This window comes from Macaca fascicularis, chromosome 15, assembly GCF_037993035.2.
Source record: "Macaca fascicularis isolate 582-1 chromosome 15, T2T-MFA8v1.1".
Classification (NCBI taxonomy): Eukaryota; Metazoa; Chordata; class Mammalia; order Primates; family Cercopithecidae; genus Macaca; species Macaca fascicularis.
The window spans coordinates 77,428,104-77,500,192 of NC_088389.1; the positions used below are offsets into that span (position 1 = coordinate 77,428,104).

Sequence of the window (72,089 nt, forward strand, 5' to 3'; positions counted from 1 at the left end):
AAAGTTCAAATATTTTAAGAACCTGATAGACATATGAGTAAGAAATATAGAGGCAGTTTACGAGAAGCATAAATAGCTATGAGTGGATAATATGCCAAATAATATGCCTCTCTTTTCAAATAAATGAAAGATCTGATGAACAACAAAAAGATTACTTGGTGATGGTTGGGATAAGAGTAGATACAGTAGAAGTATAAAATTTAAAAACACGTATAGTTAATTTGGTAAAATCTACCAAAATTATTAAACCACCAGAACCAAAAAATGCAGCCCTAGGTATTTATATTACAAAAATACTCCATCCATATGCCAGCTCAAACATATATACAAATTTATTTATTGAAGCATTATTTATACAAAAGACAATTGCAGTGAAATTAATATGCTATTATAGAGCATTGGTTAACAATGCTCCCTTTGTATTACAGAATACTGGACAGTCATTCAATCTAATTAGATAAAGAATATTCATTTACATCCAAACTTGTTCATAATATGTTGAATGGTGTTGAGTGAAAATGCAAGCTAAAGAATAAGAATGATTACATTAGCCGGGTGCGGTGGCCCACACCTTGGATTAAATTAAAATGAAGGAAAAAACTGCTTGAATGTACCTTACAGAAGAAAGATATTCAGAAAAGGTCCTTTGGTACAGAGTCAGAAAAGATCTCCTACTTGTAGGGACTATGAACCCAAAACAGACCTCTAAGAAGGATGCATTTTGGATGAATAAGAATGGTCCCATGGCAATAATCTCAAAGCCCATTGTGATGTTCTTAGACTAACAATGTCAGATAACTCAGAAGGTAAGGAACTTATTTACATCTGTAGCTTATTTGCATGTTACTTGAAGTATTTGCTTATTTCATGTCATTTTTAAGAGTAGATGCAATTTATTAGCCTTTGGTAAAGTCATTTTATTTCACTTACGATCTGAAAAAAAACCCATAGTTTTGGCTTTAAGGCATAAATTCCACCTATATATATATGCTTTAACTGGAAATAATATATTTGAAATATATCTTGATATATTTTCTATTCTTTGAAATCTGATCTTTCCCTGGTAGCTCTTCACTCCCTTTCCCAACCCACTCTCCCTCCTCTCCCTAGGGAAGGAGAAGTTAAATATACATAGGAAAGGGGAAGAAGAGGAATAGCCACAATTCCCATCACATAGGAATGTGAGATAAAGGCCTTTCTGGTGCTGGGTAGCATTCATTAGCAGAGAAAGAAAGGAGGGAAGATACAGAATAGTATGGAATAGCAGTGTCCTCAATAACCTCTTCCCCTGGTGACACCTTGGCAGGGCCAATGGATATCCAGATTAATTCAAGGGTGAGGTATTATTCCTGGATTTTCAGGGTATTGACTGCGATATCTCTAGCAGAAAAAGTACATTATATCAGTTTCCAAATGTAATTCCTATGTCAGATTTATGTGGGCCAATGGTGAGATGAAAGAGTGCTATCAAGTAAATTCAAATACTAGGCCCTTTCCATTTTCTTCAATATGTGGTGTCCAAGGTTGCCATGGAATGGAAAGTGAGAAAAGAGAATCATCCATGGGAAATTTACATGACCCAAGCCAAAAAGGGCCATGACATCTGTCCATATTGCATTGGTAAAAACTTAAGTCATATGTTCTTGGCTAACTGCAAGGAGAGCAAAGCAGGGTGTAGCTCTGTGTCCAAAATGAAAATAAATTGGGTTTGGTGCTTACCAGCAGTGACTTTGCTACATATTGACCTTCAGGTCACCAAACATTCATGTTTCTCTTTGCCCCCCATGTATGGCACACTCATTCTAACTTGAAGAGACCAATCCAAAGTATTTTCTAGTAATTCCATCCAGCTCAAAACTCAGAGTCTTTGGGTCATATGGAGTCCTCTTCATAGTAGCTGGATATGACTCTGTGTAGTCTGAATGTAGAATGATCACAACAAAGACATGCATTCAGAATTGCCATGAATGGGAAACACAGCAATTTTTATATCCTACTCGTAGAATTCTGAATTCTCTTGATTCTCTTTTAACTCTCTGCTTGCATACTGAAAAACACTTTCTTGAACTCGTATCTTTCTAAACTTACTTGCCAAATCCAAAGGCAGTCAACAATTTTTCACACCTACTACTAACATCGTTTTTCAACCTCTACCCTTGGAGGTACAAGTTCAGTAGGCATATAATCTGCTTTCTAAATTAATGCAAGTTACAATTTTGTAAAAGTTCATCATTGCCTAACATAAATAATTTGTATAAATGAAATTATTCATTATAATGAAATTATTGGCCAAAACAATATAATGCACATAATTGAATAAAACATGACTAAATTGTAACTTTTGAAAAATTTTTATTCATTCCTTTCATTTATTAACTTATACACAAGTATTGTATGAACATATGTACAATGAAAAGACAAAAGGGACAACATTTATTAATGAGCAATGGGAACAGAAATGATCAATAAAGTTGTATTCACAGGCTTTCTAATTACAGGAGCTTTTCTCTGAGGAATATATTGACCTTTCCTGATTGGTTCTTGGCCTTTGTGATCATGATGATGTATTGCATTGAAAAGAAAATAACTGGAAAGAATTTAAAGTCGATAGAGTTTCTCACAATGAAAAGGAGGTAACTTTTGGGGCATAGAGGGAGGAAGAATGGGTCCAGGAAAGTAGAGGCATCATCTTGTGCTCATCTATGCCCTAGGTGGAGCAAAAAGTACAGCCCATCTCCTAGCATAGGTCTCTTTCCTAAACTTTACCCTATGCTGATTTTACCCAAATGCATATGTTTAGCCTGGAAGTCATTCCTATGTTAAAAAATTATATATCCAAGTGCTCTCCATTTGACACCTCCATTTTAGACCTAAACTCAAAGTGAGGTTATTCAAAACTAATCTCCTGGGGGAAAAGTGATTTCCCTTATTCTTTTCCAATTCTGTTAGCTGCAGTTCCACATTTATAGGTTCTCACACAGGCATTCTTGACTCCTCATTTTCTCTCACATCACATCTCCAGTCTGAGTGCAATTAATGTTTTTGCACCATTAAGAGTTTCCAGGTAGGAACTTCATATAGCTCTTTATTTTGAGCATGTGTCTTAATCCACTGAGTTATAGTAATAGATTTTTTAGAATTATTCTTGAATTCCTAGGAAGACAATACTCAATTAATAGTTAATGTTAACATGCCTCTGGATTATTTTTCTGATATTTTACTTGTAGCTATACATAGATAATTTTCTATGTGTAGTGACTTTATTTTTGTTTTGTTCTGTTTCAACCCTCTTGTATAATCAGTTTTATACTAGTCTCAAAAATAATTTTGGTCATTTTCCAATGTTTCACTTCCCCTGTCAAAAATTATTTTTAATTGTTAAGAATGCATTTTAATTCTAAAATAAACAGGGGTCTCAGCATCAGTGTTTTTAAAACTTTTCAGATAATTCCAAAGTGAAGCCAAAGTGGAAAGAACTGCTCTAGGAGATTGTATAAAGGAATTGTGAAGCAACTTATTCCTGTTGTAATTAGAAGACTTCTCTCAGGGATCTGCTCCATATGGAGGTGTTTTGTGGTCACCTAGGAGAGATTATCAACCCTTGACCAATGATTGGATGTCTAGACCAATGGTGCCACTTACCCACCAATGAAGTTTGAAAGTTCACTACTCACATGCACTGCAACTATTAAGTGAGGAAACAGGAATGACACAAGCTGAATTAAAGGGAAAGAGTCAGGTGGTATGCATAGCTTGAAATTTTATGCTGTTAGGAGGTGGGACTGTGGTGGGGTTCCCTCAAGTAGACCAGGGTCTGTGGGGTTTGGAATGCTTACAAGTGTGAGGGGACAGAAGTTGGATGTAGCCCAGCTCTCTTGTTGGTTTCACAGATGATAGGGTAGGGGAATAGGTGGGATGGGACCAGACAGCCTGTCAGAAGTAAAAAATCAAATATGAGATCTTTCTCCTTATTACAAAAAGAGACATTCCTGAGGATTCCACCTGTTTGCTTCTGGCTTTGTTCTTCACTTGTGGACAGAATGTTGTCCATATAGATGAGGTTATAGAAAAACAAGGATAGGCATCAGCGTGCTTCTTTATGTCCTGGCCAATATATGACCAATATATGGCCACTATATGACCAACATTCAAAGGGCAAAGAATAAGCTTCTCACAGATTAAAGAAGACAGGATATAGAATGTTAATGGATTGGAGGTTTCAATATTGTTAAGATGTTGATTTCTAAAAAAAATCTCGATAAAATTTTAACAGATTTTTCTATGGAAATTGACAATAAAATTCTGAAATTTACACTGGAGTACAAAAGACTTAGGCTAGACAATTTTTAAATAAAAGAACAAATCCAGAAGAGTAATACTAAGCTAGTCTGTCTGGGACAAAGATAAAAAATAAGTGGATCAGTAGAAGAGAATAGAGCCAAAATACAGGCCATATTTATGGTCACCTGATTTGTAACTAATATGTCACTGCAATTCAATAAGCCTAGAAGATTTTTCTTAAATGTTGTGTGTCACTTGAATATCCATGCTACCTCACTATGTACAATAAAGATGCATCATAGACCTAAATACAAAAGTTAAACATATAAAGATACTAGAAGAAAACATAAAAGCATATCATTATGACATGATATTTATGTACTTAGTTACTGTAAGCAGTATTTTCTTAAATAGGACAAAAATGAAGTAACAAATAAAATTTGATAACTTAGTCTTCATTAATAACTTTAAGTGAATAAAAAGATCAGCTTCAATCTGAAAGATGTTATTTGTAATACATTTACCCAACAAAGTAGTTGTATCTAGGATATATAAATAACTAAAATAAAAAGAGAAATCAATATCAATAAGAAAAGGAGAAAGTACTTACCAAAAACAAAGATTGGAACAGGCATTTCACAAAAGAGATGATCCAAGAGGCTCATAAAACTTGAAAAAACAACATTCCCAACATATATGAACAATATGGATGATTTCACAGACATAACATTGAATGAAAAAGTTAAATATAAAAAAAAGCTAAAATGTGTTTTCATTTATAGAAAGTTCAGAAACTTCAAAAACCAATTTATGGTAATAAGAGGATACAAGAGTGGTTAGATTTATGATGGGATGTTCATTAAGGGTACAAATGGAGCCTTATTTTTACCCTAAAGGACCAAATTGTCTTCATATTGTAACTTTGATTCCTCTTGCTTGTTTCATAATGTTGTACATCTGTCATTATTTTACCACAATATTAAACATTTCAGGGGAAAGTAGACATTGCTGCCTTTTACCTAATTTTTTAGAAGAATATTTTTGTTTATAATTTCACTTGTTTTAAAAGAAACATGCCTGATCTTATTTGCACATATCTGTTTCTCATTAATTTGAAGTCTTAGAAATTATGATTGAATATAATTTGTTTCTTTGGAAATATCTCATCAAAATATTTGAGATAATAGTTTATTTTTCTTATTCAATATTGATGAATAGATTGTTTTAAATTGTTTCCAGCAGTTGGATCAAAAATTTATGTTACTGATCACCTTATCAATTGGAAAAACTAGTGTAGAAATAATTTTTAAAAATATCTTCTATGGGTCTTTCAATTTAAGTGGTAAATATATTTATGGAAATCTATAATAAATAAATAACACAAAATAAAGTTTTAAAAGGTAAGCATAAAATCAGTGATATTAGCCTAATACTAGGTCTAGATTGTTATTTATTATCTAATCTGACCTCATTAAACCTTCCAATATAATTGTTTTTTAAGGGATATTTGGGAGCTTTTCCACCCTTATTTTTTATAACTTAGCTTTGTTCTCTGGTGTCTCTTTGATGAGCAAGGTATTTAAACAGTGGAGTGTTGGTTAAAAAAAAAAAAAAAAAAGCCTTGAGTGCATTCATTAATGATGAACATAACATGGCCTTATGTTAATTAACCAAATGTACTTACACATGAATACCTAGAGTTGTTTTATTTCCTTACTGTTGATACACCTCATGTGCAAACACATTCCAATGATGAATGCTAAATGTTATTCTGCCCTCTACTGGTTCAAATTGGACTCTCCCATTTAGATACATTCCAGGAAAACAGCTTCAAGGTAGAATTTTATTTTATTTTATTTTATTTTATATTTTTTTAGTAAGGATCTTGCTGTGTTGCCCAGGCTGGAGTGGAGTGGCACAATCACAGCTCACTGCAGCCTCAGCCTCCTGCAGCTCTGATGATCTTCCCATCTTAGCCTCTCAAGTAGCTGGGACTACAGGTGTACACCACCATGTCTTTTCTATTTTTTGTAGAGAAGGAATTTGGCCATGGTGCCCAAGCTTGTCTCAAACTCCCAGGCTCAAGGGATCCTCCTGCCTCGGCCTCCCAAAGTGCTGGGATTACAGGCATGAGCCACCACACCTGGCTAAAGGTAGAATCTTAATGAACATTTCCCTTTATAAGCAAAACAAGTAAAACAACCAGGAGAGCAGAGCATGTGACCCCCCCTACCCTGGCCACTGGAACCTAGGCTGTCAACAGCTGCTAGAGCTTCCAACCCAGTGTTCCTAATTCTGTGGGAATTTAACTGGTGGGTGCAGCCTCCTGTTTTCCCAGGAAGCATCTAGACAGCAGGACAGGCATTCCCACCCACCCTTGCCACTGGTAGCCAGACAAGCCATGTCCACTAGAACTTCTGGCTTGGTGGTCCTATTTCTGCCTGAATCTGAAAAGGGGCACAGGTTCCTATTGCCCTGGAAACACCTGGATGACAGGAAGGGCAGCCCCACCAACCCCCACCTCTCCTAGTCAGATGGCCCACACCTGCTAGAACTGCCAACCCAGCAGTCCCACTTCCACCCGAACTCTGTGGACAGGTGTAACCCTGTGTTTCCCCAGAAAGTGCGCAGACAGCAGATTAGGGCTGACCTGGCATGGATACAGCATGTATGCCAATAGTGGCCCTGCCTAACGGAGTCCTGTGGATCAGAACACCCAACAAAAGAAACACAGGCATGTAGGCAGTAATCAGAGGGGGCTCCTCCAAGACCCAGGAGCAGACTAAAATTGAAGCCTGTCAACTAAAGCCAACTTATACCACAATCAAACCCCCCAGGGCATCACATTAAAAAAAGAAAACATCCATCAAAAGGACAGCAACTTCAAAGATTGAAGGAACATCAGCCCACAAAAATGAGAAAGAACCAGCACAAGAAAGAACCAGCAAAAAAGCCAGAGTTCCTTTTTTCCTTCAAACAACTGCACTAGTTCCAAGCTGAGGAAAGAATCTCAGAGCTCAAAGACTGGCTCTCCTAAATAATTCAGTCAGACAAAAATAAAGAAAAATGAATAAAAAAGAACAAACAAAACCTCCAAGAAATATGGGATTATGGCAAGAGATGAAATCTATGACTCATTGGCATCCCTGAAAGAAACAGGGAAAAAGCAATCAACTTGGAAAACATATTTCAGAATATCATCCATGAAAACTTCCTCAACTTCACTTGGGAGAACATCATTCAAATTCATGAAATACAAAGAACCCCCATGAGATATTACACACCATCCTCAAGATATATAATCATCAGATTCTGCAAGGTCAAAATGAAAGAAAAATGTGAAAGGCAGCTAGAGAGAAGGGGCAGGTCACCTACAAAGGGAACCACATAAGGCCAACAGTGGACTTTTCCACAGAAATTCTACAAATGAGAAGAGATAAGGGACCATTATGTAGCATTTCTAAGGGAAAAAAAATTCCAACCAAGAATTTCATATCCAGCCAAACTAGGCTTCATAAGTGAAAGAGAAATAAGATTCTTTTCAGACAAGCAAATGCCAAGCGAATTTGTTACTACCAGACATGCCTTACAAGAGGTCCTGAAAAGAATGCTAAATATGGAAAGGAAAAAACATTACCAGCCACTACAAAAGCACCCCTAAGTACACAGACCAGTGACACTATAAAGCAACTGCACAAACAAGCCTGCATTCTAATCAATTAACAGCATGATGACAGGGTGAAATCCACACATATTAATATGAAACTTGAAGGCAAATGGGCTAAATGCCCCACTTAAAAGGCACATTATGGCAGTTGGATAAAGAAGCAAGACCCAATGGTATGCTGTCTTCAAGAGACCCATCTCAAATGAATACCACCTGTATACTCAAAATAAGGGCTGAAGAAAAAATCTACCAAGCAAACAGAAAACAGAAAAAAGCAGGGGTTGCTATTTTAATTTCAGACAAAATGGACTTTAAGCCAACAAAGATCAAAAAAGATAAATAAGGTGATATGGTTTGGCTGTGTCTCCATCCAAATCTCATCTTGAATTGTAGCTCCAAAAATTCCCACGTGTTGTGGGAGGGACCTGGTGGGAGGTAATTGAATCATGGGGGTGGGTCTTTCCTGTGCAGTTCTCTTGATAGTGAATAAGTCTCATAGTTTTATAAGGGGGAGTTTATATATTCTGATATAGTTTGGTTGTGTCCCCACTCAAATCTCATCTTGAATTCCCACATGTTGTGGGAGGGACCCAGTAGGACGTAATTGAATCATGGGGGCAGGTCTTTCCCATGCTGTTCTCATGATAGTGGATAAGTCTCATGAGATCTGATGGCTTTATAAGGTAGAGTTTCCCTGCACAATCTCTCTCTCTCTGCCTGCTGCCATCTGTGTAAGATGTGACTTGCTCCTCCTTGTCTTCTGCCATGATCATGAGGCCTCCCCAGCCACTTGGAAGTGTGAGTCCATTAAACCTCTTTCTTTTGTAAATTGCCCAGTCTCGGGTATCTTTATCATCAGTGTGACAATAGACTAATACAGATTCCAGACCAAGTTGATTATATTAAACAAAAACAAAAAACCATATTTGCCCTAAACTTATAACTGGATAAATATTGAATATTATCATGTAGTGTGAGGCCATTTTCACACTACTATAAAGAAATGCCTGTGACTGGATAATTTATAAAGAAATAAAATTTAATTGGCTCATGGTTCTGTAGGCTGTACAGGAAGCATGACAGCATCTGCTCAGCTTCTGGGGAGGCCTCAGGAAACTTATGATTATGGTAAAAAGGGAAGGAGGAGCAGGCACATCACACGGCCAGAGCAGAAGAGTGAGTGAGTGGGGAGGTGCTGCACACTTTTAAATGACTAGATCTCGTGAGAAGTCACTCATGATTGTGAGGACAGTACTGAGAGGTTGGTGCTAAACTATTAATGCAAAATCAGCCCCAATGATCTAATCACCTCCCACTAGGTCCCACATCCAACATTGAGGATTACAATTCAACATGAGATTTGGATGGAAACACATCCAAACTGTATCATGTGTGAAGCATTAATTTACAGCTCCAATCCTGAACCTTGGTTTTACTATTTTATGTTTGCATAGGAAGTTAAGTTGCCTCAGTCCTCTAGATTCTTTCTCTTTGTATGGTTGGTATGGGACCACCTTTGGCAAATCAGCCCTTTAGTAACTGGACTCTGTCCTATTGACTGCATTATCCTCAGCACCAAGTCTAATGTACTGAATAAATAATTTTTACTAAAGCATTTTCTCAGATTTTCTCCTCATACTAAAAGGTGTTCATGAGTGACCATGTTATTTTCCTTCATTAAGGCTATATTTGCTATGATTATAATAGACAATCACTAATATTTCCACTCTTCTCTTACTGAGCATCAAAAACACTTATAGAGTTTATTGCCAAATGCACTAGATATCTAGTTCATTTAAGAAATATATGGCTGAGAATTCAAATTCAAGAGCAACATAATTTTCAGCTTTTGCATAGTACTATGTTAAACTGTATTATGACTTCATTTCTAGTTTGCCTTCTACTTTTTTATAATAGAAATTAACCAGCCTGGTATCATGTATACAGCCACATGTCTAAACTGACTCTCCCTGATTCACATAGCTCACAGTAATTAGATAAGTCACACTACTTTTTGAAGGCAGTAGTTCTGTGTCTCCGATTCATCAATATTCCACCCTTCTTGCCTTTGTCAAGTGAGGCTGACTTCCCAGAATGTGTGTGTGAACTGTAAATTCATTTTCCATCACTCAGAAACCTAGGTTTCATGTCATTTGATGACATTTAGATTATACAATGATAAAATCAACATGTCTATATGAGGGTAGAGATCAGAAAGGAGCCATTTTTTAGATAAACCAAGTAAATTTTAGTATTCATTATTCTTAATGATTTAACTCTTTATATTGTTAAACAATTAAAATGCTCAAAGTTTTGAAATTGAGACTGGAGTTTCCATGGTAAATGAGCTTTCTTTCTAAAAATGTATTTTGCAAAATTAAGAACTTTTATTAGTTAATCCAGTCAAACCATTTTTATTGGATTTTAGAGTTCAACCTACTCATTATCTTTTGAATGCAGGTTAATTCTGCCCAAGCTATTTTTCTTAGTCTGTCAAACACTGGGAATAAAATGGTTTTTTTTCCTTGTTCACTTGGATTGTTGGGCCAAATGAACTAGGAAACAAGTTGGGGTCATATGTATATTCCCTTTTCATGTGATATTTTACTGTGTAAATTTGTTTTGCCATTCCTGGGCTTTTTTCATTTTCATCTTCAGCTTATGTCAATAAAGGAATGTAAATATGATGAAAACAAATGAAATGTACATTGTTTCTAGATAGTGTTGGCAACACCCAGTGTCTTTCTTTCTCATTTCATTTTGCCAGAAAATAAAAGTGGTCTGATTTCATGTCCCAATGCATGAAAACAAAAAGAAAACAATGTGTGTCTGAATCAGATTAAAATTTAAGAAGGAATACAATAGAGATTAGAAAATCTTTAATAAATGAAAATTAAAAGAAAATATACCCAAACACATGCAAGACAGAGAAAACAGTGCTAAGTGGAAAATTTACAGCTGTAAAAGCTGATACTAAAAAAAGAAGAAAGAGTTCAAGTCAACAATAGAATTTTATACCTTAAGTAACTAAAAAAAAAAAAAAAAGTACAAACAAAACCTAAATCTAGCCCAAGAAAGGCAATAATAAAACTGGAGCAAAGATAAATAAAATAGAGAATAGAAGAGCAATTTTTAAAAATCACTGAAACTAAGAGTTGGTTTTATTTTTTTAAAAAAAAGTTCAACAAATTGACAAACCCTTACTAGGATTATTTTTAAATGAGAGAGAGAAGACTCATAAAACAAAAATAAGAAATACAGACATTACATTACAGAGACATTACATTACAAATACAGAGACATTACAACTGATGCCACAGAAATAAAAAAAGATCATTTAAGAGACAACTATGAACACATATACTCCAACAAGTTTTATAACCTAGAAAAAATGGATGAATTCCTAGAAACATACCACTTACCAAGACTGAATCATAAAGAAATAAAAACTCACAATAGAACTATAAGGAGATTGAATCAATAATTAAAAACCTCTGATAAAAGAAAATCCCAGGACCAAATGGTTTCACTGGAGAATTTCATGAAACATTCAAAAAAGAATTAACATGATCCTTCTAAAATTCTTCCATAAGCTTGAAGAGGAGAGAACACTTCCAAACTAATTTTATGACTCTATACTGAGGCAAAAATTCTCAGCAAAATACTTGCAAACAAAATTCAACAGCATATTAAAAGGATTATACACCATGACTACATGGTTCAACATATAGAAATCAATGTAATAAACTAAATGAACAGAATGAAGGGGGAAAAACCATGATCACCTCAATTGATGGTGAAAAACCATTTGACAAAATTCACTATCCTTTCATGATTTAAGAAAAGGCTCAACAAACTAGTAATAAAAGGAAATTACCTCAACACGATAAGGGCTATTATATGAAAATCCCTCCATTAACATCATACTCAATAGTGAAAAACTAAAAGGTTTTCCTCCAAGTGCAGGAAAAAGGCAAGGATGCCATTCTCATCACTTTTATTTATCCATAGTATTTGAAGTCCTAGCCAGAGTCATTAGGCAACAAAAAGAAATAATAAGCATCCAAATTATAAAGGAGGAAATAAAAAGATCTCTGTTGGCAGAGGACATAGTCTTATATGTAAAAACTTCTAAAGATCACACACACATACACACACACACACACACACAATGATAACTTATAAATGAATTGAGTAAAGTTTCAGGATACAAAATCAAACAAAAATCAGTTGCATTTCTATATACTAACAATGAATAATCCTAATAGGAAATTAAGAAAATACTCGCTCTACAATAGCATCGAAAAGCATAAAATATTCAGGAATAAACATAACCCAGGAGGTGAAAGACTTGTACGCTGGAAACTATCAAATACTGCTGAAAAAATTAAATATGACAAAAATAAATGGAAAGACATGTATTTATATCCATCATGGATTGGAAGACTTAACATTGTTAAGATCTTCATGTTCTCCAAAGTGATCTACAGATTTAATGCAATCCCTATCAAAATCGCAGTGACATTTTTAACAGACGTAGAAAAAACTACCCTAAAAGTTAAGGAGTCTCGAATGACTCTGGAGTGACAAAACAAGCTTGAGAAAGAAAAACAAAGCTAGAGGCCTCATATTTCCTGATTTCAAAACATTTTACTAAGCTATGACAATCAAAACAGTATGATACTTGGAAAAAAGACAAACATATAGGCTAATGGAATTGAATAGAGAGCCCAGAAATAAGCCCTTACCTGTATGGTCAGATGATCTTTGACGAGTGTACCAAGACTACATAATGGAAAAAAATAGTCCCTTTAACAAATGATGCTGGGAAAACTGGATATCGACAGGCAAAAGAATAAAGTTGGGCCCCTGACTTTACACCACATGCAAAAATTAACTCAAAATGGATAACAATCTAAATATAAGATATGAAACAATAAAATTACTAGAAGAAACCTATAGGACAAGAGTATGACAATGGATTTGGCAATGAATTCTTGGATATGACACCAAAATCACCAGCAGCTAAAGTAAAAATGGGTAAATTGGACTATGTAAAAATTTAAAGTTTCCGTGCATCAAGGAACACAATTAACAGACTTAAAAGGCAACCTATGGAATGCAAGAAAATGTTTACAAATAGTAAATCTGATAAGTGATTATATTCAGAACATAGAAGTAATGTCTACAACTCAACAATAAAAAATAGTTCAATTCAAAGAATAGCCAAAGGAATTAAATAGGTATTTATCCAAAGAAGATATACAAATAGCCAACATGCACATTGCTATTATCTGTTTGTGTTCCTCCAAAATTCATATGTTAGAATCTTAATCCCCAAGGTGATGTTATTAAAAGGTGGGGACTTTGGGGATGTGATTAACTCACAACAGGGGAGCCCTCGTAAAAGGTATTGGGCTGTTATAAATGAAAACCTGGAGAGCTAGCTTCCCTTCCACCATGTGAGAACATGAGAAGGTGCTATACAGTCTTCCCTCAGTATCTGCAGGAAGATTGGTTGCAAGACCTCCTTCAGATACCAAAATCCATGGGTGCTATGAATTTACTATATAAATTGGCAAAGTGTTTGCATATAACCTGTACACGTCGTCCTGTATTCTTTAAATCATCTCTGGATTATTAATAATACCTAATACAATGTAAATAGTATATAAATCATTGTTATACAGCATTTTTGTTTGTATTGTTTTTATTGTTGTATTGTTATTTTTATTTTTTAAAAATATTTTTGACCTGAGCTTGGTGGAATCTGTGGAAGTAGACCCATGGATACAGAAGGCCTACTGTACTGTTTGATTCCACATACAAAGGTATCTAGAGCAGACAAATTCATATTAGCAGAAAGTAGGATGGTGGTTGACAGGGGCTGGCAGATGGGAGAAGAAATGAGGAGTTGTGGTTTATTGGGTAGTTTCAGTTTTGCATGAGATAAAATTTCTGGTAGTTGGTTGTACAACAAGGTGAATATACTTACTTCTGAACTTAGAAACAGTTAAAACGCTGAATTTTATATTAAGTATATTTTACCATGATTCAGAAAATATGTAAGAAGGAAAATATTATCCCACTAGAAAAAGAATGACAAGATGTAACTTAGCTGCATTCAGCCCAGCCAAGATGGAGATTAAGGGATGAAGAAAAGCAGATGCGAAATGGTAGAAAGGATATAGACCGAAGGTAATCATTCTTGGCTTGGGGCATTTTCAGCTTTACAGAATCCAGATTTCAGGGAGAGTGGACGGAGACATTCAAACCACTCACAAGAGTTTATACACTAGAATGGCGAATTTGGGAGTGTACAAGAGCTTTTTTCTGGTAATGGACATGTTGCTTGCACAAGGTTCCCCCCTACTAAATAAATAAACTCAAGAGATTAATAATTCTCTCATCATGTCTATAGTAAGAAACAAGGGAATTGATAACTTCAAAGAATATTTCTCCTCACTTTATAGAGTTAGATAATTAGGATAATGTAAATAAGAAGTATGAAATAGCTAAATTGGAGACAGTGTTTATTGTCAATCAGTCATTGTTCTTAGCAGTTACATGTCAATTCTCACTTTACCCAGTGAGGAATATGCTCATTTTTCATATTTATTGAACACCTACCATGTGCCTACCTTCATTATGTCACTGGAAATATGTGACTTAAGCAGATAGTGAGAGGTTCTATTACTATCCCCATTTACAAATGAAAAAAAATGGAAACACAGAAAGCTATTGAATTGTGGAGCCACTGTTGGAACCAAGAAAATCTGACTCTGAGTCCAGAGATTTTACATGCTTCCTGGGAATATTTCTGGCCATAAGAACTTAAATTCTAGACTGATCAACATTTTCCCCGCAGAGTCCTGTCCAAATAACAACACGGTCTTTCTCTTCACTCCCATTCCCTTCCTTCACAGGACGGCCCCATTTACTCATGTCAGACATGCCATGTTGCAATTAAATTGGCTCCATTTTATTTACATGTTATATTCCACTTTTCTAATCTTAAGAATGTATCTTTGTAAGCTTGAATCAATTAGTAAAACCCTTCGTTCACCCCAGTAATATATTCATAAACAACTCTCTGAAACCCTACGTATTTATACCCATTTATTCAAACATTCATAGGCTTTAGATTTCTACCTATTTGGCACAAGCCTAAGAAAGACTGAATCATGATCACACTAGAGACATGAGCTAGATTCAAACTAAATCAATGCACCAAGAGTCAGAGCCCAGGGAGATCACATCTGGAAGGGCTCACTAAAGGGATTGAAGATGCGGAAATGGAAACACTTCTGGAGAAATGAGGAGAGCCCAGTGCATTACTGGAGGAGGACTGAGTCAACCAAAGACTCTGAGTCACCTGACTTGGCAGTTGGCTGGTGTCTTTTGTGATGCAGGCTGGCTGAATTAGCTGCTGGGTTGATTGTACATTCTGACTTGAGGAAGCGTAAGGGCTAAAGAACAGGAGAACTATCTTTTTAACAGTTACACTGGAGTTAGAATTTTCTGTCTTCTGGGAAAGAATCAAGAATCTCATGAATGATTAATCAATTAAATACATTTAAAAAATTAACCAGTAAGATAGATAATCCTGGCAGCCTTTTTATTTTTAACTTTTGCAAAGACAGGACAGAGAGTTCCCCTATGCCCTTAACCTAGTTTCTTCTAATGTTAACAACTTACATAACCATGTGCAACTATTAAAACTAAGAAATTAGCATTGGCATAATACTGCTAACCTTCAGACTTTACTCAGATTTCTTCATGTTTTTTTTTTATCTGATATCCTTTGAATAATCTGTTTCAAGATTCAATCAAGGATCCCATATTGTATCCAGTTGTTTTATCTCTTTAGTCTCCTCCAAACTGTAACACATGTTCAGTCTTTCCTTGTCTTTCAAGACATCGAAACTTTTGTAGAATGCTGGTCAGGTATTTTGTAGAATGTTCATCAATTTGGATTTGTCTGGTGTTTTCTCATGATTACAATGAGGTTATGGATTTAAGGAATGAAAATCACAGAACTTATATGCTCACTAAATTGCACAATATCCAGGGTACATGATATCAATATGTCCTATTACTGCTGATGTTAACTTAAATTACTTTGTTATGAGGATGACTGCCAGGTTTTTCCAGTATAAAATTACGATTTTTCCCTTTCTATATCCTGCATGTTAGAAGCATGTCACTAATAACAGCCTTCACTCAAGTCTCTCATCCAGAAAATTCATGTTGATCTTATCTTTCATTCTTTGTTATGCAGTATAATCTGCCATTTGGGGATCCACAAATGTTTACGATTTTGTAAAGTCGATGCTCTCTACTTTACAACAATTCTAAAGATAATTGTGAAATAATGCAAGCAACGACATTAAATGTAGAAAGGAATTATTGGCCTTAGCTACATCAACCAGAAGAATTAAATGAGTTTTACAGTATCTGAAGTAAAGTAACAATGAGTAAAGTGTAGTAATTACATTAATAAGCCAAATAATCTCAAAAATGGCTGTACTATCAAAATTATTTAGATATATGGTAAAGACATACGTGTTGTTAATAAGGAAGGAAATAAAATTTCAATAAAATGTTCTAAGAAAATTGTCTGGCATTCTAACAAAAATCAATTTAGATGTTCATATCATAGAATAAATAAATCCTGATGGAATATTCCTGATGCAATATAGAAATTAAAGGTAAAATCAGATTTGCAAGAAAAGGAAGTGAGTGTTTGTCAAATCAAAAGAGAAATGTGACTAGGGAGAAGTGTAGTTCTATATCCTAGATGATGCTTGCAGAAATATACAAGGAACTGTCCAGGTCTTGTACATAGAATAAAGTTTTAAAAAGTGCCCATAGTATGTATCTAAAGGAAATGAATTCAATATGTCACAGAAATATCTACACTTGCATGTTTATTGCAGCACTATTCACAATAGCCAAGATATAGAATCAACCTAAGAGTCCAACAACAGATGAACGGATTTTACAATGTGGTATATATACACAGTTAAATACCACTAAGCCATAAAATCTTGTCATTTGTGGCAACATGGATGAACTAGTAGGACATTATGTTATGTGGTATAAGCCAAGCATAGACAAATTCCACATGATCTCACTCCTATGTAGAATCTAAAAAAGCTGATCTCATAGAAGTAGAGAGTGGAATAGTGAGTACCAGAGGCAGGGGAGTGTAGGTGGGGGGGGGGGGAGAGAGAGAGAGAGAGAGAGAGAGAGTGAGCGAGCTGTTCAATGGGTGCAAAATTACAGTGAGACAGGAGGAATAAATTCTGGTGTTCTATTGCATAGTAAAATGCAATATTAATTTATATTTTAAAATAGCTAGAAGACAGGATTTTGAATGTTCTTACCACAAAGTATTGATAAATATTTGAGGTGATCAATATGCTAATTACTCTGATTTGACATTATCTGATGTATATGTGTACCAAAACATCACAGTGTACCCCATAAATATGTATAACTATTGTCAATTAAAAACAAAATAAATCAACCATCCATAAAGAATTAGCTAATTACCTATAATTTATTTAAAATGTCAATGATTAAAAAGTACAAAATAATTGGCTGAGCACGTGGCTCATTCCTGTAATCCCAGCACTTCGGGAGGCCAAGGTGGATGGATCACTTTTGGCCAGGAGTTCCAGACCAGCTTGGCCAATATGGCGAAACCCTGTCTCTACAAAAATAAAATAAAATAATTGGCTGGGTGTGGTAGCACACTCCTGTATCCTAGCTACTTGGGAGGCTGAGGCACAAGAATCACTTGAGCCCAGTATGAGGAAGTAGCAGTGAGCTGAGATCACACCACTGCACTCCAGCCTGGGCAACAGATACAAGACCCTGTCTAAAAACAAAACAATAAAAAAGAGAAAGAAATTGGCGAACATAGAAACTGTAGTAAATGAAGTTAATGGATAAAATGAAATGAAACAATTGAAAAAAGAACTGAAATTAGCAAGTAAATATGTTACTATTGAAATTTACTACAAAATAATATTAATTACAATAATGTTATAATTTTAATAAATTACTGTTTTCAAATAAGAAAAGTTTTAAATCAAATATTTAAATAATAGTTTTTATAAATCTAATGTTAAAAATTTTCAGTACAGTATGGTAAATATAATTAATAATAACATATATTTGAAATTTGCTGAGGTAGTAGGTCTTAATTATCCTCATCACACACACAAAACGTGAATATATTAGGTGATGAATGTTTTAATTGACTTGATTGTGGGAATCATTACACAAGGTATACTTACACCAAAACACCATGTTGTACAATTTAAATAATAGAAATTTTTAAATCTGTAAATCATACCTCAATAGAAAATGTCAAAAGGTTTGTTTCAATTGATCTATTCTTTGAAAATGCTTTCAAAACACATGAAAAAAAATATACATGGGTGTGTAAACAACATTTTCTTTCAGATACCACCTTATTTCCCAACTCCACTCCCCCGACTAGCCTTCCCATGGTGACTTTTTATGCACAGTATACCTAATTCCCCTTCTTGTGTTTTTTCTCCAACCTACTCTCATCTCTCATTTCTGTTCCATTAATTCTACTAAACCATATATTCCATCATCAGCCAAGGTCACCAGTGCCTTCTGTTTTCAGATTCACTAGGATAGTTTGGTCTTCCTTTCCTGAAAGTACCACCATCCTTTCCTTATTAGTCTTTCCCTGATTCTTCCCTATTTCACCTTCTAACTGCACTGGCTATCGGCCTCAGGGCCTTTTGCAGATTCTACTCATCAGCCCTTCCTTTAACTGCTGAGGGTCTGCAGGATAAAGTTGATGTCCTCATCACATTGTCCCTTCTATTTATGTGACTACATCCATTCCCGTGCCCTGATAATCAGACATAAAATAAAGAATCCCAAATTAACACCTTCCCCCATGGCATTCTAGACACATAATTCCCACCTGCCAATAAGACTTGTACTTGCATATCTCCCCCGCACCTTAGGAAGGATATCTAATATTTTTCTCTTCCCAGCACCATTTATACCTAAAGTTTCTGATGTGAGAACATCACTTTTCTTTACTTCTCTTTGTAGCATTTAACATAATGGAAATAATATAAATATTTGTCCTGTTTTTATGTCTCCTTCCCTCTTAGACTGAGAGAAACTGTGTTTGCTTTATTCACCTGTATTTCTTTAAGAAAAATCTCACAGTTTGCCATTTACTTAATTTGTACATATAATAGGAATGAAATGAATGACTTAATATATTTTACCATATTTTCAATTTGGTTTACAAAAAGAGAAAGTAGACATTGTTTTTAGAATAGAAACATTTACAGAGTTTTCTTTGATATGAATTTAATAAAACAAAATGCAAACATAATAATATGAAAAGTGAATGTTTTATAAATTTTAATACAATGTGAAGATGAACATATAAAATATATAAATATCATAAATACAGGGCATGCAAAGAAAGAAGGAAGATAAATAAATAGCATCAGGGCAGTTATCTCTGAGTTACGGATGCCCCAGGAGCTGAACGTTTTTGACATACACTTACTTTATGCTATTAATGAAGTATTTGCTAAAACTAATTGAATAATTTCTGATAAAACAGAAACGAGCTTTTTGAATATCCAAAGTCACATGTACAAGTGTGATATAGCAGATTAGTCAATGAGAATCATTTCAGGATGAGCCCAGTTCTTCATCCTTACTTCTCAATCTTTTTTGCAAACTTGTGGATGAAAAGGATCTCATGATTTCCACTCTGACAACTTCCTGGGCACAATCTTTATTTATTCTCTTTCAGGTAGAAATGGATTCCCAGAAATACCTCCTCAAGGCCAGTGTAGAGCCCTCAATCACTCGCACCCCCAGCTTCTCCCTCTTCCATCTCCTGCACCAAGCAGGTCTCCAGGTGTTCCAGCTGCTGATGAAGTGCAGTGTGGAGTTGGTCCAGGAAGGTCATGTTCCATGCAGCAGAGGAGCACTCCGTGTAAGAAGCTGAAGACCTGCTGCAGCACATCATAGAGGAAAGACATAGCCTGGGCCTTCTGCAACTGGCTGACTTCCACCATCTCCTGGGGGAATCTGAAGTCACTTCTGTCCTTCAGACACAAGAAAGGAGAAATTCTCCTCATTCAGCCCAGAAGCATCAAGGTGTTTCTGCCTAGCAGACCACGGTTCTGAGGCAGATTACAACCTAGAGATCCAAAAGAGCCATAGCCGCACACCTCTAGGGCCACCAGTAGAGGAAAGAGGAGGGCCATTGGGAAATCAGGATGCTTTTGGCCTGGCTGAACTGAGATCTGGATGAACCTTGGATCCTAGGTTCCATGAAGACATTCTATCTATGCATGGCTTTAATGGAGCACAAATGGTTTTCATTTTTCTGAGCATTTCTCTAAATTTTTAATTCCACTTATTGTTTTCATTTACATGTCTTCTGTATCAGCATCCACAACCTTTTGGCCACCAGTTTGGTGGAAGACAATTTTTCCACGAAAAACGGGGTTGGGGAGAGAACATTTTTAGAGGCATTAGATTCTCATTAGGAGACCACAACCTAGATCCCTCGCATCTGCACTTCACAATAGGGTTCCCACTCTTTTGAGAATCTAATGCCACTGCTGATCTTACAGGAGGTGGAGCTCAGGCGTTAATGCTTGTTGGTTGGCCTGCTTGCTTCCTGCTGTGCAGCACTGTTCCTACCAGGCCAGGACCAGTACTCCAGTCCATGGATGGGGGTTGAAAACCTTGTTCTATATGACCTAAAAGGAGGTCATCACTCTACACTCTTGATTTTTGCAATACATGTTCAATATTCCCAGTAAACTTAAGATATTATCAATCCAAATGGATATTGATCGATCAAATGAGAAACATCTTTGTGTTAATGTTAGAAGTATATACTTTTAGCCCCGATCCTAGCCTCCAATTTTACCCTCCATTTTGCATAGGAAATCAGGATCCCTGGGCCCTATGGGTTTCTGTATTCAGTTAGGGAATTACCTATCTCTGGAAATTAAACGCTTTAAGACTATCTTTGTTTGATATTTGATTCACAGCAGATGTTGACAGTTATTAGTGAAAGAACTTCGCCGGTGCTTCCCTTCTTCTAGAATATATTCATTCAGGTTCATGTGGTTGTGCTTCCCTGGGGGCTCAAGCTTAGATCAATGAACATTGCCTTTTTTGCATTATTTTCTTATTGGAGAAACGTAGCACTCCTCACACTGTGCTAATACCCCTAGAAGGAATTCTGTTTTTTTTTTTAAGGTGCATATGGGTGTGGAAATTTTAATCTTAAAATAATGTTATTTCCTCAGCAGTGAGGACTCACAAGGTATTTATCACATCAAGTCATTCCCTAAGTGCAGGCTCACCACATCCTGATGACTTTAGAACTCCTTTCCCAACGAGGTTCTTGCTCCTTTGTTGCCAAAACAATAAATCCTTTGTGACCTTTGTCCTCGCTCCTAGAATATTTGGGTGAAGGAGTATTTGCTCTCAATGGTGACCTCCTCTTCTTCTGACCCATGCCCTAGGTATCAAAACTCTCAACAGCCCTAGAACGCTGATAGCAAAGGTTTGTTTTGTCCAAGTAGGTAAAAGGAATTATCCAATTGTAATCATTTTATCTTCAGTAGTTCAATAATTTTACTTCGCCAAGTACAGCTTTTATTCTTCACCTCTGGCTATCTTTAATTCTTTTAAACTATTGAACGGTTTTTATGCTTGAAACTTCTGAGCTATGCACAGGAGACTCAAAGACGCTGCTGCCTCTCTTTAGAGGCTCATATTACAGAAACTGGTGACCCTGAGTTGTTCACCAGTTCAGTGTGATCTGTTGACGTTCCTTACCTCTCTGTCTACATGAAACTTTGACGGTGCAGGGCAGTGAGCCCCATGCTATCATGTTAAATAGTCATAGTCATCTTTCCTTTACTGATTTATGATTCTTCATTTTAAATTTAAAGGTCAACAACAAGTGAATTTTTAGAACTCCTTTTTGACGTAGTGGTTTACTGGGCAAAGTTTGCCTTGCTGCTACCACATTACATTCTAATTCATGATGAAGTAACACAAACAAAGGGAAGTAAAAGAAAGGCAAAAGAGCTCCACTGGTTTTCTCTATAATTTCCAAAATTTGTGTTTTTCTTGTTTCTCATTTCAACTTTTGTAGAAAGTACTACTTGACAATTGTTTGTAGGCAGAAAGAAAACACAAGCAATTCTGATTGTCATGAAAGTGAAATAAGGGAAGTGGCTTTCCCCTTACTAACTGCAAAGTGTAGGTTAGCAAAATTCAATGCAGCAAAAATTGGGGACTAGAGAGTTTTCAAAGATCAGCTACTTGACTTTCTTTCACTTAATCCACATGTGATCAGCTCTGGAGAGAAGGAAGAAGTCACACCAACCAACTCCCAAAAGATTGACAACCAGGCTGCAGTTGCTAGAACACCAACAAATCTCTCTGGCAGGATATTAGACATTAAGCTTGTCTGAAGACTCTACCTAGTTAATAAATCCACCCAGGCAATGATAAGATAGTCTTGAGAAACCTGGAACTAATAGAAAGAGAATCAGATGATCCCAAAAGTTTCTATTTTAGTCTGGATGATGATATTAATAATACGAATATTAAAAATGATAATACCAACATTTATTACATGCCTAATAGGAAACATCCACTGTTTTAAGATTTTCTTTTTTGAGACAGGGTCTTACTCTGTCATCTAGGCTGCAGTGCATTAGTATGATCACGGATAACTGCAACCTGACCTCCTGGGCTCAAGCAGTCCTTTTACCTCAGCCTCTTGAGTAACTGGGACCACAGGCATGCACAACCATGCTTGGCTAATATTTCAAATTTTTTGTAGAGACAGGGTTTCAACACGTGCCCAGGCTAGTCTGGTGCTCCTGGGCTCAAGCGATCATCCTGCCTCAGTGTTCCAAAGTGCTGGGATTACAGGCATCAGCCACCATGCCAGGCTGTTTTAAGATATTTTAAAAACACTAACTCTGTCTTCTTAATAACACTATTTGGATGACACCCCTTTATACAACTGTTTGGAGAGAAATATAAATCGGGAGGGGTGAACTATTCTGACCACACCAATCATGCAAGGTCAAAACTTTAGGGAGAATCAATGTAATGGCTTTTCTGGAAGGGTCCTTTAAAGGAAGTGGGGGATAGATATAAACATAGAAAGTAAAGAAGAGGGCATCAAATCAGTAGAGCAGGGAGAGTGAGATGACTTAGGATTCTGAGATCCTTTTGAATGTCAAACGGTTGCTGTCTATTGCTTTACAGAGCAACAGGGGATGTAGTATAAATGAATTGAACTGACTGCCTTTAAGTTCAATGGAAAAGTAAATGAAATATATTCCTTTTTTAATTAATTAATTATTTATTTATTTATTTTGAGACAGAGTCTCACTTTGTCACCCAGGCTGGAGTGCAGTGGCACAATCTCAGCTAACTGCAACCTCCACCTCCTGGGTTCAACGTTCAAGTGATTCTTATGCCGCATCCTCTGGAGTAGCTGGGACTATCAGTGCACACCACTATGCCCAACTGATTTTTGTATTTTTAGTAGAGACAGGGTTTCACTATGTTGGCCAGGCTGGTCTTGAACCTCTGGCCCTAAGTGATCCACCTGCCTCAGCCTCCCAAAGTGCTAGGATTACAGGTGTGAGCCTCCGTGCCCGGCCAACAAAATATCTTTTAAGTAGTAAAAGGAAGTAGATTTGTCTGCCAATTAAAAAATAAATCATAACATTTAATTAGTGATTTCTTCAAACATATACAAAAACAACTCTATTAACCCATCAACTGCAAACTCCTGGAAGCCAATTTATTTCTTACTCTTGAGTTTTCTTGTGTATTTAAGAATAAAGAGAAAACAACTAATAATTTCTGGGACAGCCCAGCCATATGGACTCTGACTTTCTCCTCCTTCAGGACTCATAGGTCAGCCTGCTGCTCTTATTGCCAAGGAGAAGGATATTTCTCATCCCCAGCCCATTCAGGACTTCATCTTGTGTACTGATAGTGTCCAGTGAAGAATCTCTTCCCCTCTTTCTCTTTCGGTCCATTGGTTGAGTTGTGAGTGCTGAAAAGATCATTCATATGACCAAGATTGTGATGCTTAGATGTTTATCCCCACCAAACATGTAAACTGTAGAAATCTAGGTTGTTTCCACTAAACATCTAAACTGTATAGCATCTAAGCAGCCTGAGGCTTTCACCAGATGCCCAGTCTTCCAGCCAGCAGCATTGTGAGCCAAATAAACGTTTTTTCTTTTCTTTATAAATTACTCAGCCTCAGATATTCCTTGATAGTGTAACTGAACCCAGGTTCAGCTGCTCACCTCTTGGAAACCAAACTCAAGGGAAGGAAGTTGCTGAAGGGGAAAGCAGATTCATTAGGAAAGCCAGCAAACTGAGAAGATGGTAGACTAGTATCTTCAAATACCATCTTAAGACAGTACAAATTTCAGGCTCTTTTTATGTTATGCGCAGGTGAACGAGGAAGGGGTCAGGATGAAGAGGTGACCATCAACAGCAGACATCTGGGCACCAGCACAGGTCCAAGGAATTTGAAAAATTCTTTGTTCTTAGTCAGGTCACAACGCTCCTATGAATCTTTAAGGTAACATAGTTAGTTGTTTACATCCTTCTCCTTTAATCCCAGAGTTAGTTTTAAAAACTACATGATTGCTGTTTTGGTACATTATCTCAGTGCTCCAAAATTATCCCAACCTACGTGCAGGAATGGGTATAGGCCCCATAAGCAAAATGGAGTTCGTTATGTTACGTATTTTGCTGTTTCACTGCTACAAATGCAACATAAAATGAATGCTTTTAAAGGGTTGCTTGCCAAGGAAGGTCTGGCTTTAACTACAGACTCAGCCACATTGCTTAGTATGGCTGTCTTTGGCTGTGTATGGTTGTCTACGGTTGGCATTACAATAAATGATATTTTCCAGTCATAGTACTAGAAGGTTATATCAAAAAATAAATGTTTACAAAGTGAAAATTGTAAGGAACACTTCTTACAACCAAGCAGTTCCAAAACAAAGAGGAACAAATATGATGGGCTCGCTGAGCACTTTCATACATTGTTGTGCATCTGTATAAGTGTCATATGCTTCGTGAATTTTGTTTTGCAATCATTTGTACTCATTCATTCATTTATTCATTTTTTAATCCACTTATTCCATTTAGGGTCAAGGAGGGCAGGAACCTATCCTCACAGATCAGGTGTAAGGTGGAAACCCCCACTGGACAGGAAGCTATTTAATCACAGGGCACATTCAAATGCGCGCGCGCACGCGCGCGCACACACACACACACACACACACACACACAAAGACTGGAGAAATTTAGAAAATCAATTAACTTAACATGCACATATTTGAGACGCAGAAGAAAACTGAAGTACCTGGAGAAAACTCATGCAGGCATGGGGAGAACATGCAAACTCCACACAGAAAAGGCCCTGGTGGGGAGTCAGTTTCTTCTCTCATCAATGTTACAAGGAAATGACATCGAATGAAATGACATTATTGGAGGATCTTCCTGTGACCCTTCTGTTCAAGAATTGTCTTCGTATTGTTGGTCTTTAAAGGAAGCTGCATCGTGAGCAGAATTTAAGAGATCCCTTGGACTGCATTGGTCCCAGGAATAATTTTGCCTGCACTGATGACATGCTGGGTTCTAGGGAGAAATCAAAAGTTTGCATCTGGAAGTGGGTTAACCCCCATCTCTCCCTGTACTCTGCAGGCTGCTGTGGTGTCCGTGTTACCCATGCCATGGACACGATGCTGGCCACAGCTCAATAGAACTCTGTGTTCTCAGCATCCACTTCAATCTTCCCTCCTGATAGGAATGATCTGAACAGTTGACTTAATGCTGCTCGTTGGTGTTGTTCCATCTCCTGAGTACCTGACACTGTTGTCTATGATTTAAACATCTCTGACCTCCTTCCACGTTCTCAGGCTACTGCTGGCTCTTTCAGCTTATTCTAGTGCATGATGTGTGCTTTCATTGTTTGAACAAATGAGAGTCCTGTGCCTGGTGCAGTCTCCTCCTGGAGGACTGAGCACGTGTAGGCTCTTAAACAGAGTCACAGATGAGCTCCTGCACTCTTTACCAGCTCATTGGACATAGAGGTATAGGCAGGACTCCCTTCATTTACTGCATTTTGATGCCAGACTAGACATCAGTGGGTCTACACCCCTACAGCTCATGACTCATCTGGCAGGAAGGGTGAAAATAAGGCTACATTTAGAACCTTGCTTCTGAGGTTTGAAAAACATGGCTGTCTACAGAGGGTGTTGTGTGATGATGCCTTGTCATGTCTCCCTGGGTATCCTACACTGATCCCTGCCTCCCCCCATCCCTTTTCAGGTAGACTAGATGTTCTGGGTGGAGGTGGGCCTGGGAGCAGTAAAATCTGGCTCCTCAGTGGGATGTGTGCAGGGCCAGCACTCAGTGTCCCCACCACACCCCCTGTCTAGGTGTCTCCAGACCTGCTGCTGGGTTCCCCAGTACTGTAGATTATATATAATAAGTTGAAAACTGCGAGATATGAAATGAGATATGGCTATAGAGATTTTTCAGGGCAGGGTGACAATATGAAGCCAAATCAGAACTTTTACGTATAATATAAATATAGTATAAAGTATAATATAAATATAATGAAAAAATTACATTAAAAATATAAGCAGTTACCCAAGAATGGAAGGGGTTCTAATATTTGAAAGGCTAATTAGGCAATCACAAAAGACAGAACCAAGTGAATTAAAATATATTCCTGTTGTCCTGCTTCTAAACTGGTTCCCTACAAGTGGTGGAGGAAAGGAAAACTGGTTTAACATGTAAATTAAGGCCCTCTAGCCCATGAATAGAAGAGAAACAATCTAATGGTTGGGTTTCTAACCTGAGTCAGAGAGTTGAGAGATCCCTACAAAATCGAACGCCTGCCCGATTGTCTGAGCAACTGACCCTCACCATGATTACTTCTTTAATTGCAATATTGCCAAGATGCCTCTCAATTCTACCCTGTTGACACCTGTGGCAGTCACTATGCTCTCTGAAGTTCCTTTATTTCTGTTAGTGCTCTCCCTAACTGTTGAATCAAGCTGGAACTGATGCAAGCTCATTCCTTATTCAAAGGGAGAGTAAGAATTTTCTCAATTATAAAGTTGAGGGGCATGATCTGATAGGAGGAATAAATTAGTAAAACTGACAACTTACTCTAAGGAGTTAATGTACCTTCAAACAGGAAAGTTTTTCCAGATTTCCCTTAAAGTGCTACAGTCAGATAGGGTGACTCACTCCCATGTGACCTGCAGTAAGTAGAGTGAGGGACGAGTCAGGAGGTCCTGGGAGGTTGCACAGGCTGGAGGCAAGGGACACATCCTGCCCCTTTCTCTCCCCAGAGCTGCCCATTGACCCAAGAGGACATGTCCTGCCTGAAGCTGGGAGTATTTCCCCTCTCTAAGATATGAAAGTTAAAGAAATGGGCTCATTCCAGTATTGGGGTCCGTTCTTTCCAGGAAATTTCCTCCTTTTAGCTCTGAAGAAAAAGCTGGTTGAAGGAGACAGACTTATACAGAGAACAAACCTGGCCACTGTCTCTAGTCTTGACAGGTGGGTGGCTCTCTCACAGTGTGAAGTTACCCTTCATACCCACAAAAGCCAAACAGATCAAGGAACTTAAGGCAAAAGAGAGCAGAGCTCCAGATGCAAGAAGGACGCACCCATGACTCTTGGGGTTCATGAGGAAGACAGAAGACTCCATGTAGTGCGGGGGTCTGTGGCATCTTTTTTTTTTTTTTTTTTTTTTGCATTCTTCAAGGAGTCCCAGGCTTTCTAGAAGTCTTCTCTACATCCCTTTATGTGGTAACCAGAACTCTGATGTCTCTGCTTAGTAATTTTCCATCCCATCCACTGACCACCAATTGCAGAGGCAGGGGCTTGTTGATGATAAGAGAGACCCAGATGGAGGATTGAAAGTGGCAGAAGGAAGGAGGGGCAGAAGTAAATGGAAGAACAAGTCTTAAAGGAGTCAGACTGGGGAGGTCTTAAGCTTCCCAAAAAGGCCAATAAAGTTTTACATGTTTTATGTGTTTTTATTTTTTTTTTACTGGCAAAAGTCATGCCTACAAGAAAGGAAGCAAACAGAGGAATCAAATATATAATTTAAAAAGGTTTAAGTTTACTGAAAAAAGTTCCCATGGGATAAACAGGAGTACAGGTAGAAAATCAGAAAGACTCAAAAAATGGTAGCCTAGATATCAGCTTTAAATTAAGCTATTATTTGACCACAAAGCTCTTTAAAAAAATACTTTTAAATCCCTTATCAGATTTCAGCAAGAAAAAACAACCAACATTTCTAATGTTTGAAACTTTATCCTTTTTCTTCCTCTTCTTTTAAAACAAAGATACCTACCAAGTGACTCAGAACCAAAACCAAGTCTTTTATGACTTAACCAAGGATACATGAGACATCTTCAAAGAAATGCAAAGATGCAGCCCTCTCAACATTCAAAGCTACCGCCACAAATAGCCAAAAGAAAGAGAGATTTAGATACCTTGCGAGCTGGCAATAGGAAATATGTAAGCTTTTAATGGGAGCCTCCAACTTTTTGTTTGGCCCCCTTCACACACCAAAGTTTTTCCTGACAGGCAGCAAGCCAAGTCAGGTTCTCAGGACACAAAACAGGAAAATCACAGCTGTCCGTTGAACGGATAGGATCAATAACAAATGGGTCCCTTAAATCCAAATTTACGTAAGAGAACAATTCAAACAAATGATCCCCTGCTGATCAGCATTTGGAAAGTAAGAAATAAAGGTAAATTTTTACCTTTAGTTCTTGACCAGAAACTACAGGCAGAGATTCAGAACTCACCTTGGTAAAAATTTTTACCTTTGGCCGGGTGCGGTGGCTCAAGCCTGTAATCCCAGCACTTTGGGAGGCCGAGACGGGCGGATCACGAGGTCAGGAGATCGAGACCATCCTGGCTAACATGGTGAAACCCCGTCTCTACTAAAAAATACAAAAAATTAGCCGGGTGAGGTGGCGGGCGCCTGTAGTCCCAGCTACTCGGGAGCCTGAGGAAGGAGAATGGCGGGAACCCGGGAGGCGGAGCTTGCAGTGAGCTGAGATCGCGCCACCGCACTCCAGCCTGGGCGACAGAGCGAAACTCCGTCTCAAAAAAAAAAAAAAAAAAATTTTTTTTTTTACCTTTATTTGCCAGCTCTTTATCAGTTGTCCCAGGACCTCATCAGTAGGTGAGTCAGATGCTTGAGGTATCCCATCTTCATTATCAGAACTATAGGGGCAGAAATAGTGTTTCTTTCCTTCCTATCAAAAGGGTCACAGCCCGGTTAATAAGAGAGGCTAATAAGACAGGTTAATAAGAGAGAAGCATAACACATTTATTTAATCATCATTTTATATAACTATGGAAGCCTTCAAAACGAAGACCCGAAGTATAGAAAAAAACTATCCCTTTTTATGCTTACGTTCCATGAAGAATGGACAGCTGTGTAGAAATGTGATTAGATAAAAAGGGCATCATCTAATGCTAATATTCTGAGTAGGGAAACCCAGCAAGGCATTTCTGGTCAGCTACTTCTTGGCCTCTCCATGCACCATTCCTTCCTCCTGGGTATGTGGCCGAGACCTTTTTGGAATAAGGGTCTTAGTACCTATAATCAAACAAGGTAGGTTAGAGAATTTCTTTATGACCAGTTCAGTTCTTACACTCAAAAGTGATGGAAAGTTAGAGCAATATTTTTAGATTTTTATGGCTGGCTTTGGGGAAGAAGGGCTCTGGTTTCTATTACCAGCCTTGGGAAAGAGAGTTTCTAGTTTTTATGGCTGGCCTCGGGAGATGAGGAGTGACAAACAGGAGGGCAGGAGAAGGCCAGAGAGAAACTTTGCTTCTGAGGCTGCTTCTGAGACCTTCACTTTGTCGTATTATTTTCTGAGCTTCAATAGGAGTGAAGAATGAGATCCAGAAAAGCTGGGGAAGAAGGAGGGAACTATGCTGGGTATTGGAATCAGCAAATGAATAGTATGTATATTTCACTTAGGTTTAAGAAAATAAACTCTTCCAGATTTTTCTGTAAGATACCGTATCCTGACTGAATATACACATGAGACTTATCTTCAGTATGAAGGTGACTATTTTTCAGTTTTCCCCAGAATACTCCAAGAATTCTGCTTTTTATATTATATGTGTTACGGAGATTTGGGAAAGTATTCCCTTTTCTGTTCTTTCTTTTTTTCTTTGATGGCATCTCGCTCTGTCACCCAGGCTGGAGTGCAGTGGCACCATCTCAGTTCACTGCAACCTCTGCCTCCAGGGTTCAAGAGATTCTCCTGCCTCAGTCTCCCAAATAGCTGGGATTATAGGCACCTATCACCACGCCTGGCTAATTCTTGTATTTTTAGTAGGGATGGGGTTTACAATGTTGACAAGGCTGGTGTTGAACTCCTGAACTCAAGTGATCCACTCACATCGGCTTCCAAAGTGCTGGGATTACAGGCGTGAGCCACCGCACCCAGTCCCTTTTTTAATGTATATATATTAATTAAGGAAATAATAACCATATATTTATAAAATAAGAAAATATCTGTATATATACATGTGTATATATATGTACATATATATCACAATGTGTGATATGCATGTGTGTATATATGTACATATATATCACAATGTGTGATATGCATGTGTGTATATATGTACATATATATATATATATCACAATGTGTGACCTGAGGGATACATTTAGAGAATCCTCTGCAATTTCAGGCTCTTCCTTGCTGCTACCTCAAGAATTCACACAGACTTCCTGTTGGAACATCTCAATGAAAATATGTTGCTGATGACAAAAATACATCTCAAATCATAACAAAATTGATACACTTTGAATGAATAAACCTCACTAGTTCTCTGGTAACAACACTGTTCTTTCACACTCATTAGCTCTTATGAGACTTCTCTTTTTTGATACCAAGGCAGAATTTTTACTATTAAGTGGAAGAACTGTCAAGATCATAATTCAAAGTGACAATGAGAATATTATTTGTTAATGTTTGAAGTCTAATAATAGGAATGATCTGTGAAACTAAGATTGTACCATTAATAGTTGTTTAATGCACTATTAAATACGAACTTGTTCTGAATACTATTAAATTCCAGTCAAGATTGGTCAGTCTGCCTGTCCCCTGGAGTCCCACACGTTGTGTATGGAGAGGGTGATTCTAGAGGCTGGTCTGCACAGTGGTCTATAGGCAAGGAATACATCTCTCTATATATCCCTATAACTGTCAATTCCCCAAAATCCATGCCCTGACAGAAGCCAGAAACTGATTCTCTTTGTAATAGACCAAGGGTAAGGAACAGGCTTGTGATAGCATTAGCATCTTTACTTGCCAAGAAGTATACTTTTTGCAGCATAAAGAGAAATGCCCAGAAGTGATGGGTTTCTGCATAGATCAGAAATTGGCCCTCCAGTCTTGGTGGCTGCCCTTGTCACCTTTGGCTACCAGGGGCTGTGTTACCCTGAGAGGTTTTCAGGAGACTGCGCATAAACTAGATTCTGCTTTCTCTTTCCTTTTCATTAAGTTACTATTACGTCATATTCAACAGAAATTCAGGAAATCCTCTCTTGCAGATGGTTCTGCAAAACCTAGAAATTCGATTTCACTTCTGCTTAGCACTTGTGGCATTCTGATCTTTAGGGAAACCATCAAGCTGAAACCACAACAGAACAGAAAACAGCTCTGTGTGAATGGGCAGGAAGGTGAAGGGAGTAAAGCCAGAGAGAGAATGTGCCAGGTGCCATCATCAGTCAAGAAACATCACGTGTCTTCTGCACACCAATCTGTATGATTGTTCTCCTGTCTCAGGTGTTTATACAAGCCACCATTTCCTGACTGAATATAAATAGGACACATTGAAGTGAGGAATGACCATTTTTCAGCCTCTACAGTTCATGACAGAATCTGTGGTTTTTTTTGTTGTTGTTGTTGTTGTTTGTTTGTTTGTTTTTAGGCTGCTTCCTTTGAAAGTCAGTTCCTGAAAGGTACAACGCCACAGATTCTAAAAATTTTATAGAAAGACAAATACTATTCCCACCTATAGCTGTATGAAGAAAAGGAGGAAAATACTTATCATCATTTAACTCCTTGAGTAAGGCATGATCTCAGCTTACTGTAACCTCCACCTCCTGGGTTCAAGCAATTTTCTGGCCTCAGCCTCCCGAGTAGCTGGGATTACAGATGCCCACCACCACGCCCAGCTAATTTTTGTATTTTTAGTAGAGACGGAGTTTCACCATGTTGACCAGGCAACATGGTGGAAGATATTGTGGTAGGTACTTTAAACTGCATGTGTTCCTTTATGAGCACAACTATAAAGATTTTCCGAATCCATTTTATTTATGAGAAAACTGAGGCTCAAACAGATTGAGTTTCTTAACACCACACATACATGCAAGCAGAATGAAATTTCAATGTCAAATTCTTTGTGATGTAATGCAAATTATGGGTGATTTTGTCAGTTTTGTATTGAGTTTCAGTTATAATGTTTTTTTTTTTTTTTTTTTTTTTTGGAGATGGAGTCTTGCTCTGTCGCCTAGGCTGGAGTACAGTGATGCAATCTTAGCTCACGGCAAGGTCCGCCTCCTGGGTTCATGCCATTCTCCTGCCTCAGCCTCCTGAGTAGCAGTGCCTGCCACCATGCCCGGCTAATTTTTTGTATTTTTTAGTAGAGATGGGGTTTCACTGTGTTAGCCAGGATGGTTTCGATCTCCTGACCTCACGATCTTTCCGCCTTGGCCTCCCAAAGTGCTGGGATTACAGGCGTGAGCCACCGCGCCTGGCCCAGTTATAATTGTTAAATCTTTTTTTTCCTTGGGAGTTCTACACAGAGTTCTTGCTGTCTGAGTTTCCATGGTTCATGCTGTATTTTCAGCTGGTTATAACCAATTTTTTCTTTATCTTAAGTATTGAGACAGAGATTCTTTGATCCTCTTTTCATTATTAATTTGTGAAGGAAGTTTTCAGTCTTTATGCTGATGGCAATTTAGTTATTTTTGGATTGGCATAAGATTGTAATATTCATAACATCAGGAAAAGTTACCAGGAAGTTATATATGAGCTCTACCAGAAAATAAAATGTGTTAAAACCTGCAGTAAAATTATAGTAAACCAGTGTCACAATTACGCAAGTTAAATGACTTAATTAGTAAAGCCAGTAGGTCCAGGAATCATTATTATCAGTATTAATTAAACATTGTGATGACGGATTGAATTAGTTATCTATTCTCATCTAGAGAATTAAGGCAGCTTTACTGATATTCAAAGTAGTATTTATTTAAAAAATGTAAAATTATTATTGTAATTAAATGTTTTAATTTAACATAAATATACTAAACATATCAATATGGTTGCCGGTACATCAGTTACATGAAATCTATCCAGAAAAACTACACTGCAAAAAAAGAAAAAAAAACTGTGTACAAAAACAATAATCCACATTCTTTTCAATTCCATTCTATTTCCATCTTCGCTTCAGAGTCACTAACTTCTCTCACTTGGATCCTACTCCAGTATGACTTCTACTTATTAATTCCACCAAACCAGCTCTCTCACTAAGATTGCCAATGCCATCTATTTCCCAATTATTGGGCAGTTTTAATCCCTATCTTGGGCAAATCTACTGATTCATCTTCCCAGCACATTTATCTTCTTAAATAGACTTTATCACAGTATCAGTCCATTGTTGCACTGCCTCAAAGAAATAACTGAGACTGGGCAAATTTTAAGAAAAGAGGTTTAATTGCCTCACAATTCTGCAGGCTATACAGGAAGCATGGCAGCATCTGCTTCTGGGGAGGCTTCAGGGAAGAAGGTAAAGAGAGAGCAAGAAGAAGGGTAGGGGGAGGTGCCACACACTTTTAAACAACTAGATCTCGGGAGAGCTCACTATCACCATGGCAGCACCAAGGGGGATGGTGTTAAACCATGAGAAACAGCTATGACCCAATCACCCCACACCAGGCTCTACCCCAACATTGGGAATTGCAATTCCACATGAGATTTGGGCAGGGACACAGATCCAAACCATATTAATCACCAATCTCTCTTGTTGTCAGTCTAATATAAGGGACTCCACCTCTGTTTCCTTTGTGTCTCTTTTCTTCCCTCACTTTAAAGGTAGAAGGTCCTCAGAATCATGCTTAAGTCCTTTTCTCTCTCTACCCTCTCTCCACACATGAGCACTTCCATTTCTGGGATTTTGCTTGCCATATATGAACCCCTAGCAATTGCATTCCTTGTAAGTTGCAAACTCATATATCCAACTGGCAATAGAGGATATCTCTGTTTATTTTTATTTCCTCACATATCTCAGTTTACCTGCTTCTGAGAGAAAGTATTGGTTGTTCTTTCTTATTATTATAGTATTTGGGATAACTGCTATTAAGTATGATTACCATTTTTAGTTTTATTCCATACAAAAATAAAATATGCAAGAGAGTAGGAAGTAGATTTGTTATGGTCACTTTTATATCTTGAGTACAACATACAACCTGATTTAGAGAAAGGTCATTTTTACTTACATCTTGCATATAATAATAATAAGTAAATAAAGTATACCCTTTATTCTCTAATCAGGTTGCACAGTCAGGCTAGGAATTTCATATTAAAGGATGAACACATACAGGAAGTTCCTATAGTAAAAGTTTAATGAACGACACAAAATAATGGATTGAGTAAATATAAGGAACATGTTTTATTACACTAACCACAGTGTAAAGATACACATGACATTAGATGAACAAAAATAATTTAAATCTTATAAATAGTTAAATAAATATTTAAATAGATAAATCAATTTATCAGCATGATCATAGTTATAGCAGGAGTGAGAGTCTTTGAAATGGCAGAATTCATGAAAGTGTGAGCTGGTGTATGAGTCAATAAGAATTGTTTTCATGTTGGACCAGGTGTTATTCCTTCCTCCTTAATCTTTCTTGCAAGTTTGTTGATAAAGAGAAGGATCTCATGATTTCTGCTCTGACAACCTCCCAGGCACAAGGGCTGTATTTCTTCTCTGTCAGATAGAGAGTGATTCTTCGGAAGTATTTCTTCACAGCCAAGGTGGAGTCCGCATTCATCAGGGGAGTTTCTCCCACCCTCTCCTGCTGCATGACACAGGCTTCCAAGTCATTCAGCTGCTGGTAGAGTTCAGTGCAGAATTTGTCTAGGAGGTCCTCATCCCAAGCAGCAGATGAGTCTTTTGTGGTAAAGAGGTTGAAGGTCTGCTGGATCAGCTCATGGAGGACAGAGATGGCTGGAGCCTTCTGGAACTGGTTGCCATCAAACTCCTGCTGGGGAAATCCAAAGTCATGTCTGTCCATCAGACAGGAGGAAGGAGAGATTCTGCTCATCTGTGCCAGGAGCATCATGGTCTTCCTGTTATCCAGGCTGTGGGTCTCAGGCAGATCACAGCCCAGAGAGCAACTTGACTTGCTGCTGAGCACCACCAGGGCCATCAGTAAAGCAAAGGGCAAGGCCATCATAGATATTGCAGATGCTTCTGGGCTTGCTGAGATGGGTAACTCTGAACCTTGGGCTCTAGGTTCTCTGAAGGCCTTGCTTTGAGCCGATGCCTTAAATAGGGAACATACTGATTTCCACTTTCTTAATGCTTCTGGGCCACTTTCCATTTCTGTTTTTGCTTTCCTTCATGCACTCTTTACATGAGTTCAGAGCTGTGTTTCTCAAACGTTTTGTTTTTCATTATTGTCTCCCTCATCTTGTTTCCAGAGACTTTTTAGATATCTTTTTCTTAATTAAACCCACCGTGAAAATTTAACAACACAGATATAATATGTATCTATTTATATACTATATGTATATCTCTATACTCAAAAAGTACAAAGTTTAATCTTTGTCTTCAATGCGGGTTTAAAAATAACCAAATGAAAAATTTAAGCTAAAAGTTAAATTTAAAATCAATTCAAATTTATCTTAACTTTATAACTAAATTTGCTTATGGACTTCAATGTAATTTATTTACTGATATAAATTATACTGTGTACCTGGTGAGATGGCTCACGCCTGTAATCGCAGCACTTTGAAAGGCCAAGGCGGGTGGATCATGAGGTCAGGAGTTCAAGACCAGCCTGGCCAAGATGGTGAAACCCCATCTCAACTGAAAAAAAAAAAAAAAAAAAAAAAAAAAAACCTAGCTGGGCATGGTTGTGGGCACCTGTAATCCCAGCTACTCAGGAGGCTGAGGCAGAGAATTCCTTGAACCCATGAGGTGGAGGTTGCAGTGAGCTGAGATTGCGCCACTGCACTCCAGCCTGGGTGACACAGTGAGACTCTGTTTCCAAAAACCAACAAATAAATTGTAGTGTATTAAATTACATAAGCAAATTAACAAATTATAAACATTTTCTAATGTTTATAGATAAACATTATATATCTAAGTAAAGAATACTTAAAAATTATTTGAAAGTGATAAACACTTAAGAATTTAAAATATTTTTATCATTTATTTTTAGTGTACTTAAGTTTTTTTTAGATTTGATTACTGCTGAATTTCACCAAACATTTAAATAGAACCAAATCTTTGAAAAATTAAGGAGGAATACTTCCAAACTCCTTTTATGAAGCCAGAATTACCTTGATACCAAAGCCAGAGATGGACATTATAAGAAAAAAAAATTACAAGCCAATATTCCTGATGAACACAGATGCAAAATCATCCACAAAGTAGTTGCAAATGAAATTCAAAAGCACTATAAAAGGATCATTTATTATGATCAAACTTGATTTATTCCTAGGATGCAAGAATATTTTAATATGTTGGAATCAAAAAATGCCATACACCTTATTTACAGAATAAAAAGATTAAAAATCACAACTATTTTTATGCCTGCCTAAAATTATTTTGACAAAGTTTAAAATCCATTTCTAATACAATTTATAACAAATTAGGTATAGAAAGAATATACTTCACAATAAAGAGATACAATCCTTATTAGCTATAAGATAAGCCATTGGCTAACACTATAATCAATGGTGAAATGTTGGAATCTTTTTTTTTGAGATTTATTATAAGATAAAGATGCCCACTCTCACTACTTCTTTCAACACAATACTGGAAATCCTACTCAGAATATTAGAGAAGAAAATAAGGGGGCATTTAAATGAGAAAGAATAAGGTCTTATTTTCATGGAGATTAATGCTCAGGTTTTTACAGGTTAGATTTAACATCATGAAAGCTGGTACCATCCAGCAATCAGAGGAACTGTCCCTGAGGACACAGGACTTCAGGGACATCAATTATTAAGAGGCTACATGAAAGCAGAAATGCTCCTGGATGTTTCCATTGTCTAGACATAAAGTTTCAACAGATCAACCCCAGCAAGTAAAGGCACATCCCTGACTACTTGACTACTGTGGGTGATGAGCTTTTCACCCAAAGCAGAGATGTGAAAACTGACAGGTTTCAAAGACCCCCCCAAGTGCTCCATACCTTGAAAGTCACTCCCACAAAGCTAAAACACCAACTGTTCCTGAGGGATCAGGTCATCATCTGTGTCTTTGAGACACTGGCCAGTCAGGCTTCAGTTAACATGAGGCCAGTGATTTTAAGTGTAAAATGCCTAAACCATCATACTAATTAGGTAGATATTTGGAGGCCTGTGCACTTAAATGGGTTGGTGAAATGTCACACCAGACACATGACTGGGAATGGGTGTTTTCTCCTCTGCTTTTAGCAGCACCTTGGTAATCCAATAATTGCCCTCCCTCATGCCTCCACATCCATATCTGCGAAAAAGGTACTGGTGAGTGGGACATTTTTATGAAGCCGTAGCCCATGGTTACTCCCTGCAAAGCTCTGAATTTGTGCATCCCCAGGCCAGGGGGTGAGTGTCTTTCAAAGGTGGCTGAACTTGCGCTCTGCTTGGAGAGAGTGGAGGGAAGCAGCACAGTGGATAGCATCTGGGACCTCAGGCCTTTTCCCACAGCCACTTAGGAAAGCAGGTGGCTCCAGGGGCTGGAGAAGGTATGAGGCTCTGGAAAGACCCCAGGTGCTTGTAATTGTGACACACTGACTCCCTTAGCTGCGGGCTTCCTGCTCGTCATGTTGGAAGTTTGATTTCTCACAGACCAACAAAGGCCCCAGTCGCCTCTCCCAGCCTCTGTGGCAGGGTTGTACTTAACTTTTAATTTTGTTGCATGTGAGAAATTTTTTAACTTCACTAGCTGCTGGTCACCTAAATATTGTCAAGGCTTTTTTCTTCAATGCTTGACCTAATTATTAATGTATTGAACAACTTTAGTAGAATAAAATATAAATTATTCTCAAAGCCCACAACACAGTTAGAAATGCTAAGGATCAAAAATAAGCAACATCTATAAGATGGCCAGTGACAAACCGTATGTATGCAGAGCACACGTCTCTTGATATGACTTTGAGATCTAGTAAGCCTTGGAAAGTATTGCAGTCACAGCCACCCATTTGCTGTAGGTTTGTAACACTGAACTTATATATATTTTGTGTATCTTCCATGAACTTAACGTCAATGCTTCTTATGTGATACACAAGAAAACCCAATGGGGAGAAAACAAAAAAACTAAGGAATAAGATTTTGTTAGAGAGCGTTGAGCTTTGAAGGGCCACAAACCCCATTTAAATATGTAAGATTTGTTCCCACTCTCAAGAACTAACTTCTACACCCTTGGGAGTAGCATCATACGGAATGAGAATACACAATTAAAAAAATATCCTCAATTTGATTAAAAATACTTTTTGCAGGAAAATTCAAATTTCCAAAGAACCTTCAGAGGTTCTTTGTTGATTCTGATCAAACTAAAGGAAACCATCTTTGTCCTAAATGTTCATAATGAGATGCAAATGTAATAACATAAATGACTTGTACAGTTATTTTCCATAGCATGCCAGACATATCTTTCTTTCTCATTTCATTTTCATAAAAAGCAAAAGTTATCACTTTTTGCATCCTAACGAATGGGGACAAAAAGAAAACAAAAGTATATCTAAATTAAAATGTAAATGGAAGTAATATCCCACTAAGAAAAAACAATGACAAAATGTACCTTAACTGCATTCAGCCCAGCCACGATGGAGGTTAAGTGGTGGAAACGAATAGAAGTAAAATGGTAGAAGGGATGTAGGTCAAAGGTAGCAAATAAGTATGGGCTGGAAGAAAAGTAATTACTCCTGGTACACAGGGTGTTTTCAGATTTACTGAAGCCCTTCTTGCAAACACACCAACTGTAAGAGTTTATACACAAGAAAGGCAAACTTTAGAGAGTACAATATTCTCTCTGGAAAATGGTTAAGTGTTCATTGCACCAAGCTCTCCACTAGTGGCTAAGTACATTCCAAAGGTCATTTTTTTTCTTGTTATATTTCTCATAAGAAGCAAGACACTTGATAATTTCAAAGGACACTTCCCCAACTTAATAGAGTTATATAATAAAGATAATGTTAATAAGAGGAATTAGATATCTATACTCTAGAAAGTCTTTATTTTCAGTCAGACACTGTTTTTAGCACTTGCATAATCAATGCTCACTTAACCAATAAAGAATATTTTTGTTTTTCATATTTACTGAACACCTACCATGTCCCTAACCCCATTTATTCAATGGAGATATCACTGACCAAAGCACACAGTGATAGATTTTACTATTGTCCCCATTTACAAAAGAAAAAATGAAAGCACAGGAAGCTATTAAGTTGTGGAGCTACAGTTTGGATGCAGAAAATTCAACTCTGAAGTCTGAGCTCTTACATGCTCTCTGGGAATATTTCTGGACATAAGAACCAGAGCTGATTTTTAGACCAGTGAATCCTTTCCCAGTAGAGTCCTGCCTATGTAATGATAGGGTCTTTCTCTTCAGTTTCCATTTGTCTCCTTCACTGTAATGCCCCATTTTCTCATGCCAACATTACAATGAAATTGGGCCCCGCTTTACTTACACTCCTGGTAAAGGAGTGTATACGTTATATTCTAGTTTTGTCTTCTTGAGGATACACTATCATAAACATGAATGCATTTGTAAGACACGTTGTTCACCCCAGTAAATGTGTTCATAAACCCTGTATATTTCTATCCATTTAAAATTCTACATAGTACTATTCTTCTAATCAAATATCCACAATACTTTAGATTTCCACTTGTGTAGCACAAATTTAAGAAAGAACAAGTCATTGTCAGGCTAGAGACATGAACTAAATCAGAACTAAATCAATGAACTAAGGCTCAGAGCTCAGGGACAGCACACCTGGACAGGTTAACTAAAGGGGTTATTAAAGGTGTGGAAATCGAAACACTTCTGGAGAAATGAGGAGAGTCCATGGCATTAGAGGATGAGGACTGAGATGACAAAAGACCCTGAGTCACCTGACTTGCCAGCTAGTTGATGCCTTTTATGTTGTAGGTCACCACAGCATTGATTGTACTGCCTTAATTTAAGGATCTGTTAAAGAAAAAATTATGCTGACACTTGGTATAACAGTAAGGAAGGCTTTATTTAGAAGTATTGCAAGGGTGTTGAAACTATCACGATAGGTGTATTATTTCTTGCATTACTATACAGAAAAACCTGAGACTGGGTAATTTAGAAAGAAAAGAGGTTTAATTGGCTCACGATTCTGCAGACAATATAGGGAGCATGGCTGGGGAGGCCTCAGGACACTAATAAACATGGCAGAAGGCTAAGGGGAAGCAGGCATGTCCTGCATGACCAGAGCAGGAGGAGAAAAGTAGGGGAGGTGCTGCATAATTTTAAACAACCAGATCTTGCAATAACTCACTCTTACCATGACACCACCAGGGGGATGGTGTTAAACCACAAGAAACCACCCCATGATCCAATCACCTCCCACCAGGTCCCACCTCAAACACCAGGGATTACAATTCCATGTGAGATTTGGATGGGGATGCTGACCCAAACCATATCAATAGGGGAGAGAGGTCAGTTGGTGCTCAACTCAAAAATCAGCAAAGACAGCCTGTGGTTTATACCCAGCAAGCAGAATGAGGGGGTCAGTGGATAGAAAATCACTAAAAGGAGACATCAAAGGTAGGGAGATCCTTGCTGAACTGAACATAATTCTTTCTAAAGGCAAGTCAGGGTAATTATATATTGAGTACGTGGGATGGGGAATTTGATCAGATATCAGATTTTTATTAATTAAATTAGAAATATCTTTTCTCCTAAAAAACTGAAGTGCATGTAGAAATGTGAATACTCACACATGAAAATGCTCACATACATTTTTTCATATATAATTATTATTTTGTTCTATGTCAGGAGCAAGATTTTTGCCCTAATCCTAAGCTACATTTTACCCTCCATGCTTTACATAGGAAATCAGGCGCCCCCTACCTGATAGGTTTCTGTATTTGGTTGGCAATTTACCAGACCATCTGTGACAATAAGCTCTTTAGAACCAATCATTGGGTTTTGTTCACTCTTTTATTCACAATAGAAGCTGTGATTATGTTTCTCTTTCTTCTAAAATACATTCATGTGGGTCCATATGATTATACCTCACTGGGGCCACTAGGTCAGGATTACTATAGACATAGCCCTTTCTTCCCATAATGTTCTTACTGGAGGTCTACAGTGCTCCTCAGGTTGTGATAATATCCTGCCAAGAACAGCTCGGTCAGGGAGACCCTAACCCAGCTGCGCTAGAGGAATTAAAGACACACACATGGAAATATAGAGGTGTGAAGTAGGAAATCAGGGGTCTCACAGCCTTCAGAGCTGACAGCCTAGAACAGAGATTTACCCACGTATTTATTAACAGCAAGCCAGTCATTAGTATTGTTTCTATAGATATTAAGTTAACTAAAAGCATCCCTTAAGGGAAACAAAGGGATGGGCCAAATTAAAGGAATAGGTTGGGCTAGTTAACTGCAGCAGGAGCATGTCCTTAAGGCACAGATCGCTCATGCTATTGTTTGTGGCTTAAGAATGCCTTTAAGTGGTTTTCTGCCCTGGGCGGGCCAGGTGTTCCTTGCCCTTATTCCGGTAAACCCACAACCTTCCAGCATGGGTGTTAAGGCCATCATGAACATGTCACAGTGCTGCAGAGATTTTATTTATGGCCAATTTTGGGGCCAGTTTAAGGCCAGATTTTGGGGGGCTTGTTCCCAATAATATCCCTAGCAAGAATCCTGGTCTTTTCCGGGTACATGGGGATATGGAGATTCAAATTCTAAGATAATTTTATTTTCCTACCATCACTTCACTCACAAAGTGTTTATCATATCCAGTAACACCCTTTACTCTAGAGTGACAATGTCCTCAACTCAAACTCTTCCCAACTCGTTCCCTTAGGCAGGCTGACAACTTTTGAACTCTTTTACTAAGGAGGGGCCTGTTTCCTTGAGCCAAAATAATTAGTCCTCAAAGACCCCTGCCCTTTCCCCTACAGTGTTTGTGTGAAGGACTCTGCTTCTCAGTGGTTACCTCCTCCTGTCCTGATCCCATGTCCCTGGGTATCAAATGTGCCTACAGTGCTCAGATGCTGATAGCAAAATTTGTTTTGTCTAAGTAGGTGGAAGAATTATTCAATTTCAATAATTTTTACTCAAGTAAGCAAACAATTTGTATTTTGCCAAGTATAGCTTTTATTGCTCCAGTCTTATTTTTATTATTCAATATTTAAAACTATTGAATGCTTGTTATATTTGACCTTTCAGAGCTAGGCACAGGGGATTCAATGATGATTTTTGTCTCTCATAGAAACTAATACGACAGAAAACTAGTGACTTTCAGTTGTTCATCCACTCAGTATGATTCTCTTAGGGTTCTTTGTTACTCTGTCTCACCCTGGTAATGCAAGGCAGTTAGGCCCAGGCTATTATGTCAGGGAGAAACAACCTTATTTCCTTTACTCATTTGTGGTTTTTCATTTTAAATTTTTGCATAATTTCTGTTCACATGACTTACTTACTGGGCAAGGTTTGTCTTACTCTTTCTATATTACATTCTAATTCAAGATGAAGTAACACAAATAAAAAGAAGTAAAAGGAAAACAAGCCACATAGTTTTTCTCTGTAATTGTCAAGATTTCATATTTTTAGTTTCTCATTTGAACTTTCCTAAAAAGCAAAACATGACATTATTTGTGAGCAAAAAGAAAACAAATGTAAGTACAAATGTCATGAAAGTGAAAGAGGGAAGTGACTTTCTAGTGACAAAATTGCAAAGTGTAAGCTAGCAAAATTCAACACAATAAAATTGAGGAATAGGTGCTCTGGCAGAGAAGAAAAATGAAGGCCAATGTTCAGGTACACAAAGGCAGGGAAACGGCAGCTTCTGCCAGAGGCTCCAAGAAGAGCAACTCCTGGGTCAATGAACTGTCCTCAGATTTGCAAGACCAGCTACATGAGATTTCTTTCATTAAGTCCACATTACTTATCCCTTTGCATTTTATTATAGTATGTATTTTTTAAATTTTTCCAATACATAATATTTATACATATTTATGGGGTATGTGTGCTATTTTAATACATGCATAGGATGTATAATGATCAAGCCAGAGTATTTAGGATACCTATCACTTTTAGTATTTATATTCTTTCCTCATGTTGGGAACATTTCAACTCCTCTCTTCTAGCTATTTTTTAAATATATAATACATTGTTGTTAACTATAGTCACCCTACCATGGTATCTAACATTAAAACTTATTTTTTCTATCTAACTGTATGCCTACATGTGGTCAGCTCTGAGGAGAAAAGGAAGGAGTCATACCAACTACCTCCCAAGAGACAAGCAATCAGACCCCCATTGTTATGACACCAATCCTCTCTGGAGGGTAGTAGATATTAGCCTTGTCTGAGCACTCTACCAAGTTAATAAATCTACCCAGGCAAGGAAAGGCAATAAAAAAATTTCTTCCATGAATCTACAGTTAAAAGAGAGGAATTAGATTATTCCAGAAGATTCTGCTCTTAATCTGGCTAGTAATAATAATTGTGATATTAAAAAAAAAAAACAAAATACTAGATTTAAAAATTTTTAAAAAAACAAGATTGCATGCTTACAATGAATGATACACTACTCTAAGATTTTTACAAATATTAATTCGGGCCTGAGACATGGTCACACAGCCGCTTAGCCATCCTGGGGATGTGTCTGCCAGGGGTGGCCCATGGGGTTGTTTCTCAGGCCAGGGACTCAAGCACAGGGCATCCTTTCCTTCCTGGAAAGGAGGAAGTCAGATTGCCTCTGTTTGCAGACAATATGTTCTCATATGTAGAAAAACCTAAAGGCTTTACCAAAAAACTCTTAGAACTGAAAAACTAATGCAGAAAAATTGCAAGATACAAAATTAATATGTAAAAAGCCATCACATTTCTATATACAAGCAACAAACTAGCTAAAATAGAAATCCAGAAGGCAAACCCATTGACATCAGCTGCACATAAAATAAAACACCTAGGAGTAAATTTAACCAACAAGATTAAAGAGCTCTACAAGGAAACCTATAAAACACTAATGAAAGAAATTGAGAAAAATACAAACGAATGGAAAGATATCCCATGCTCATGGATTGAAAGAATTAGTATCATTAAATGTCTATATTACCCAAAGCAATCTACAGATTCAATGCAATCCCTGTGAAAATACCAATGATTCTTCATAGAAATCGTAAACAAAATACTGAAATTTGCATGGAACCACAAAAGATTTTGAATAGAAAAAACGATCCTGAGCAAAAAGAACAGCTGGAGGCATCGTGCCATCAGATGTTTTGTATGATCAAGATGGAAAAATATTTTCCATTTCCTGCACAGAAGCAGTGAATGCTTTTAAAGGGCAGCTTACCAATGAGTCTGGCTTTAATGCCAAACTCAGCCCACCTGCTTAACATGGTGGTTTTTATTTAATTTCTAACCTCATCTTATTAAAAATCATAAAATAAAACTGTAGTCTTGAAATAAACATATCATTAAAATCAGCATTAATTGATAAAATGATAAAAACATTATTATTTTACCAAACACAAAAGATATCCCTTGCTTGTTCTTTGGAACCTAATCCTCAGGAAGTGGAAAGTAGGCACTTTAAATGTGCCAACCAAGTGTAGAATGCATCTACTGGGGCGGGGGGGGGGGGGGGTGCGGGGGGAGGAATTGAGCCACCAATGTTCTATTTTCAATTGAGTTAAATAAATTTTAATAAAGGTCTTTGCTGCCATTAGCAGTTGTGACCACCAAATACCCACATTACTAGTATCTGTCTTGCTGGGAAAGCTCTGCTCCAATTGTTGCTAAATGTATTCAAATACCTACCTGTATCTCTTCTGCTCAAATATGATTTATTTGTTTTCAAAGGAAGCCGTATCAAGACCTGAATTTAAGAGTTTCCTTTGATTGCTTTGGCCCCATGAAAAATTTTCCCTGCAGTGGAATGACTTGTTGGCTCCAAGGAAGAAACCACAAGAGGCAGCAGGTAGTCAAATACCTCATCCTTTCCAGTACACTACAGGCTGCTGTGGCATCAATGTCATCCATCCTGGGATGCTGATGTTGGCCACATCTCCATAGGAGAGCTCTGTGCTCTCAGCATCCACTTCAATCTTCTCTCCCTCTAATTAGAATAACCTGAACAGTTGACTTAGTGCTCTCATTGGAAGTGTTCCATCTTCTGAGGACCTGTTGCTGTTCCAGTCTCTGTTCTCCTTCCATGTTCTCAAGCTGTGGCTGGTTCTTTCAACTTCTTCACATTACATGTGGGCTCTGCTTTTTTGAACAAATGAGAGTCCTGAGCCTTGTGCATCTCCTCCTAGGAGAATTAAAACATGGGAGTGCCTAAACAGGGGCAGATTTGCTCCTGGATTCTTTAGCAGCTCATTGGGTATAGTCTGTGGGCAGGACCCCCTCTATTCAGTGTTTCTGTGCCCAGTGGGACATCCTTGACTTCTGCAGTCCTGAGCTTGGCAGAGAAGGGGAGTCCAGGCATGGCCACATTCACATTCTCACACCCTGACCTGACGAAGCCCCAGTGTCTCCAGTGCTGCACCATGATCTTTGTTACTCCTCCAAGGGATCCAGGGAAAGAATCAAGGCTCCATGTGTCCCTCTTGAGGGGTGCTTCCCAGGCACTTGTGCAGGGCAGCCTGTGATAGAGCCCTCATTGCCAACTTTGCCACCCCCTCGCTTCAGTTCTCCATTACTTTAGGATACACAAAAAATTAACTCTGGATATGATCAGGATATGATTACAGAGATTTTTCAGGGTAAGATGAAAATGCAGAGCCATATCATATAATTTTTGCTGACTGAACATAAAATGAGGAACAACAAAAAAGTAAAATCACACTAAAGAAATTAGCAGCATAAAAATTAATAAAAGAATAGAAGAGATAGTAATATCTGAAAAGTGTTAAGCAATCACTAAGACAGGAAGAGAGAGAGAGGACCAGGTAAATTCAAAATTTTTAATGTTTTTCTGTGCTTTTAAACTGGGGAGAAAAAAAAGAAAGTGAAAAATATGTGGCAAAATATAACTGAGTTCTCCAATCCCTCTCCTCTCCCACTTACAAAGAGCAATCTAAAGGTTGAGTGTATAACTTAGCAAAGATTTGTGAAATTCCTTCTAAACTGAGGCCCTTTCCTACTACAGCAATTCACACACACACACACCACCACACAGACACACATACACACATGCGCGCGCGCGCACACACACACACGCTTCCTGATTAACTTCTTGAATTACATTATTTTGCAGATTACTTTAAATTTCCCAAATTCTACCCAAATAGATACCTCTGCTGGCTGTCATTTGGCAAGAATTGTATCCTCTGATCCCTTTGCAAATGTCTCTGCTCTGTCTTACTACTAAAAGTAGAAAGAATGCAAGTTGAGTCGTTATTCAAAGTAACAGAGAATATTCACCTAATTATAAAGTTAAGTGACGTGATCTAAGGAATACATTTGTAAAATTAGCAACTCACTATTAAGAAAGAACTAATGTACCTTCAAACAGAAGATTTTTTTCTTCATTTCCCTTGCAATTCTACACCCAAATTGGCAGGCTGTACTGATTCCTAGTTTAGCACAATACAGAGAGGGAGGGATGATTCAGGAGGTCCTGGGAGGCTCTACAGGCTGGAGGCTAGGGACATATTCTCACCCTTTCCCCACATAGCTGTTCTTTGCCCAAAGGACATGTCCTGCCTAAAGCTGGAAGTGTTTTCCCCTTCTACAATACAAAAGCCATGGAAACAGTCTTTTTCCAACAATAGGGTCAGTTCTTTCCGAGAAAGAGCCCTTTTTACCTCTGGAGAAAAATCACCTGCAAGGAGGCAGCATACTGCATAGAACAGAAAAGCTTGCTCTCCGTAGACTTGGAGTATGTCTTTGTCATCTTGGCCAGTAGGTATCTCTCATCCTCTGTAAATATTTTAACAACCCCCAGAGTAAAATTGATCTTGCATTCTTTGTCCTTTCTGCTACAGCAAAGGTTAGATTGTAATGGGGGCATTCTCTCATTTCCAAAAAATATTCACCAGGAGAAGAAAAAGAAAAGTCTCTCATATAGAAGTTTCTGAAAAACCAAAAACTTTCACTCAACATTTGCTTTCAATTGAAAATTAACAGCCAGGAACCACAACGGAACAGGAAGCAGCTGTATCATCATGATGTAAACACAAGTATCAATAGCCAAATCCAAGAAGTGGAAGAAGTAATACTAGAGCTTGAAGCCTGTCTTGCTGAAATAAGGCAGGCAGATAAGATTAGAGAAAAAACAATGAAAAGAAATGGGCAAAATATCTGAGAAGAATGGGACTATGTAAAAAGTCCAAACCTACAACTGATTGGAGTACCTGAAAGAGATGAGGAGAATAAAACCAAGTTGGAAAACACACATCAGGATATCATCCAGGAGAACTTCCCCAACCTAGCAAAAAAGGCCAATATTCAAATTCAGGAAATCCAGAGAACCCCAATAAAATACTCCACAAGAATAACAACTCCAAGAAACATAATTATCAATTTATCAAGGTCAAAATGATGGAAAAAGTGTTAAAGGCAGACAGAGAGAAAGGCCAGGTCACCTACGAAGGGAAGCCCATCAGACTAACAGCAGACTTCTGAAGGGAAACACTACAAGCCAGAAGAGATTAGGGGGCAATATTCCACATTCTTAAAGAAAATAATTTTCAACCCAGAATTTCATATCAAACAAAACAAGCTTTATAAGCAAAGAATAAATAAATTCCTTTTTAGACAAGAAAATGCTGAGGAATTTCATCACCACCAGGCCTGACTTGCAAGAGTTCCTGAAGGAAGAAATAAACATGGAAAGGAAAAGCCAGCCACTACAAAAACACATTGAAGTACACAGACCAATGACACTATGAAGCAACCTACATTAACAAGTCTGCAAAATTAACCAGCCAGCATTATGATGACAGGATCAAATTCATATATAACAATATTAACCTTAAATGTAAATGGGTTAAATACCCCAATTAAAAGACACAGAATGGCAAGCTGCATAAAAAGACAAGACCCATCAGTGTGCTGTATTCAAAAGACACATCTCACATACAAAGACACGAATAGCTCAAAATAAAGGCATGGAGGAAAATTTACCAAGCAAATGGAAAGCAGGAAAAAGCAGAGCTTGCAATTCTAGTTTCCGACAAAATAGATCTTAAACCAACAAAGGTCAAAAAAGACAAAGAAGGGAATTATGTAATAATAAAAGGTACAATTCAACTTGAAGAGCTAACTATCCTAAAAATAAATGCACCCAATACAGAAGCACCCAGATTCATAAAACAAGTTCTTAAAGACCTACAAAGAGATTTAGATCCCCACACAATGACAGTGGGAAATTTTAATACCCCACTGTCAATATTAGACAGATCATCGAGACAGAAAATTAACAAAGATATTCAGGACTTGAACTCAGCTTTGGATCAAGTGGACCTGATAGATATCTACAGAACTCTCCACCCAACAACAACAGAATATACATTTTTATCAACACCACATTGTACTTACTCTAAAATTGATCACATAACTGGAAGTAAAACATTCCTCAGCAAATGCAAAAGAATGGAAATCATAACAGGGAGTATCTCAGACCACAGCACAATCAAATTAGAACTCAAGATTAAGAAACCCACTTAAAACAACACAACTACATGGAAATTAAACAACCTGCTTCTGAATGACTTCTGGGTAAATAATGAAAACCATCAGAGAATACTACATACACCTCTATGCAAATAAACTTGAAAATCTAGAAGAAATGGATAAATTCCTGGGCACATACACCCTCCTAAGACTGAACCAGCAAGAAGTTGAATCCCTGAATAGACCAATAAAAAGTTCCAAAATTGAGGCAGTAATATATAGCCTACCAACCAAAAAAGTCCAGGTCCAGATGGATTTACAGATCAATTCTACCAGAGGTACAAAGAGGAGCTGGTACCATTTCTTCTGAAACTCTTCCAAACAATTGAAAAGGAGAGGCTCCTTCCTAAGTCATTTTATGAGGCCAGCATCATCCTGATACCAAAACCTGGCAGAGATACAGCAAAAAAGGCCAATATCCCTGATGAACATTGATGCAAAAATACTGAGGAATAAAATACTGGCAAACTGAATCCAGAAGCACATCAAAAAGCTTATCCTCCATGATCAAGTCAGCTTCATCCCTGGGATGCAAGGCTGGTTCAACATACTCAAATCAATAAATGTAATTCATCACATAAACAGAACTAAAGACAAAAACTACATTATTATCTCAATAGATGCATAAGAGGACTTTGATAAAATTCAACATCGCTTCATGTTAAAAACTCTCAATAAACTAGGTATTGAAGGAACATATCTCAAAATAGTAAGAGCCAGATATGATAAACCCACAGCCACTATCATACAGAATTGGCAAAAGCTGATAGCATTCCCCCTTGAAAACCAACACAAGGATGACCTCTCTCACCACTCTTATTCAACATAGTATTGGATGTTCTAGCCAGGGCAAGCAGGCAAGAAAAAAAAATGAAGGGTATTCAAATAGGAAGAGAGGAACTCAAATTGTCTTTGCAGACGACATGATCCCATATTTAGAAAACCACATTGTCTCAGCCCAAAAGCTTCTTAAACTGATAAGCAACTTCAGGATGCAAGTCTCAGGATACAAAATCAATGTGCAGAAATCACAAGCATTTCTTTAGACCAATAATAGACAAGAAGAGAGTGCAATCATGAAAGAACTGCCATTCACAATTGTTAGAAAGAGAATAAAATACCTAGGAATACAGCTGACAAGGGAAGTGAAGGACCTCTTCAAGGGGAACTACAAACCACTGCTCAAGGAAATCAGAGAGGACAAAAGCAGATGGAAAAACATTCCATGCTCATGGATAGGAAGAATCAATACCGTGAAAATGGCCATACTGCCCGAAGCAAATTTATAGACTCAATGCTATTCCCATTAAACTACCATTGAAATTATTCCAGAATTAGAAAAAACTATTTTAAAATTCATAAGGAACCAAAAAAGAGCTCATATAGCCAGGTCAATCCTAAGCAAAAAGAACAAAACCAGAGGCATCATGCTACCTGACTTCTAACTATACTATAAGGCTATAGTAACCAAAAGAGTGTAGTATTGATACACAAACAGGTACATAGACCAATGGAACAAAATATAGAACTCAGAAATAAAACCACATATCTAAAAGCATCTGATCTTTGACAAACCTGACAAAAATAAGCCATGTGGAAAGGAATCCCTATTTAACAAATGGTGCAGGGAGAACTAGCTAGCCATATGCAGAAAAATGAAAGTGAACCTCTTCCTTACACCTTATACAAAATTAACTCAAGATGGATTAAAGACTTAAATGTAAAACCCAAAACTATAACAACCCTAGAAGAAAATCAGGACACAGGCATGACCAAATATTTTATGATGAAATTGGTCAAAAGCAATTGCAAGGAAAGCAAAAATTGACAAATGGGATATAATTAAACTAGAGAGCTTCTGCACAAAAGAAACTATCATAGAGTGAACAGAAAGCTTACAGAATGGGAGAAAATTTTTGCAATCTATCCATCTGACAAAGGTCTAATATCTAGAATCTTCAAAGAACTTAAGCAATTTACAAGAAAAATAAAAAAAGAAATACATTAAAAGGTGGGCAAAATACATGAACAAACACTTTTCAAAACAAGACATACATGCAGCCAACAAATATGAAAAAAGCTCAGCATCACTGATCTTTAGAGAAATGCAAATCAAAACCAAAATGAGATAACATCTCATGCCAGTCAGAATGATGATTATTAAAAAGTCAAGAAACAAGAGATGCTGGTGAGGTTGCAGAGAAATAGGAACATTTTTACACTGTCGGTGGGAATGTAAATTAATTCAACTATTGTGGACAATGGTGTGGTGATTCCTCAAAGATTTCGAACCAGAAAGATCACTTGACCCAGCAATCCCTTTACTAGATATATACCCCCCAAAATATAAATCACTCTATTATAAAGATACATGTGGCTGGGTGTGGTGGCTCACGCCTATAATCCCAGCACTTTGGGAGGCCAAGATGGGTGGATCTCCTGAGGTTAGGAGTTTGAGACTAGCCTGGCCAACATAGTGAAACCCCATCTCTACTAAAAATACAAAAATTAGTTGGGCATGGTGGTGCATGCCTGTAATCCCAGCTACTCAGGAGGCTGATGCAGGAGAATCACTTGAACCTGGGAGGTGGAGGTTGCAGTAAGCCAAGACTGCACCACTGCACTCCATCCTGGGCAACAGAAACAAACAAGCAAACAAACAAACAAACAAACCACAAAAAAGCCCCAGACCAGATGGCTTCACAGCCAAATTCAAAGAAGAGCTGGTACCAATTCTAGTGAAACTATTCCCCCCGCCAAAAAAAAAGAGGAGGGACTCCTCCCTAATTCATTCTGAAGCCAACATCACCCTAATACCAAAACCTGGCAAAGACAATGAAAAACACAAAGAACAGGCCAATATCCCTGAAGAACATAGGTACAAAAATCCTCTAGAAAATACTAGCAAACCGAATTCAACAGTATATCAACAAGTTAATTCATCATGATCAAGTAGACTTTATTCCTGGGATGTAAATTTGGTTCAACATAGAGAAATTAATAAATGTTATTCATCAGATAAATAGAATTAAAAGCAAAACCATATAATAGCCTCAATAGACATGGAAAAAATTTCAATATAATCCACCATCCCTTCATGCTAAAAACTCTCAAGAAACTAGGCATCAAAGGAACATCCCTCAAAATAATAAGAGCCATCTACAACAAACCCACAGCTAACATCAAACTGAATGGGCAGAAACTGGAAGCATTCGCCTTGAGAACTAGAGCAAGACAAGGATGTCCACTCTCATCACTCCTATTCAAAACAGTGCTAGAACTTCTAGCTAGAGCAATCAGGTAAGAGAAAGAAAGAAATGGCATAGGAAAGGAAGAAGTCAAACTACCTCTCTGAGTGGAAGATATAATCCTATACCTAGAAAACCCTAAAGACACTGTGAAAAGGGCTGCTCAAGCTGATAAACGACTTCACTAATGTTTCAGGATACAAATTAATGTACAAAAATCAGTAGAATTTCTGTACATCAATAATGTTCAAGCTGAGAGTCAAATCAAGAATGTAATCCATGTAGCCACACAAAAATAAAACACCTAGGAATATATTTAATAAATGAGGTGAAAGACATCTGCAAGGAGAACTACAAAACACTGCTGAAAGAAATCATAGATGAGACAAACAAATGGAAAAACATTCCATGTTCATGGATTAGAAGAATCAATATTGTTAAAATGGCCACACTGCCCAAGGCAATCTACAGATTTGATGCTATTCCTATCAAACGACCAATGTCATTTTCACAAAACTGGAAAAAAAAACTATTGTAAAATTCATATGGAAACAAAAAAGAGTCCAAATAGCTAAAGCAATTCTAAACAAAAAGAGCAAAGCCAGAGGCATCACATTACTGACTTCAAACTATACTATAAGATGACAGTAACCAAAAACAGACACATAGACCAATGAAACAAAATAGAAAACTCATAAATAAAGCCACATGTCTTCAGCCATCTGATCTCCTATAAAGCCTACAAAAATAAGCAATGGGGAAAAGACTCCCTATTCAATAAATGGTGCTGGGATAGCTGAGTAGCCATATACAGAAGAATAAAACTGGACCCCTACCTTTCACCACATACAACAATTAACTCAAGATTAAAGATTTAAATGGGAGTAAATCTTTGGTGTTCTCAGCAAGCACACAAAAACAAAACTGTTAACTATGTCAGGTGATGAATGTGTTAATTAGCTGTAGATTATGTAATGTGTAGAAGTTATTACACAAGGTGTACTTATACCTCAACACTGTGTTTTACACTTTAAATAATGCATTTTAATCATATCTCAATAAAGAAATATTTAAAGGTTTTACTCAAATTCAGCTATTCTTTGAAAATGATGCTTAGAAAACATTTGAAACATATGCATGGTGATGTTAACCCACACTATTCTCCAGGTATCACCCTATTTCCTAACACCACAAACAAGCTTTCCAAGATGACCTTCTATACATAGCGCACCTAATGCCACTTCTTGTGTTTCTTCTTCAAACTACTCCCATCTGGTCTCTGTCCCATTCATTCTGCAAAACCAGATCATCCTAAGATCAGTGGTGGAGTATATTTCAGGTCTAGTAGAACAGGTCAGTCTCCATCTTCCCTGAAAGCACTACTGTTCCCTTCATTAGTCTCTCCCTCATTCTTCCTTATTTCTTCATCTAAGTGCACTGGCCACTCAATCTCAGTGTCTTTTGTAGAGTCTCCTTCTCTGCTGTACCTTTAAATATTAACAGTCTGCAGAACATAGATTAGTCTTCATCTAATTTTCTCCCCTTATTTATATGTGATCACATTCATTCCCATGCCCTCATTACCAGAAATGCAATAAAGAATCTTAAAGTAATACCTATGCCCATGGTATTTGTTCATTCTAGGCCAGCATTCCCAACTGCCAATAAGACCTCTGCACTTTCATGTCTCCCAGGCGCTTTGGGAAGAACATCAATTTTTTTCCCCTTGCCAGCATCATTTACACCTAAAGATTCTGGTGTGAGAACATAATTTTCCTTTACTTCTCTCTGAAGCACTTAATATAATTGAAATGATATAAACATTAGTATGGTTTTTATGTCTCCTTCCCTCTTAGACTGAGAATTCCAACACAGCAAAAACTGTATGCTCTAGCCACCTGTATTACTTGAAGGAATTTCTACAGTCTGCCACTTACTTAGTTCACAAATATAATGTGAATGGAATGAATGGACAATTAAATTTTGAAATCCTTTCTTCAATTTGGCTTAGGTTTTAGAATAAACAAAATGAAAATTTTATTTGACAAACATTTAATAAATCAAAACTGCAAATTTAATAACATTAAATGGTGAACATATTTTGTAAATGTTAATACAATGTGAAGATTAACATGTTATATGTAAAATATCTAAATATTATAAATACAATAGATGCAAAACAATGGAAATAAATAAATAACATCAGGGGAGTCATCTCTTAGAGTCCCATGCCGTTGGAGCTGAATGTTTTGAACATATACTTGCTTAATATACTGATGAAGTACTTGCTGAATTTATCTCAACCAATTCAGTAACTAAAGCAGAAATGAGTCTTTTAAAACATCCAAGATCACATGTACAAGTGTAACATGGCAGATTAGTCAATGAGAATTATTTCAAGAGTACTCCATGTCTCCTTCCTTACTTCTCAATCTTTGTTGTGAGTTTGTTGATAAAGAGAAGGATCTCATGATTTCCACTCTGACAACTTCCCAGGCACAGTCACTGTGTTTCTTTTTCAGGAAGAGATGGATTCCCTGGAAGTACCTTCTCAAGGCCAGTGTAGGGCTCCCAATCACCTCAGCAGATTCTCCCTCTCCTACTGCCTGCACCAAGCAGGTGTCCAGGTATTCTAGCTGCTGATGAAGTCCAGTATGGAGTTGGTCCAGGAGGGTCGCGTTCCAGGCAGCAGAGGAGCGCTCTGTGTGGAAGAGGCTGAAGATCTGCTGCAGCATCCCCAGACTGCACATTCAGTTAATATGTGCAAAGACCCCATTCCATGAGAAGGCTATATATGCAAAGCAGTCCCCAAATGCCAAAGGAGCCCAGAAACCAAAGAACAAGGCAGATAAATTTAGTTTGTTGGTAAGGGGTGATTTTCTGGGGAGCTTACAGACAGAAACGTGTCATTGCGTAGCAGCAAGACAAGTAGGTCTCAATGTTGCAGCCCCCTGGACCCAGGGGTTGTATCTTGGGGGAAAAGTATATCTGCTCTGGAAGGAATGTGTAGGTGGCTGAGAGAATGCTTAGAGTGTCACAGTCTATGATTTCTGCAACGTCAAGACTTGTTATGGAGGAAAAGTATGACTTACAGTAAATAGGTGTTTCCACGTAAAGAGTAATGCATTAACTAGATATCTTGGAGGCATTCCCAGACTTGGGATTAATCAGGAGTCACATGGCAGATTAGCATCTAAAACAGTCACTCTTGTCCCTATAACCCAGATGCTCTGACAATAATCCCTGTCAAGGTGTCTTGGTCATTTGGGGAGTTGTGATAGTGCCTGAGTGCATCAGTACAGGATGTAGCTTGCTTCACATGAAATCACAGCAAGCGGAGCTCATTATAACTCCTTTAACAGGCACAATTGGAGTTTCCTTTTACACGACAAGAGATGAATTGTTTGTAGTTGTCTTGTCTGATTCTTTAAAGATTTCATCATCACCAGCTTCATGATTAGCTGTCACAGGGTACTATACAATACATTAATGGCTAATAGTTCTAATTTGTTACTTATTTAAATTTGATTTTTTTTTTTATTTTATGGACTCTAATCTTCAGGAAGAATTCCAAATTCTAAATATGCTGACTCATTGCAGAATGTACCAACTGGAAAGAAAAGAAAGGGAATCAAACTGCCAATGTTTTATTTTCAATTATTTTCATTAAATGAATATTGACAAAGGTCTTTGCTGTCATTAGTTATTAGGATCTTCAAATATGCACATTACTAGTATCTGTCCTGCTTAGAAGGCTCTGCCCTACTTGCTGCTAAATATACTCAAATACCTGATGTGTCCTTTCTGTTCAGGTATTGCTTCATTTTGTTTTAGTTTTAAAGGAGGCTGCATTATAATCAAAATTTAAGAGATGTCTTAGATTGCACTGGCCTCATGGAATAATTTTCCCTATAGAGTGAAGACTTGCTAGGTCCTTAAGAGGAAACAGCAATTGGCAGCTGGCACTAGCATAAGCCTTGTCCCTTCCAATACTCTGCAGGCTACTGTGGTCTGTCAGTGTCTCCCATGCTGGAGTCACTGATGTTGGCCATGTCTCTGTGAGAGGACTCTGTGCTTCAATCTTCATCCACTTTCAATATTCTCTTCCTCTCTATGACCAGAGGATCTGAACAGTTGACTCCATCTGCCCATTCATGTAGTTCCATCTCTTGAGGACCTGCCACTGTTGCAGTCAATGTTTTAAAAATCTCTATTCTCCTTCCAAGATATCAAACTGCTCCTCTTTTTTTCAACTTTTTTATGTCCATGATGTACGCTGTTTTTTTTTTTTTTTTTTTTTTTTTAAACAAATGAGAGTCCTATGTCTGGTGCGGTCTCCTCTTACGGGAATCAGAACATGGAAATGTCTGAACATAGGCACAGATGAGCTCCTGTATTCTTTACTAGTTCTTTGGGTCATAAGTATGGGAGCAGGCCTCCTTCCATTTACTGCATTTTGTGACCTGACTGGACATCAGTGGGTCTTCAACCCCCACAGCTCATCACCTGGCAGGAGGGGTCAAAGCAAGGTCATATTCACACTCTTGCCTCCAAGGCTCTAAAAACGTAGCTGTCTCCAGCTAGTGCTGCTTGGTTAGCCCTTGCCAAGCCTCCATGGGAACTGGAGTGCTTCTCCACGCTCCCTGTGGCCCTTCTCAGGTAGACTACATGCACTTCAGCTGGGTCAGGAGTGTAAGGGGAAGTAATGTTTGGCTCTACAGAGGGACCTGAATGGGTGGGGCATCTCAGCACTCACTACCCTCCAACTTCACTCTCTGTCCTGGTCCTCCAGACCCACTGCTTGATTCCCGATTACTGTAGAACACATAACTGGTTAATAACTCCAGGATATGATGCAAGATATGACTATGGAGATTTCCAGGGCAAGGTGACAGTTTGGAGCCGAGTCATAAAACTTTTACAACAACCTGAATATAAATTTTTTAAAGCACTGAAAAAAATGAAAGAGGTTATAACATTTGAAAGACATTACGGTGGGTGGAGCAAGGTGGCTGAAGGGAGGGCACCATCGACGGTCCCACCCTCTCCTTAGGAACACCAAATTTGACAACTGTCTATACAAAGGGAGCATCTTCATAGGAACCAAAAATCTTGTGAGCACTCACAGTGTCTGATTTTAACTCTATATCACTAAAAGAGGCACTGGAGAGGGCAGGAAAGATGCCACACTGCCTCCATCCCTAGCAGCAGCCACATGGCATGGAGAATCTGTGTACTTGGGAGAGGGAGAGTACAGTAAGTGAGACTTGCATTAAATTCATGGCTGCCCTCTGACAGCAGAAAGCAGTACGCACCTGTCCTCAGCTGTGCCTGCCCATAGAGGGAGCATCTGAACCAGCCCTAGCCAGAGGGAAATATCTTATCCCAGTGATGGAAGATTGAATTCCAGAAAACCTCCCCACCAGGGACTAAAGGACTCTGAAACCCTAAATAAATTTGAAAGGCAGCCTCAGCCACAAGGACTGTAATTCCTAAGCAAGTCCTAGTGCTGAGCTGGGCTGAGAGGCAGTGAACAGGAAGGGGACATGTGACCTACTGAGATACCAGCAAGAAAGGTTAAAGGAGTACTTGCAACACTTCTACCATAACCCCAGGAGTACTTGCAACACTTCTACCATAACCCCAGGTAGCACAGTTCAGAACTCCAAATGAGACCCTTCCTTCTGTTTAAAGAAAGGAGAGGGGAGATAAATTATTTTGTTTTCATGCTGCTGATAAAGACATACCTGAAACTAAGAACAAAAAGAGGTTTAATTGGATTTACAGTTAGTCCCACATAGCTGGGGAGGCCTCAGAATCACCGCAGGAGGTGAAAGGCACTTCTTTCATGGTGCTGGCAAGAGAAAAATGAGGAAGAAGCAAAAGCAGAAATGCTTGATAAACCCATCAGATCTCATGAGACTTATTCACTATCATGAGAATACCATGGGAAAGACCGACCCCCATGATTCAATTACCGCCCCCTTGGTCCCGCCCATAACATGGGGGAATTCTAAGAGATACAATTCAAGTTGATATTTGGGTGAGGATACAGCCAAACCATATCATTCCGCCTCTGGCCCCTTAAAATCTCATGTCCTCACATTTCAAAACCAATCATGCCTTCTCAACAGTCCCCCAGGCTCACTTCAGCATCAATCCAAAAGTCCACAGTCGAAAGTCTCATCTGAAGCAAGGCAAGTCCCTTCCACCTACGAGCCTGTAAAGTCAACAGCAAGCTAATTACTTCCTAGACACAATGGAGGTACAGGTAGTGGGTAAATACAGCCATTCCAAATGGGAGAAATTGGCCAAAACAAAGGGGCTCTAGGGGCCTATGTAAGTCCAAAATCTAGTGGGGCAGTCAAATGTTTAAGTTCTGAAATGATCTCCTTTGACTCCAGGTCTCACATCCAGGACTTTCGCTGATGCAAAAGGTGGGTTCCCTTGATCTTGGCCAGCTCCACTCCTGTGGCTTTGAAGGGTACAGTCTACCTCCTGGCTGCCTTCATTGGTTGGTATTGAGTGTCTGCAGCTTTTCCAGGTTAATTGTACAAGCTGTCAGTGGATCTACCATTCTGGGGTCTGGAGGACGGTGGCCTTCTTCTCAAATCTCCACTAGGCAGTGCCCCAGTAGGGACTTTGTGTGGGTGCTCCAACCCCACATTTCCCTTCCGCACTGCCCTAGCAAATGTTCTTCATGAGGGCCTCACCCCTGCAGCGAACAATTGCCTGGGCATCCAGGCATTTCCATACATCTTCTGAAATCTAGGTAGAGGTTCCCAAACCTCAATTCTTGACTTCTGTGCACCCTGAGGCTCAACACCACATGGAAGCTGCCAAGGCTTGGGGCTTCCACCCTCTGAAGTCACAGCCTGAGCTCTACGTTGGCTCCTTTAAGCCATGACTGGAGCAGCTGGAACACAGGGCACCAAGTCCCTAGGCTGTACACACCATGGGGACCCTGGGACCCAGCCCATGAAACCACTTTTTCCTCCTGGTCCTCCAGGCTTGTGATGGGATGGGCTGCCATGAGGACCTCTGACATTCCCTGGAGACATTTTCCCCATGGTCTTGGGGATTAACATTAGGATCCTTGCTACTTATGCAAATTTCTGAAGCCAACTTGAATTTCTCCCCAGAAAATAGGTTTTTCTTTTCGATCACATTGTCAGGCTGCAAATTTTCTGAACTTTTATGCTGTTTTCCTTTTAAAACGGAATGCTTTTAACAGTACGCAAGTCACCCCTTGAATGCTTTGCTGCTCAGAAATTTCTTCCACCAGATACCTGAAATCATCTCTCCCAAGTTCAAAGTTCTGCAAATCTCTAGGGCAGGGGCAAAATGTTAAAAGTCTCATTGCAAAAACATAACAAGAGTCACCTTTGCTCCAGTTCCCAACAAGTTCCTCATCTCCACCTGAGACCACGTCAGCCTGGATCTTACTGTCCATATCATTATCAGCATTTTTGGCAAAGCCATTCAACAAGTCTCTAGGAAGCTCCAAACTTTCCCACATTTTCTTGTCTTCTTCTGAGTCCTCCAAACTCTTCCAACCTCTGCTTGTTACCCAGTTCCAAGTTCGCTTCCACATTTTTGAGTATCTTTTCAGCAATGCCCCACTCCTGGTACCAATTTACTGTATTAATTTGTTTTCATGCTGCTGATAAAGACATAGCGAAAACTGAGGGGAAAAAAAAGAGGTTTAATTGGGCTTACAGTCCCACATGGCTGGGGAGGCCTCAGAATCAAGGTGGGAGGCCAAAGGCACTTCTTACATGGCAGTGGTGAGAGAAAAATGAGGAAGTAGCAAAAGCGAAAACCCCTGATAAACCCATCAGATCCTGTAACACTTATTCACTATCACAAGAATAGCATGGGAAACCGACCCCCATGATTCAATTACCTCCCCCTGGGTCCCTCCCACAACATGTGGGAGTTCTGGGAGATACACTTCAAGTTGAGATTTGGGTGAAGACACAACCAAACCATACCAGAAGGGTAAACAGGACTTTGTCTTGCATCTTGGATACCAGTTCAGCCACAGTGGATATGGTACCATTCAGGGTCGTGAGTCACCCATTCAAGACCCTAGTTCCCAGATGACATTTCTAGACACACCTTGGGCCAGAAGGAAGCCTGCTGCTGAAATGAAGAACCCAGTTCAGGGAAGATTCATCATCTACTGACTAAAGAGCCCTTGAGCCCTGTAAAAGCAGTGACAATATCCAGGTAGTATACCACAGGCCTTGGGTGGGTCTCTGAGACATGCTGGCTTCAAGTGAGAATGAGCATATTCCCAGCTGTGGTGACTACAGTGAGGGACTCCTTCTGCTTGAGAAAAGCAAACAGAAAAGTAAAGGGATTTTGTCTTACACCTTAGGTACCAGGTTGGCAACAAGGCAGTGGAACACCAAGTGTGCTCTTGGGGGCCCTGATTTCAGGACTTGGCTCTCAGACAATATTTATGGATCTGACCTAAGCCAAAGGGTAGCCTACTTTTCTGAAGACTGTACCCCAGGCTTGACAGCATTCACCAGAAGCTGACTGAGGAGCCCTGGGTCCTTAACTGAGCATCGTTAGTAGACTGGCAGTACTTCTCAAGAGCTGGTGGTAATGGTGGTGGCCATGTGATGAGGCTCCTCTGACTGTGGAAAGGGGAGAGAAGAGTGGAAAGTTCTGTGTCATGTGGTTTGAGGGCTAGCTCAGCTGCAGTAGAATGGAACACCAGGTACATTTCTAGGGTTTTTGATTCTAGTCCTGTCTCTAGGATGGCACCTCTGGATGTGCAGGGGCCTGGGGAAACCCGCTGTCCTGAAAGGCAGAACACAGGCCTGGCTGACTTTGCCATCTGCTTATTGTAGACCCCCAGGTCCTTGAGCAAACATAGGCAGTAGCCAGGGAGTGCCTACAGCAGGGCTTGGGTGAAACCTAGTGCAGTGCTGGCTTCAGGTCTGACCCAGTGCAGTCCTAGCGGTGGTAGCCACAGGGGTGCTGCTCTGGCACTCCACCCCCAGCTCCAGGTGGCTCAGAACAGAGAAAGAGAGAGAGAGAGAGAGAGAGAGAGAGAGAGAGAGAGAGAGAGAGAGACTCTGTTTGTTTGGGAGAAAGTAAGGGAAGAGAACAAGAGTACTTCAGAGAATTCTCCCAGATCTGGTCAAAGACCATCAAGGTGTTACGTCTACGAGTCCATAAGAAACAGCATTACTGGGCTTGGGGTGCCCCCAAAAGCAGAAACAGCAACACCCAAGTTTTTTCAAATATCTGGAAAGCCTTCCCAGAACATCTTTCAAACATGAAAGAGAAGAAAAGACGTTCTCAAACAAAATCTGAGGGATTTCATGAATATCAGACCTGTGCTACAAGAAATGCTAAAGCAGTACTTCAATTAGAAAGGAAAGGACATTAATGAGAAGTAATAAATAATCTGAAGTTACAAAAGTCACTGGTAATAGTAAGTACATAGAATGACATGGAATATTATAACACTGTAACTGTGGTGTGTAAACTACTCTTAAGTAGAAAAATAAAAGATGAACCAATTGAAAATAATATGTCTAACAAATTTTAAGGCATAAACAATACAATAAGATAGAAATAGAAACAACAATAAGCTAAAATGCAGGGAGATGAAGTTGAGGTGCAGAGTTTATATTAGTTTTCTCTTTGCTTGTTTGTTTATTGATTTATTGATTTACACAAACAGAAGTTGTTATCTACTTAAAACTGTTATTTGATAGTATTTGCAAGCCTCATGGTAACCTCAAATTTAATAACTTATAACACATAAAAAAAAGAAAAGTCAGAAACTAAATTATATTACATGAGAAAATCACCTCAAATGAGAAAGGAAGACAGAAAGGAAGGAAAAAAGAAAGAGAATAAAACAAAACAAGGGGGAAACAAAACAAATGACAAAATGGCAGGAGTAAACCCTTATTTATCAATTATAACATTGAATGGAAATGGACTTATCTCTCCTAGCAAAAGACATAGAGTGGCTGAGTGGATAAGAAAAGTAAGACCCAGTGATAGGTTGTCTACAAGAAACACACTTCACTTATTTCACCTATATCACCTATAAAGACACGCATAGACTAAAATAAAGGGATGGAAAAAGATACTCCATGCCAATGGAAACCAAAAAAGAGCAGGAGTAACTATACTTATATCAAACAAAATAGATTTTAAGACCAAAAGTATAAGACGAGACAAAGAAGGTCACTATATAATGATAAAAGGGTCAATGCAGCAGGACGATATAACAACTGTAAATATATTAAAACACTAGCATACCCATATATATAAAGCAAATATTATTAGAGCTAAATCAAGAGGTAGATCCAAATACAGTAATAACTGGAGACTTCAACACCCCATTTTCAGCAGTGGACAGATCTTCCAGACAGAAAATCAACAAAGAAACATCAGACTTATTCTGCACTCTAGTCCAAATAAATCTAAGAGATATTTAGGAAACATTTCATCATATAGCTGCAGAGTACACATTCTCCTCCTAAACACATGGATCATTCTCAAAGACAGACCATATGTTATCTCACAAAACAAGTCTTAAAACATTTTAAAACATGAAATGCTATAAAGCATCTTCTCTGACCACAATGGAACAAAACTAAAAATCAATAACAGGAGGAATTTTGCAATACAAAAACATGAAAATTAAACAATATGCTCCTGAATGTACCATGCATCAATAAAAAAATTAAGAAGGAAAATGAAAAATGTCTTGAAACAAATGATAATGAAAACATGACATATTGGAATTTATGGGATACAGCAAAAGCAGTACTAAGAGGGAAGTTTATCATTATAACATCAACAAAAAAGAAAAACTTCAAATAACTTCAAATAAATATATAATGATTTCAAACAACTCTATAGGGAAAAAATCTAATAATCGGACTTAAAAATGGTCCAAAGATCTGAATGGAAATTTCTCAAAAGGAGACATACAAATAACAGGTATATTAAAAGGTGCTCAACATCATTGATCATCAGAGGAATGCAAATCAAAACTACAGAGAAGTTATCTCACCCCAGTTAAAATGGCTTTTATCCAAAAGTCAGCCAATAACAAATGCTAGCAAGGATATGAAGAAAAGGGAACCCTTATAAACTGTTGGTGGGAATGAAAATTAGTACAACCACTATGGAGAAGAGTTTTGAGGTTCATCAAAAACTAAAAATAGATCTATCATAAGATCCAGTAATCCCACTGCTATGTATATACCCAAAAGAAACGTAATCAGCATTTCGAAGAGAATGTGGACTTCCATGTTTATTGCAGCACCATTCACAATAGCCGTGATTTGGAAGCAATCTAACTGTGCATCAGCAGATGAACAGACAAACAAAATGTGATATACACAATGGAGTACTATTCAGCCGTACACAACGGTGAGATCCTGTCATTTCACACAGCATGGATAGAACTGGAAATCGTCATGTTAAGCGAAAAAAGCCAGGTCCAGAAAGACAAACTGCAAATACTCATTTATTTGTGGAAGCTAAAAATGAAAACAATTGAATCCATGGAGATAAAAGGATGGTTACCAGAGGCTGGGAAGGGTAGTTGGGGGGCCGGGGGAATTAAGACAGTTAATGGGTACAAAAAATAGTTAAAAAGAATAAGACCTAATTTTTGGTAGCACAACAGGGTGACTACAGTCAAAAATAATTTAATTGTGCATTTTACAATAACTGAAAGAGTATAATTGGATTGTCACAAAAAGGACAAATGCTTGAGGGTGTGGATACACCATTTACCCTGATGTGATTACTAGGTATTGCATGCCTATACCAAAGTATCTCATGTACCTCATAAATATACACATACTATATAGCCCCAAAAATTAAAAATAAAAAAAGACATTTTAAAAAAAAGAATCACAAAGACATAACCAGGTTTATTTTTTAAAAAGGTCTATTTGGCCCTTCTCCTGTACTGATTTTCCCACAAGTGGTGGAGGACTAAAGAAAAATCAAATTATTTAACATAACAAATAGGGCCCTCTAGGAGAGAAGCAATCTAAAGGTTGTGTCTCTAACCTGAGGCAGATATTTGAGAGGTTTCTGCCAAATTGAAACCCCACCCTGCTACCTAAGCAATTAACACCTAGGCAATTCACACACAATTTCTGATAAACTACCTCAATTACAATTTTGAGCAGATCACCTCAATATGTGTCAATTCTAGCCCTACAAAAATCCACAGGTGAAAGTTGGCAATCATTCATTGAGGCCTCTGAAATTTCCTTACTTGTGCCAGTATTCCATTTAACTACCAAGTCAGGTGGGACTGATGCCAGCTTATTTGTCATTCAGTGTAAGAGTGAGGATTTTCTCCTGATATAAAATCAAGGGATAGAATCTTAGAATAGGAAGGAATTCGTAAAACTAAGAACTTACTCTTAAGAAAGAGATCGTGTCCCTTCAAACAGGAGATGTTTTGCTGAGTTTCTTTGCAATTCAACACCCAGATTGGCAGGCTCGCCTGCCTTCTAGTTTGACACAGAACATAGAGGGAGGGATGAGTCAGGAGGCCCTGAGACGCTGAGCAGGCTGGAGGCAAGGGACACATTCTGACCCTTTCTCTCTCCACATAGCTGTCCATTGCCCAAAGGACATGTCCTGCCTGACCCGGGAGTATTTTCCCTCTCTATGATACAAAAGCTTTGGAAATGGCCTTCTTCCAATATCAGGAACAGTTCTTTCCGAGAAAGAGCCCCTTTTACCTAGGAAGAAAAATCTCCTGCCAGGGACACACTTCTGCATATAGAAAACAGCCTGCTCCCCACAGACTTGGCTGCTGTCTTGGTCCATCACCGCCAGTAGGTGGCTGCCTGCTCCTGTTAATGTAATAGGTCCCAAGTGAAATGGAATCTTCCATCTTCCCCTTTTCCTACAGCTACTCTTACATCACTGTAACAGGGGCATTCCCTCATTTTCAGAAATATTCGCCGGAAGAAAAGAAAAAGAACTTCTTATATAACAGTTTCCGGAAAAACTAAAACTTATACTCACGTTTTACTTTTAATTGGTGGCTTTGTACTCTTAAAGGAAACTGATGAAAAAAACCTGCAAGGGAACGGAAGTCGGATGTATGAAGACGCAGAGCAGGTTAATGGGGAGTGAAGAAGAGAGCACAGTGGAGATTTCTAAAGGAAGACGAAGGAAACTAATGTGATATGGGAGTGAAAATTGGGATCCAGAAAAACAGGGGGGCAAGGGCATGTCAGATATCAGAATCGAAAAATGGGTACTATGTACAGGTCTATTTCACTTCAGTTTAGGAGACAACTTCCCTTCCAGATATTTCTACAAGCTGCATTTTCCTGACTGAATATATAAACCAGATTTTTCTTTCATCTGGAGGGTGACTATTTTTCAGTGTTCTCTGGAACACTTCCCAGAATGGCATTACTTAGACTGTCATATTTTTGTAGGTAGTTACTGAGGGGTGGGGGCAGAGTTAGCTCTCTGCTCTGATATTTACATGTGTGCAAAGATAATAAAATGAAGTAATAACTGTATTTTAAGCCTTCAGTGAGAAATACTGACATTTAAGTGTTCTTAAATGTTTGTTCAACATTCACAACTACAAATATTTTCTTCTCTGTATTTATCTATAAAGACTAAAGTTCAGAGAAATTTGGTGAATTTCCTTAGATCACACAGAACTGCTGTCAGAATCTAATGTAGAATCCTACATTACATATTATGGGAAATGTTAAAAGTTTCATATATTAGGCTACTATTGAGTTTTTAAAAAGCTTTGATTCCAAAATTAAACACATGTCTTCCTGGTCTTCTTTTAATTGTTGCATGCTATCATGTTTTGGGGGGCTAGTTTTTACCTATTTTTTACCTTAGATAGTGGAGAAAACTTCACTGATCCAGTTTTACTCTTCTGTCTTATAAATTGTCCTAAATGTTACATTTATTGCAATTTGGTTATTTGTGCATCCTGAAGAACTTGTGATTTTCATGAAATTACTGTTCTACATAGATGAAATATAAATTTAATCAGGAAGAATACACTGATAATGTAAAACAACAGAAGAATTATTGGCATACCTTTCCCTATTAGGAAATGAAATGAATTTATAATAGTAATACTAAAAACAATGTGATATAGGAGAAAATAAAGTTAGCAAACTTTTAAAGCATATAATTTCACCAAATACATGGTGAAATACATTTGAAATTATATTATCTCTAGTAATTATATTTAGGAAAAAGATATAGCTGATGTTAACATGGTGGAAAGAAGTTTTCAATAAATTGTTTTAAAATGATAATAAAGGCAGAAATCCAATTGAAAATGTCACACTACAAACACTAATAAAATCTTGATAGAACAGAGAATTGAGAGTGATATTACATTTTAAATAAGAATTCCTGGGGTATAATTTTATGCTCATAATAGCTAAATTTTTTAAATGTTGTTTTTGTTTTTGTTTTTGTTTAATGTACACAAATTTCTAACTTTTTCCTGTGAAACAGGGTATGGCTATAGAGACTTGGATGGCAAATTATGAAATAAAGCCTGGTGTCAGGATTTTCTTACCTAAAACAAAAAATGCAGGAAAGTTAGGTAAAATGTATAACACATAAACCACCACCAATGAATGGAAGGGGAATAATATTTGAAAAGAATTAAGACATTGATTAGAGATGCGGAGTGTGATGATAACATTTATGTGTCACCTTGGCTAGGCCAGGGCACCCATGTTTTGGTGAAACATTATTCTAGGTGTTCCTGTGAAGGTATGATTTAGATCAGATTAATATTTAAATATTTGAGTAAAGCAGATTATCCTCAATAATGTGGGTGGGCTTCATCCAATCAGTTGAAGGCTTAAAAGAAAATGATTAATTTCCCCAGAAGCAGGGGGAATTCTGCCAGCAGACCACCTGTGGGCTCCAACGGCAACTCTTCTCCAGGTCTCCAGCCTGCTGAATGACACTGCAGATTTTGGATCTGCCAAGCTTTCACAATCACATGAGCAAATTCTTTAAAACAAATCTGTCTCACATACACACGTGCACACACATACACACACACACACACACAACCTGATGGTTCTGTTTCTCTGGAGAAGCCTGACATACACAGGTCGGGAAGCCAAGCCATGTCCACCTCCTAAATTTCTCCATCCTCCCCTCTAGAGGACAGAAGACTGCAAATGATACAATTTTTGTAATTTGTCTAAGGCCCTGGTCAACTCCCAGTTTGAAAGCAGCAAATCCAGATGTTGAGTGTGTAGCCAGAGGAAAGACTCAAGAGGCCCGTGTGCAGTTTGTAGGCTCTCCCTCCCTGCTACCTCAGCAATTCACACACACTTCCCAGTGAAATCACTCCATGAATATATGGTGTCAATTATAGGAATGCCTCTCAAACTCTATCAAAATTCATACCTTTGAGTAAATAGACCTCACTAGCTCTCAGGGAACAGTAATGTTATTCTTTCACATTCCTTAGCTTCCATGGGAATTCTTCCTTTTGCTAACTAGGCAAGGGTTTTACTGTTGAGTGGAAGAACTGTAAAGATCATTATTCAAAGTGACAGTGAGAAAATATTTTAATTTGTTAATGTTTGAACTCTGATATTAGGAATAAATCTGTGAAATTAAGATTGTACTGCTGTTTTAATGCACCATTAAACATGAGGTTTCTGTAAGCAGTATTAAGTTCCAATACAAAATGGCAGCTCTACCTATGCCCTGGAGTCCCAATGTATGAGGATGGGGTGATCCTGGGGAGTAGACTGTTCTGCACAGTAGGGTGTGGGCAGATATTACATCTCTGTGTCCATATCACTGTGAATCCCAAGGAGCCCATGCCTTGACTGCACCTGGAAACTCATTCTCTTTGTAACAGACCAGGGATAAGGAACAAACTTGGACAACACTAGCATCTCTTCTTGCCAAGAAGTAGCTTTTTTGCAGCACAAAGAGAAATCTCCAGAACTGGTAGGAGTTCTCCATAGATCAGAAACCTGCCCTCCAGTCTTGATTGCTGCCCTTGTCACACTTGGTCCCAGGGGACTGTCTTTTTTGTTTAACTTCTGCTTTCTACTTTTACTTTTCTACTCTTTAGGGAAACCATGAAGCCAGAACCACAACAAAACAGAAAGCAGCTCTGTGTGAAAGGGCAGGACGATAAAGGGAGTGAATGACCAAGGAAACCCTGGTGATATGAGAGTGCATCCTGGAATGCTGCAAGCCAGGGAAGGAATGTACCAGGTGCCAGAATCAGTCAATATACATCATGTGTCTTCTGCAGTTCAAACTAGATGCTTCTCCTATCTCAGGAAAAGCAGCAGCCACCATTCCCTGACTGCATATAAAGAGGACACATCTTTGAAACGAGGAGTGACAATTTTTCAGCCTCTCTAGAATTCTCATTTTCTCAGTCTCCTTCCATTGGAGGTCAGTTACTGAAATATAGGATATAGTCCCTAAGAATTTTATAGAAAGACAAATATTATCATCTACAACTGTATGAAGAAAAATAGGAAAATACCTACTGTATTTTAACTCCTTATTTGATAGAAGATATTATCATAGGTGCTTTAAAATTCATGTGTTCCTTTAATATTCACAACTATAAAAATATTTTGAAACCATTTTATTTACGAGAAAACTAAGGCTCAAAGAGATTAAGCAGATTGATCAACAATACACTTATATCCAAGCAGAATGAAATTTTGGTGTCAAATTCTTTAATGTAAGTGATGGGTGATTTTGTCAGTTTTGTATTCCAGATTTCTGTTACAATTGATAAATCTCCTTTTATTCATGAATTATACACAATTATACACAAGTCTTCCTTGTTTTCTGAATATCCATGGTTCATGTATTTTCACTTGGTGTTGACCAGTTTTTTTCTTTACCTTAGGTATTGAGAAAGAAAGTCTCTGATTGTTTCCCACTTTTATTTTGTGAGAGATGTTTGTCAGTCTTTATGTCCATAGTAATTTGGTTCTTTCTGGATTGACAAAGACTACAATATTCATGAAATCAGGAAGAATTACCAAAGTGTAACATAAAAGGTCTTCTTATATCTAGCACTACAAGAAATTAAGATGGATTATAAAGCTGCAGAAGAACTGTACTAAACCAGTGTGACAACAATGGAAGTTAACTAACAACAAATAAGGCCAAAACTTCCAGGTGTCATTATATCATCATCATTAATTATTTTGGTGAAGGATTGAATTAGTTATCTCTTACTCCCTAACAAGTTAACAGAAACTAGGCAGCTTACTAATAGTCAAAGTAGTATTAATTAAAACAAGAATAAATTATAATTATAAATAATATACCATGATTTAAAATAATATATTAAATATATTAATATGATTTGCTAGTACATCAGTTATATGAAATCTATCCAGAAAAAAATATTGACAAAGGAAATACTATGCACAGAAAAGGTAACCCACGTTCTTTCTTTCCCCCATCACATCCTATTTTTTTGCCCTCTTCAGAGTCACTAACTTCTCTTATTTACACTTCCAGCTGCTACAGTGTGGTTTGTTCTGATTTATTTTACCATAATAACTCTCATAAGCTTGCCAGTGTCATCTGTTTTCCCAAGGTAGTGGACAGTTTCAATGTATACCTTCTGGGAATCTACTGATAACTCTTTTCAGAATATTAATTTTCTTAAACTTTTTTTCCTAGTATTTTCTCCTGTTGTCCTTCTAATGTGTGGCCTTTCCATCTGTTTCTTTGTGGCTCTTTTCTTTCCTTCCTTAACTTTGGAAGGTCCTCAGAATCATGTTTAAGCCATTTTCTCCCTCAACACTCTCTCCCAACATGAGCTCCTCCATTTCAGTTACCGCATATGAACCTCTAGCAATTGCATTCTTAATTGCAAACTCATATATCCAACTGGCAGTGCACAATTGTGCTTAGATGTCTACCAGTTAGCATGTAGAGGATATCTCTGCATTTAGTTTTATTTCCTCACATGCCTTGGTCTACCTTCTGGGGAGATAAATTCATTGGTTCTTTCTTCTCATTATGGCATTAGACATAACTGATATTAAGTATGATTACTGTTTTTAGGTTTCTTTCCCTACAAAAAACAAAGATATGAGAGAGCAGGAATTGTATTTGTTATGTTCACTTGGATATCTTGAGGGCAACATACAACTTAATTTAGACAAAGTTCATTTTTACTTATAATTTGAACGTACTAAGCATGGATAAAGGAATCGTACCATCCATTCTTTAATCAGTTTGCACAATCAGGTTTGGAGTTAAATTTTAAAGAATAAATAAATAAATATAAGAATTTTTCTATAATAAAAATTTAATAAACAAGGCAAAATAATAAATATAAAGAACATATTTTTGTTACACAATTCACAATGTAAAAGTTCACATAATATAATATGAACAAAACTAATTTAAGTCCTATAAATAGTTAACTAAATAAAGATTTAAATAAATAGATGAATAGATCCATCAGCATGGTCATCTGTAAGGGACTAGTGCCCATACAGATGAACAGGATGTTGCTTAACACTCCTGAAAATACTTGACATATTTGATTCAACTCATGGCATGGTTACAGCAGAAACAAGAGTCTTTGAAAGAGCACAACTTTGGAAGTGTGAGCTGCCGTATTAGTCTATAAGAATCATTTCCATGTTGCACCAGGTCTTATTCCTTACTCTTCAATCTTTTTTGCAAGTTGATTGATAAAGAGAAGGATCTCATGATTTCTGCTCTGACAACCTCCCAGGCACAAGGGCTGTATTTCTTCTCTGTCAGATAGAGAGTGATTCTTCGGAAGTATTTCTTCACAGCCAGGATGGAGTCCTCGTACATCAGGTGAGTCTCTGTCACCCCCACTTCCTGCATCACACAGGACTCCAGGTCATTCAGCTGCTGGTCAAGTTCGATGTAGAATTCATCTAGAAGGGTCTCATTGAAAGCAGCAGATGAATTCTTTGTGTTGAAGAGGTTGAAGGTCTGCTGGATTATCTCATGGAGGACAGAGATGGCTTGAGCCTTCTGGAAGTTTTTGTCATCAAACTCCTCCTGGGGTAATTCAAAGTCATGTCTGTCCTTCAGGCAGGAGAAAGGAGAGATTCTTCTCATTTGTGCCAGGAGCACCAAGGGCCTCCTGTAACCCAGGCTGTGGGTCTGAGGCAGATCACAGCCCAGAGAGCTGAATGGCTTGTAGCTGAGCACCACTAGGGCCATCAGTAAATAAAAGGTCAAGGCCATTGTAGATGTTGCGGATGCTGCTGAGCTGGTTCAGATGGATGACCCTTAACTTTGGGCTCCAGGATCTCTGAAGACTTTGGTTTGTACATGGCCTTATATAGGGAACATACTCACTTCCATTTTCTGAACGCTACTGCATTTTTTTTCTACTTCTGTTTTTGCTTTCCTTTATGCACTCTCTACATGGGCTTAAGGAAGTGTTTCTCAACCAGTTTTCTTTTCATTACTGCATTCCCTTTCTCAACCTCCAGAGTCCTGTTTGATAATTTTTTTCTAAGTAAACCCCTCCTGATAATTTAATAACATAGATATATTAAGTGCATATATGGATGTACTGCAT

General features: G+C 38.0%; 2 protein-coding genes and 1 pseudogene across 2 annotated transcripts; all 3 read right to left on the reverse strand.

The window, feature by feature from the left end:
* Window positions 1-19,657: 19,657 nt before the first annotated feature.
* Window positions 19,658-20,241, reverse strand: LOC102139922 (interferon omega-1-like; annotated as a pseudogene).
* A 14,535-nt stretch (window positions 20,242-34,776) lies between these two features.
* On the reverse strand, window positions 34,777-35,747 carry LOC102140303 (interferon alpha-1/13). The gene has a single exon (XM_005581618.4). The coding sequence runs from the start codon at window positions 35,733-35,735 to the stop codon at window positions 35,016-35,018; it is 720 nt and encodes a 239-aa protein (XP_005581675.3). The 5' UTR covers window positions 35,736-35,747; the 3' UTR covers window positions 34,777-35,015.
* Window positions 35,748-70,732: 34,985 nt separating this feature from the next.
* On the reverse strand, window positions 70,733-71,808 carry LOC102140954 (interferon alpha-8). The gene has a single exon (XM_005581619.4). It carries the CDS (start codon window positions 71,747-71,749, stop codon window positions 71,180-71,182), a length of 570 nt encoding a protein of 189 aa, XP_005581676.3. The 5' UTR covers window positions 71,750-71,808; the 3' UTR covers window positions 70,733-71,179.
* Between the last annotated feature and the right edge of the window lie 281 nt (window positions 71,809-72,089).

Coding starts and splice junctions, on each gene's coding strand:
- LOC102140954 (XM_005581619.4), bottom strand. CDS start 71,749: ATGGCCTTGACCTTTTATTTACTGATGGCCCTAGTGGTGCTCAGCTAC.
- LOC102140303 (XM_005581618.4), bottom strand. CDS start 35,735: ATGGAAAGTGGCCCAGAAGCATTAAGAAAGTGGAAATCAGTATGTTCC.